This window comes from Anomaloglossus baeobatrachus, chromosome 6 (assembly GCF_048569485.1).
Source record: "Anomaloglossus baeobatrachus isolate aAnoBae1 chromosome 6, aAnoBae1.hap1, whole genome shotgun sequence".
NCBI classification, from domain to species: domain Eukaryota; kingdom Metazoa; phylum Chordata; class Amphibia; order Anura; family Aromobatidae; genus Anomaloglossus; species Anomaloglossus baeobatrachus.
In genome coordinates this window covers 47563060-47635148 of record NC_134358.1, presented here as the reverse complement: position 1 = coordinate 47635148, position 72089 = coordinate 47563060, and the positions used below count along the sequence as shown (strand labels likewise).

The window sequence follows — 72089 nt, the reverse complement described above, 5'->3', positions numbered from 1 at the left end:
TGACCAGATCTCAGCCTCCAGTGCAGATACAGCTTGCTGACAGTCCTGAAGATGTTCCCTGGATGCAGCGGAGAAGCGCTAACAACCCGCGGAGCAGACCCCCAATCTGCTACAAGTGCCATAAGCCGGGCCATTATTACCGACAGTGCCCGTTAAACGAGCAACCCCTGGGGCCCCGGGCCAATCCTCAGGTGTAGAACACCGTGGCCCCCCGGACTGGCGAGACCGATATATCGGGGCCCGCCCTATCATCCCTGTGGCTGTGGACGGCATACCAGTGATGGCTCTCTTGGACACTGGATCACAGGTAACTACCATACCGTACACGTTGTATCAGCAGTATTGGGCCACAGACGAGCTGGCGCCTCCAGACAATAGTATAAATTTGATTGCCGCTAATGGACTTCCATTGACCCAGGTGGGGTATAAACAAGTGGCTATGACAGTGGGGCAAGCTGAACTGCAACACCAGGGTATGATTGTGATCTTGAATGAACCCAGTGATCATAACCCGAAAATAGTGCTGGGAACCAATGTGATGGAACACTGCATGGCTGATGTGTTGAACCTATTGCAACAGCTAGCCGCCACAGCGGCGGGGAGCCGGCAGAGGGCTGTGCAGCGTGAGATCCGCGCCCTGATGTACCGCCAGCATGTAAGCTCAACAGGAGGGGAGATTGGTGGAGTGAGAGTGATGGATGTTGCTCCATTGACTGTGCCCCCTAGGAGTGAGATGATGATCTGGTGTAGGGCAGCAGTAGGGCCTCAGGGGCGTGACTACCCTGCGATGATGGAGCCCATGCCCTCCGAGCACTGGCCCACTGTAGTGGCCGCCCGAGGGGTGGTAGATGTGAAGAAAGGGAGAGTGCCCGTGAGAGTGTTGAACTGTGGGGAGGAAGAAGTCAGGCTCCCCCGGTATGCCACCATTGCCAAGCTGCTCACCCTGGACCCTCACACTATCCATGAAGCCAGTCCATCCACACTCCCACCTACCCCCAGCACTTCCCCACCCCAGGGGGACACAAAGGAGTGGCACCAACAGCTACATGTAGGCACTGATGATACCCCTACACATCACAGGGCCGGGGTACACAGGGTGGTGCAGGAGTACGAACAGGTTTTCAGTAAGCACCCCCTAGACTTTTGGCGGATCAAGGGGGTCCAACACCACATTCCCACAGGTGAACATCCCCCTATCAAAGAGAGGTATAGACCTATTCCCCCTGCACATTACCATTGTGCCAAAGATATGTTGAGGAATATGAAGGAGGCAGGGGTTATTCGGGACAGCTGTAGTCCCTGGGCCGCTCCGTTGGTACTGGTCAAGAAGAAGGATGGTACCATGCGGATGTGTGTGGACTACCGGAAGATCAACCAGATAACCCATAAAGATGCCTATCCCTTACCTCGTATTGAAGAGTCTTTGGCTGCACTGAGAACTGCAAACTACTTCTCGACCCTTGACCTCACCAGCGGATACTGGCAAGTGGCCGTGGCCCCCGAGGACCGGGAGAAGACCGCCTTCACCACCCCGATGGGGCTCTGCGAATTCAATAGCATGCCGTTTGGGCTGTGCAATGCCCCCGGGACCTTCCAACGGTTGATGGAGTGCTGTCTGGGACATTTAAACTTCGAGACCGTCCTGCTGTATTTGGATGATGTGATTGTTTATTCCCAGACGTATGAAGCCCATCTGGAGCACCTGGCCGAGGTGTTCGCGTCCCTTGCCAAGTACGGGATGAAGTTGAAGCCCTCAAAATGCCACCTGCTGAAACCCAGGGTTCAGTATCTAGGGCATGTGGTGAATGCGGATGGTGTCGCCCCCGACCCTGAGAAGATTACTGCCATCCAGAGCTGGCCGAGACCAACTACAGTGAGGGAAGTAAGGCAGTTTCTGGGTCTGGTGGGGTACTATCGGCGCTTTATAAAGGGGTACACGAAGATGGCTGCCCCCATGCAAGATCTCCTCGTGGGACAGACCAAAGGTGGTAGACCCATTGGAGCCCCACTGTCGTGGGAGGACAAACATGAGGAGTCCTTTTGCCAGTTGAAGGCGGCCTTGACCGGAGAAGAGGTCCTGGCGTACCCTGACTATGGGCGCCCGTTCATCCTCCACACGGACGCCAGTAATGTGGGGGTAGGAGCGGTCCTATCCCAGGTCCAGGATGGAAAGGAGAAGGTGATTGCCTACGCTAGCCGAAAACTCCGGCCGACCGAAAGGAACCCCGAGAATTATAGCTCCTTCAAACTCGAGCTATTGGCGTTGGTATGGGCTATCACGGAGCGGTTCCGCCACTACTTGGCGGCAGCAACCTTCACCGCGTTTACGGACAACAATCCGCTGACTCACCTGAACACGGCCAAGTTGGGCGCGCTGGAGCAGCGGTGGGTAGCCCGGCTAGCCAACTATGATTTCACCATAAAGTACCGAGCTGGTCGTGTCAACATAAATGCTGATGCACTCTCCCGGATGCCCCATTTGTCAGAAGAGGGGTGCGAGGATGACGACCTTGAGGAGATCGAGTTGCCTGCGTTTCACCAGCCGCCTACTGAGAGGGTACAAGTATGCCAGCAGAGGGTAGATCTGGACCCACGGCCCAGTCAAGAGTGGCAGGACGCCCAGGACCAAGCGCCGGCTGTCCGCCTTGTCAAGACTCTGGTGGAACAAGGTGCTATGGGAATAGACCCTGCCGCGCCAGCCGAAGCCCAACGCTTGTGGAAAGAACGAAAACGGCTTTACCTACACCAAGGGAGGCTGTACCGTGAGCTGATCAACCCGAAGACCCATGAGAAGATATGCCAGTTGATCGTTCCTCAAGCTGATGTCGCTACTGTCCTGCGGGCATACCATGATGGTGCTGGCCACTTCGGGTGGAAGAAGCTGGAGATGCTGTTGAGGGAGCGGTTCTATTGGAGTGGGATGCGTGAATCGGTGGAAGCCTGGTGCCGAGAGTGCGGTCCTTGTACACTGAGGAGAAAGGACGAGACTAGCCAGAGGGCACCGTTACATCCCATAGTCACCCATCAGCCGCTGGAGCTGGTCGCCCTGGACCATGTCAAGCTCACCCCTAGCCGAAGTGGGTACACCTACGCATTGACCATGGTAGACCACTACTCAAGATTTATGGTGGTAGTCCCCGTTAAGGACCTAACTGGTCGAACCGCTGCTCGAGCGTTCCAGGCTTATTTCTGCCGACCCCATGGGTACCCCGAGAAGGTGCTGACTGACCAAGGCCCGGCTTTTGAAGCAGAGGTGTTTCACGAATTCTGCCAGTTGTACGGCTGCAAGAAGATCCGGACCACTCCGTATCACGCCCAAACCAACGGCATGTGCGAGAAGATGAACCACTTGGTCCTGGGGCTCCTCAAGACGTTACCGCTGGAGGAACGGAACATGTGGCCGGAAAAGCTACCTGACTTGGTTGACATGTACAATAATATCCCGTCCAGTTCGACGAAGTGCACCCCAGCGTATTTGATGAGGGCTCGGCCTGGCCGCCTGCCGGTGGATCTGGAGATGGGGTTGGAAGCACCGGAAGCACTCCCTTCAACGGCGGAGTGGGAAAGTCGGAGGAGGGCGCAGTACCGGCAAATCCAGGAGTATGTGGAGAAAAACCTCAGTCGAAGTCGAGAGCAGCAGGAGCACCGGTTCAATCAGAAGGCGCCCGCAGGTCCTTTCCAGCCAGGAGATGTGGTGCTGAAACGGAAGAGAAAAGCCCACAAGCTGGATGATCAGTGTGGAGCAAGTCCCTTACGTCATACAACCCACAGAATGGGGAGATGGGAAGACCTACCAGATCAGTCGTGACCAAGGGGGCACCCTAGCCACAGTTTCTCGGGACCATCTAAAAAAATGCCCCCCAGCGTTAAAGACAGAGGCTGAAGTACCGGTTCCTCCACAAGTGGAGAAGGCAGCAGAGGTAATCCACACTGTAATGGGTGACTTCCCAGCAAACTGGCCTACACAGAACGGCGCGGTGATTCTTCCAGTGATACTGTTCCCACAACCCGTGGATGAAGAAGTAGTGGAAGCGGTTAACCGTGAGCCAGAACCAGTGCCAGTACCCAGCCCCCCTACACCTCCGCCTGCCCCACACTGTAGCAGGGAGGAGGAACCGATTGTTCCCTCTACCCCACTGTCTAGCACCACTGACACCAGGCCCCGAAGGTCCACCCGTTCCAACCTAGGTAGACCCCCACTTAGGTACAGGGAGACCGTTCTATGAGTGAAAGGGGTCCGCAAATGTAAAAGAGTGTTGTTGTTGTTGTTTGAAAGTTTGCAAAAGAATGATAAGGAAAATGAAAATGCCTGAAGTTTAACCTGATTTGCTGATGTGATTGAACCGGCAGGAGCCGGCACCGTTGTCCCCGTGGGGACCGTTTAAGTTTTGCATGGGAACTATCCATGGACAAGCCCGTGAACTTGCAGGGCACCACAAACGTTAAGTGGCTTGTAAATATGTTGGTTACCGTTACCGTTTCCGCAATACCGTCTCCGGAGAGGCAGGTTGGAGGGAGGGCCCTGAGCAGAGCAGGCCAGGGCCCAGCCACCAAAGGAACCGGTGGCCACCCTCTGGAGGGGAAGGACAGATCCCGCTCGGGTAACTTGTGCTGGACTGTGGGTCAAGGGGTGCTGCCTGGGTTTTAGGGGCAGCATCAGGGCCAGGTTGCTTGGGTGGGAGAGAGCGGAAACCGTGACCGTAAACCGTTGCAACGTTTAAGTAAATGTGCCTCCCGTCTTGGGAAGAGTTTTGATTAAAAATGTTATTTATGTTTGTTTAACCTTGTTACCCCTTTTTACAGAAAAATAAAACCGGTGTAGGACGGCAGCCCGCGGACGGTCTGCATTTTGCTAAGGGGGAATGTGTCGCCCTGGGCAAGCCAGGGGACACGGGTCACAATACCACCACACCCCACACTCCAGGTAGGCACATCAATGCTAACCAGAAATCCTTGTTGCCTTCCTCCAGGAGTTTGATGATGCACACCAGGGGGTGGGCCAGGCGGTTGGCTCCGCCCACTGAGGAGCTCACAACTCTGGAGGCAGGAAGTCCAAGGCAGTCGAGCCCAGGCAGGGCAAGAGTGAAGTAGAGTCTAGTCAGGGAGGAGGAAGTAGAAGGAGTGGAGGAGTAGTCTAGACAGGGCTAAAGTAAACAGCTAAGTGAAAGTGAAGGAAGAAAGGTGGAAAAGGAGGAAAGCAAGCGAAGTGACAGCAGAGAAAGAAAGCCTGAAGGGTCCAGCTTTGTGGAGGGCCAGATCAGCAAGGTCAGCGACGGCGGTGACTGTCTGGAGGGGGACCGTTTGGAAGTTCCTGGAAGGACCCCGTTGGCTGTGTGCCCGGAGGTCTGGAGCAGTGTTCCGAAGGACAGTCAGCACCAGGGCAGGGGCCTCTCGGACCCCGGCAAGGCTAGGAGTCGCCAAATTTGCCGAATCCGTCAGTGATGGGGACGCAGATCCCCCAACAACCAAGTCCCGATTGAAGGCAACAGCCCAACCTGAACCGGGGAGACACCGCCACCGCCAGGGCACCAGTTTCCCCAGGGCCAGCGCCTGCGGGCAAAGTGTTGAGCTCCTCCGGCCCAGATTACAGTCGGGGAGCGGGTAACCGGAGGGAATCCACCGCTACCACAAGTCAAACATAGGTGCAAGGAAGAGGGACATCACCGTCACCTACCGGGAGTGCAGGTGCAGCCGTCTGTGGGACCGTCCTACCAGCCGTTTGGTTTACCGTACAAACTGTGTCCGTGTCTCAGGCTGAGTGAGTACCACAGTGCCGCAAGGCACAGCGCTGCCCCCGCGTCCCTGCGCCCATCAGGCCCCGCACCTACTTCCCCATCACCGGGCCCCGGGATCACCAACCCCTACCCACGGAGGGGCAACACAACAACTGGCTGCTCCGCATCACCATCCCCGGGATCCCCATATTGAGCAGCGGTGGTGAAATCACCACAACCGTGGGTGGCGTCACGAACTATAACAATCCCCACACCCAACCACAAAACCCCCCTTTCACTCACGGGCGAGGAGTGTCACTCGAGAAACCCCGGGATCCGGCCCACAGCTCGAGCCACCACTGAGCAGCTGCCGGACCCGAGCAGAAGGGGTGAGCGCGGTGTGCTGACACCCTCCTCCCCGCCCGCGACACAGGCACAATGGAAAGTCAGAAAGCAGTCTCTGCAGCCAAACGCTGTGACCTTCTATGGCCAGAAACCACATGACTGTCTATCACCCGTGACACCTGGAGGTCCTTTTGCTTCCAATCCTGGCTGTTAATGGGTTACTGTAACCGCTCTTGTTTTGCCAGTAAGATCACCCATTACATGCATGTTTTACTTTGTACAGAAACTACAACCCATTGAGGAAAGGGTAAACATACCTGGGCAGCCAAACAGGGACCCAAGAGGTAAGAGGGCCACATACAGCTCAAAAGCAGGAGGAATTGTGCATTATGATGAGCAATTGGGCTTCAAAAAGCCCATATATTGTCCCTGCACAGGGGCCCTCTTTTGTCTGTGTCCTCCAGTGCTTTGAGGACATATATGTATATCAATTATATTATAATAATAATAATAATAGTAATAGTAATAATAATAATAATAATAATAATAATAATAAAATAATAATAATAATAAATATAGCTGCTAACTAAAAAATAATAAATCAAAATGTAAATTCTTTCCCAAGCTTTGACCTGCAATTTGAGAATGGTTTGATGCTTTATGCTATCTTGGCCATCGGCAGTCATGACCACAGAATGGATTTATTTGGTCAAATATAGCCCATTTTCTCCATTTCAATAAACATTTCCAGTCGAAAAGCCATGAAATGCATAATTAATCCCTCATTCTGTTAGAGAGGATTAGTCACTTTATGTTTCTGCACCATAATTAAATAAAGCAATGAATGATCAAAGAGCGTCCCAGCTCTGTGCCGATTTATCGAGCAAAACTCATGGGAAACAAGTCGATGTAAAGAATAATCTTGAAGAAAGGATTATCCTCCCGCTATGAAAGACTGGAAATGGCTTGAACAGTTTAGTCTTTTCAGAGGTTAAAAAAAGAAAACAAAACCAAGAGGCCCATGAAGGGTTGGACTGGCCCACAAGAAACCCAAAGGCAAAGGCGGGAGCAGTATCTTTACTCCCTACAGCTATGTCCGTGGTGTCTTCATGTGGACCAAGGCTGTAGGATGAGGTCCCCCATTGACTTCCTTCTGTTAAAATTTAACGTACAGTAAGTATCTTGACCCTGGGAATAATTACGTTCTTTGGGTTATCTGACAAAATGACTTTGGACCTAGAGTTGGCGCAAATCGATTTGCATGGACCTGGTGCACAAAAACCCTGAGAATCTCCTCTTGTCTCCCGACATTCGTGGCTCTTGTTTTTCCTTGCCCAGCTTGTACAATGTCACGTGAGTATTAAATCCCAACAATAACGTTGCGCTAGGTCAACTAATCCAAAAAAGAGCCACAAATGCCGTCAAGTAAGAAGAGTCCTGAGGGGTCCCATCGAGCGGCCATAGATTAATGACATGACAATTGGATGATATGATCGGTGCGTGCAGCCAATGATAATATCTAGTTGAGATGCAATCAATGGTGCAGTTTGTTGAGCCCATAAAATCATATCTAATGATGGCCCCCAAAAAATAAAAAATAAATTGCAGTTCAACACTAGGCTCAACTAAGCAAAAAACATACAAAAATATCTTGGCAATATAAAAAAAGTGAGGGGAACTTAACTCAAAGTTTATTTCACCAGCATTTTTATGATGTACAACCTCTAAATAACTTGTTGACTTCTTGCCCTTCCCACTGTTTTTCTAACACCATCGGCACTCCCAGAGTGGGAGCACCGATGTCACCCTCCATTCACCGCTCCGGTCTCTGTGCCTCCTTACCGGTCCCACGGCCTCCAAGTCTCCCCAGTACTCCCGTCATCACCCCCGCGGCTCCCTGTGCTGGAGCGCCGATGGCCTGCTCCAGCCTCTCCCTCCCCCTTGCTTTCTGGTCTGACACCTGGGTCCTGAGATCCACGTATCTGCACTAGGGTACTCACTCTCCCCTATTCTTAAAGGGCCAACACCACCCTACCTGGATGTTCACTAGTTTCACCACTGCAATAATACAACACAAGGTAAGGAAGACAGACAGAGGGAAAAAGACACAAAAGGAAAACACTCCTAGTTCCTTCAATGCAGCAAAACACCACAGATGCAATAGTCAGGACTCATCAGCTATTCCCAGAGACAGGCTCCTTACAAAGTTGTCAGTATAAGAATAAGTTTCTATAACCGGCATCTCATGATAAAACACATGACTTTTTATTGCAAAAGGGGAGTGGTCACTAAAGAGCTGCACCTGAGATTAAGGCTACAAAGAACAGCCAGATAAGAAAGAGTCCTTAACCCCTGCCAGCACTAAAGGAAAGTAGATACATTCAAATACCAGTTGTAGACTTACAACCAATAAGGTGTTGTGACCTTCTGGTCCCAGACTCACAGGCAGGGGTGGAACATTCGTGGTTACAGGGATCGTGACTGGGCCCAGGGGTTCAGGGGGCCCTCTGACCTGGGTTAGTAGATACCAGGAAAGGGACAGTATATACCAGTAGGGCCCAGGATGGGGACATATACACCAGGATGAGGACATATCTACCAGGATAGAGACATAGGTACCAGGATGGGGGAGATATATACCAGGATGGAGACATATATACCAGGATGAGGACATATATCCCAGGATGAAGGACATAGATACCAGAAAAGGGGACATTTTTACCAGGATTGGGTCACACTGTTTATACCAGGATGTGGCCTAGAATGGGGAACATATATACCAGGATAAGGGACATAGATACCAGGATGGGGTCACATATCCCAGGATGTGGCCTAGCATGGGGAACATATATACCAGGATAGGGGACATATACCAGGATGGGGCGCATATATACCATGATGGGGGACATATTTACCAGGATGAGGTAAACTAGAACAGGATGGGGGGCATTACTACATAATGGGGGGGCAACTTGTATGTCTATAGTATTTAGAACACTAAATGTATACACACATCTGACTGACATGCGGGGAGGGGTGCAGGTCCAAATTTTGCATCGGGGCCTATGGAACTCTAGTTACACCACTGCTCGTAGAGGTCTACCTAGAGCGGGACACACTCATAACATTAGCCAGACATAATTACAACACATGTAATAAGCCATAAGCCACATAAAAGTTCTACGTAATCTTCTGCAACCACGTGGATCTGGCAAGAGAACAACTAATGTCTTCATTAATATCGGAGCCTTGTGCTGTCTGGGATACCTGTGTGAGCTGTGTCCATCCTTCCTCTTCATATACAATAGACTGAAGGTTTGAACTTCCGATAACTCCATGCAAATAGCAGTAAAGCAGGTGTGCAGGTTACACTGTGTAAGCCATGACTGTATGGGAGCAGATGTTCTGTCCAGACAAGCTATCGCTCAGGCTTGCATAAATCCAGATGTCAAAGATCTAACATGTTGGTTTTTGGTTGATGTAATGTCATTGACTATGGTGAATATTAGAGAATGAGAAGATAGCATTCCAGGAATGACCAAAAAGTGAAATATATGGTAGCATGCAAAAGTTTGGGCACCCTTGGTCAAAATTAATGTTATTGTGAAAAGCTAAGCAAGCTGAAGATGAAATTATTTCTAAAAGGCATAAAGTTAAAGATTACACTTCCTTTGTATTTAAAAAAAAAATAACTTTTGGATGCCACTGTATCTGGGATATTGCATCGCCCCAAATGAAGAAAAAGTTCCCTGCCAGGTTGAAGTATGAGCACATTTATATCAGTCATGAAAATAGACATTGAGTCGAATTTCTTAAAATTTGAAGGTCCTGGCGAATTCAAACAATTTGCAATTTGGCACAAGTTTTTTTTCCAATTCTTGATATACTAAAATCAAGGAGGGCAGTTTAAGTCCCCTCAGTCATAATTTTACTACTGAAGAAAAATACTAAACCAAAGCTAGTTTGTCTGAGAAAGTGTACTTCCTTGTGAGACAGACAAGTCATAAGGGAATCTTTTTTTGTTTCTTTTGCATTTTCGATTTAAAATCTTTCTTTTAATTTTATTTTTTTTTATTTTTTAAAGATAAAAAAAAAATTCTCGACATTCCAGAAATGTTAATGCAACTGTCGACCTTACAAAGTATTTGCGTCCTAAAAGTTTATAGCGTAAAAGTCATCCTAATTTCTTCACAAATCAATAGTACACTCCTTTTTAACACCTTAAATACCTAGGACGTATATATACGTCCTAGGTCGGCTCCCTCCCTTTAATGCGGGCTCGCCCACATTTTCTTGCAAATTGTGCTGATCTGATCTGCAGACTTGCAACTAACAAACAAGTGTGCATCTCCGATCCACCACCACCTGTTAACCCCTTAGATTGTGCTGCCAAATTTGTGATGTGATTGTGTCGCCCAGGGTTATGGGGTATTCGGTCCCGGGCAGTGTACTAATCTGGTAACTTCTTCCCCTGCACCTGTCTGTGGTTATTGGGTACCCATGGAGTAGAGCAGCTGGGGGTCCCTGTCCGGTGGTCTTCCACTGCTGTCCTTATGATAGTAGCGTGAACCCTGTGGGGTTGGAGTCTCTGGTCCTGTGCCCGGTTCTCCCTTTGCTACTGAGTCTTTGGATTTTTAAGGTCAGCGAGGTCCCCTCGCTGTGCAGGTGTTATCAGGATCTGACTGGAGCTGATGCCTAACCTAGGGTCCTGTACCCCATTGGTGCATAGTTCGGGAGTACTCCACCATACGGCAACTACCCTCCTGGGCACCAGGTTACTGCTCACTCCAAGTCAGTCCGTCTCTTCACCTCCACTTTCACTGCCCAACTCTGCTGTTCTGACTACTGTTTCTGTCTGACTCTCCACAGTCTGCCCTTCCCACCTGGTCAACTAGTGGACTGGACTGGCTCCACCTCTAGGTGTCCATCCATTGGTCCGACCCCAGCTTTGTACCATTCTATGGGGGAATGTTGGGGAAAACTGGAATTATCTGGAGTGTTTGTGTGTTACCGGCACTGGTCTTCTGGGGCCCTAGGGGGTAGGCCCTGCATCCCGGTGAAGATGCAGAACCTTGTAGCTCCCTGATGGCTTCAGTGGCACTACATGATCACGGGGCACCAATGGGTTGTCATGAGAGCGCGGGGGTCAGATGATGACCTCTATTGCTTTCATGACTCACTTCCTCTAAATGCCGGCACAGCAACGGCATTCACAGGAGAAATAGCAGAAGAGATTGGACAGTGCAGGCACAAAGTTCCCTAGGGGTACTAGAAAAATCTGTAAAAAATAAGTTTTTAAAAAGATGAAAAAATAAAAAAAAACCTAAAAGTTCAAATCACAACAATTAAAAAACCCACACATTTTTGTAATTGCCACATTCAGAAATATACGATGTATTTAACTATAATATAAATTACTCTGATCAATAAAAGGCATAGGTAAAAAAAATGCCAGGAGGTGCAAATCTGGTGTTGAAATCAAGGTGCAAATGTGACGCCCTGGCACAGCCAGGTTGTCACAGAAAGAGTTAATCCTCCTTGGTAATATGATCTCACACCGGTGCAGCCAGACAAGCACAGCCCCCAGTGTAAGGGAAAAGCAGAGGAGAGGGGAGGGGCTGGAGCAGAGAGTGTGTGGAGGGCAGACAGGACAGAGGTCTGGAGTCTAGCTCCCAGGTGGGGAGTGAAGCATCTCCAAAAGGGCCGGGACAGGCCGTAGTGAGGAAGGGGCCAGAACAGGTAGCTGGAGCCGGGCGGTGGCCCCTCGGTACCTGGGTACCCGGATCACTACAGGGGAGTAAATTCCCCGTTCCCGGCTGAGGAGAAAGAGGAAGAGAGAGGAGAAAAAGGCACTTTGCTGCAGGGAAGGAAACAACAAGGGCTGCTGCACCGTGTGTGGGACACTAACACCCCCGTACCGGAGGCCGCGGACACCGGCAATTCTTAGTTCACCAGTGACTCCGTGTGACTTTCTTGTGAGTACACACGTGCCCTCGGGCACCGCACTGCAGCACTGCGCCCTGCTCCCGGCTTACCCCATCACCGGGCCCCGGGACAACCAACCCCCTACCCACGGAGGGGAGAAATAACATCTAGCTGCTCCATACCATCGCTCCCGGGATCCCCGTCCAGAGCAGCGGTGGTGAAATCACCACAACCGTGGGTGGCGTCACGAACTATAACAATTCCCCTTACTAAATCCCCTTTTACTGTGGAGCCTGGGATCACAGACCGGGTCACGCCATCGTGATACCCACAGAAGTGACTCTGTGGCCCGGATCTGAGTACCCCCTGGTCCCCGGGCGAAACATTTGGCGTCACAAACAGGATCGAACCCATCCAGTTACCTGGAAGAAGTGCGCCTTATTCTGGACTGTCAGCGGTGATCCGCTGCAAAAATCTTGAAGTCCACCATTTCAGCCGCCATTTTAGGCGCCAAAAACAACAACTTGGCGCCTTCTCCGAGCGGTGGGCGCGAAAAAGAGGCTCCGCCCCCTGAGAACACGGACGGAAGTGAAGCTCCGGAGGACCGGAAGCGAAAGAGAAGCTTTAAAAGTTGCTGGAAGGACTGCTCCCGAGTACCAAGGGGGAGCAGTAGGAAGGAACTGCAGTTCATGTAACCAGGACTGTAACGGCAGGGACGCCAGGTCTCTGCCAGCTTTTGGTTCCTGGAGAGGCCGCCGCAGCGATGCACCGACCCGTTACCCCTGTTACCGGTAGCGGAGCCCGCAGCGCCTGTTGGGGAGGACCCAGACCTGGGGTCCCCAGGCCTCACCTTTGTCACCACCATGCCACCGGCCCCGGCAGTCCGCCCGGCCGCGACGGAGATGACGACGGCTCCGGCAGTCCGCCCGGCCGCAACGGCAGCGAAGTACCGGTCCCGTTGACCAATTTGGGGCTGTTCCTGGACTGGGGTCAAGGGGTGCTGCCTGGGTTTTAGGGGCAGCACCAAGACTAGGTTGTTTGGGTGGGTGACAAAAGGACTCGTTACGTTGCTATTATTGAAAATGCATGTGTGAAAATGTTTAAAATGTTTTATTCTTTTCCAGTTTAATAAAATGTTGGTGCCTCGACGGCCCGAGGACGGGCCGTGTTTTACCAAGGGGGTGTGTGACGCCCTGGCACAGCCAGGTTGTCACAGAAAGAGTTAATCCTCCTTGGTAATATGATCTCACACCGGTGCAGCCAGACAAGCACAGCCCCCAGTGTAAGGGAAAAGCAGAGGAGAGGGGAGGGGCTGGAGCAGAGAGTGTGTGGAGGGCAGACAGGACAGAGGTCTGGAGTCTAGCTCCCAGGTGGGGAGTGAAGCATCTCCAAAAGGGCCGGGACAGGCCGTAGTGAGGAAGGGGCCAGAACAGGTAGCCGGAGCCGGGCGGTGGCCCCTCGGTACCTGGGTACCCGGATCACTACAGGGGAGTAAATTCCCCGTTCCCGGCTGAGGAGAAAGAGGAAGAGAGAGGAGAAAAAGGCACTTTGCTGCAGGGAAGGAAACAACAAGGGCTGCTGCACCGTGTGTGGGACACTTAAGCCTGCTTTACACCAGGCAATCTATCGTGCGATAGATCGTCGGGGTCACGGTTTTTGTGACGCACATCCGGCATCGCTGGCGATGCCGGCCTGTGTGACACCTCCTAGCGACGCAGTATCGCTCACAAATCGTGAGTCGGGTACTGCTCGTTAGGTTCCATAATATCGGTTACTTTAGTCGCCCATCGTTTCCGTGGTAGCACACGTCGCTCCGTGTGACACCACGGGAACGATGAGCAGCTCACCTGCCTCCCGCGGCCGCCGCCGGCTCTATGTGGAAGGAAGGAGGTGGGCGGGATGTTTACGTCCCGCTCATCTCCGCCCCTTCGCTTCTATCGGCCGGCGCCCGTGTGACGTCGCTGTGACGCCGAACGTCCCTCCCACTCCAGGAAGTGGACGTTCGCCGCCCACAGCGAGGTCGCACGAGAGGTAAGTATGTGTGACGGGGTTTAGTAACTTTGTGCGACACGGGCAGCGATTTGCCCGTGACGCAAAAAGGACGGGGGCGGGTACGATCGATTGTGAAATCGCACAATCGGTCGTACCGTGTAAAGCAGGCTTAACACCCCCGTACCGGAGGCCGCGGACACCGGCAATTCTTAGTTCACCAGTGACTCCGAGTGACTTTCTTGTGAGTACACCCGTGCCCTCGGGCACCGCACTGCAGCACTGCGCCCTGCTCCCGGCTTACCCCATCACCGGGCCCCGGGACAACCAACCCCCTACCCACGGAGGGGAGAAATAACATCTAGCTGCTCCATACCATCGCTCCCGAGATCCCCGTCCAGAGCAGCGGTGGTGAAATCACCACAACCGTGGGTGGCGTCACGAACTATAACAATTCCCCTTACTAAATCCCCTTTTACTGTGGAGCCTGGGATCACAGACCGGGTCACGCCATCGTGATACCCACAGAAGTGACTCTGTGGCCCGGATCTGAGTACCCCCTGGTCCCCGGGCGAAACATTTGGCGTCACAAACAGGATCGAACCCATCCAGTTACCTGGAAGAAGTGCGCCTTATTCTGGACTGTCAGCGGTGATCCGCTGCAAAAATCTTGAAGTCCGCCATTTCAGCCGCCATTTTAGGCGCCAAAAACAACAACTTGGCGCCTTCTCCGAGCGGTGGGTGCGAAAAAGAGGCTCCGCCCCCTGAGAACGCGGACGGAAGTGAAGCTCCGGAGGACCGGAAGCGAAAGAGAAGCTTTAAAAGTTGCTGGAAGGACTGCTCCCGAGTACCAAGGGGGAGCAGTAGGAAGGAACTGCAGTTCATGTAACCAGGACTGTAACGGCAGGGACGCCAGGACTCTGCCAGCTTTTGGTTCCTGGAGAGGCCGCCGCAGCGATGCACCGACCCGTTACCCCTGTTACCGGTAGCGGAGCCCGCAGCGCCTGTTGGGGAGGACCCAGACCTGGGGTCCCCAGGCCTCACCTTTGTCACCACCATGCCACCGGCCCCGGCAGTCCGCCCGGCCGCGACGGAGATGACGACGGCTCCGGCAGTCCGCCCGGCCGCAACGGCAGCGAAGTACCGGTCCCGTTGACCAATTTGGGGCTGTTCCTGGACTGGGGTCAAGGGGTGCTGCCTGGGTTTTAGGGGCAGCACCAAGACTAGGTTGTTTGGGTGGGTGACAAAAGGACTCGTTACGTTGCTATTATTGAAAATGCATGTGTGAAAATGTTTAAAATGTTTTATTCTTTTCCAGTTTAATAAAATGTTGGTGCCTCGACGGCCCGAGGACGGGCCGTGTTTTACCAAGGGGGTGTGTGACGCCCTGGCACAGCCAGGTTGTCACAGAAAGAGTTAATCCTCCTTGGTAATATGATCTCACACCGGTGCAGCCAGACAAGCACAGCCCCCAGTGTAAGGGAAAAGCAGAGGAGAGGGGAGGGGCTGGAGCAGAGAGTGTGTGGAGGGCAGACAGGACAGAGGTCTGGAGTCTAGCTCCCAGGTGGGGAGTGAAGCATCTCCAAAAGGGCCGGGACAGGCCGTAGTGAGGAAGGGGCCAGAACAGGTAGCCGGAGCCGGGCGGTGGCCCCTCGGTACCTGGGTACCCGGATCACTACAGGGGAGTAAATTCCCCGTTCCCGGCTGAGGAGAAAGAGGAAGAGAGAGGAGAAAAAGGCACTTTGCTGCAGGGAAGAAAACAACAAGGGCTGCTGCACCGTGTGTGGGACACTAACACCCCCGTACCGGAGGCCGCGGACACCGGCAATTCTTAGTTCACCAGTGACTCCGTGTGACTTTCTTGTGAGTACACCCGTGCCCTCGGGCACCGCACTGCAGCACTGCGCCCTGCTCCCGGCTTACCCCATCACCGGGCCCCGGGACAACCAACCCCCTACCCACGGAGGGGAGAAATAACATCTAGCTGCTCCATACCATCGCTCCCGGGATCCCCGTCCAGAGCAGCGGTGGTGAAATCACCACAACCGTGGGTGGCGTCACGAACTATAACAATTCCCCTTACTAAATCCCCTTTTACTGTGGAGCCTGGGATCACAGACCGGGTCACGCCATCGTGATACCCACAGAAGTGACTCTGTGGCCCGGATCTGAGTACCCCCTGGTCCCCGGGCGAAACACAAACATTTCAGCACCAAATTTGCACGTCCTGGCAGAAAACTGTACCAAACAGCTTTCAAAACCGTTTTTGTGAATTTTTTTTTAGCCAAGAGATGCAGATTTGGAGCTGAAATGTTTACACCATATTCCTGCACCCAAGCTACACCTCCTAACAAAAAAAAAATCACATCACTATCACATTAAAACCACATTTTTTTTATGTGTTGGGGGTTTTTTTGCCAGAAGGTTTAGGTTGGATGCAGGAATATGGTATAAAAATTTCAGCACCAAATCTGCATCTCTTGGCAAAACAACACGGTTTTCTGCCAGGTGAAGCAGTTTTGTGAACTCAGTGACCTTACCTGAGGTGAGGTCACTCAATTAGTTCAATGAGATCAAATGAGGTCAGGCTACCTGTGGTCACAGGTGGAGGACCATGAGAAAAAACCTGAGTAGCATCACCACTCATCGCTGGGGCTCAATATCAGCCTAAAGTCTACAGCAGGCAGTCATGTTCTATGCCTGTGCGCTGTGCCTTCCGTAATGTAGCAGAGCTGCAATCTTCGTGGGACCTGGTGTGGATTATGTCGGACCTGGGTGTTTTGAAGGTTAATAAAGGGATGAAAAAGGGTGAGGTTTTTGAATTTTATTTCAAATACAGGATTTTTTCAAGGGTTTGTGTTTATTTCTTTTCACTTACAATTTAGTATTGAGGGGTTTCATAGATGCCTCCCATTACTAAACTAGGGTTTAAGGGCAGCTGTGAGCTGGTATTAAACCTTTATTACCCCGATTGCCACCGCACCAGGGCATTCGGGATAAGCTGGGTAAAGTTCCAGGATTGTCACATCTAATGGATGCAATAATCCTGAGTGGCTGCAGGCTGCTATTTTTAGGCTGGGGGCTTAATGAGCATAGGTCTCTCGAGCCTGAGAATACCAGCCCCCAGCTCTTGGCTTTATCATGGCTAAGTATCAAAATTGGGGGGATCGCAAGCTGTTTTTTAAAACAATTTTTTTTTAAATAATTTAAAAAAAAAGTTGCAGCAGTCTCTCTTATTTTGAAACCCAGCCAAGATAAACACACAACTGGGGGCTGCAGCCTGTAGACAAATGCTTTATATGTGCTGGTTATCATAATATACTACGCAAATTATTTTATTTATTTTTTTTACACCAATATAGGCACACACATAATGACTCAGACTGCAAGCAGTCAGACATGCTGTCACACAGGGCGGGGGCGCATCTGACTGCAACAAATAAGAGACGTGGGGACTGCTGGTGGGTGGAGAAGCAGTGCATATGCATGAAAGATAATCAGAGACCCCGGAAGTAGCACTACAGCCGCGCGGAGCCTGGTAAGTATAAATCGCTTGTTTCAATCCCCCTATCCCTTCTACCACCATGTTTAAGCGCCTGATTCGGGTTCCCATAGACTGACATGGGTACTAGCATCCAGCCAGGTATCTGAGATCAATTCTGGGTCTGAACTGGTGCTTTTTAAACCCAGTTGGACCAGCTGATCCCAGGTATTTGCAAATGCGACCATAACCAGAAAACTGGAGAATGACATTGTAGTCAGACTCTATCCTTGGCGCTTATTAAAGTACATTAATATTCACTGCTTCCCCCACCCACCCTCTGTGTCAGTGTCTGGGATTAGTTGCAGACTGCTATATACGCCCCCCACTCTGTGTCCGCATCTTTGATTGGTTGCAGTCCGTTTGCTAGATGGTACCATAAAATGAAAGGAATAAATAATTAAGAAAAGGCATAATTTTCGATAACCATCCATGGTATATCAAACAGGTGTGGGCTGGTATTAGCAGGATAGAAGAAGCTATGGATATTGACCCCCCCAGACTAAATATAGCAAACCACAGCTGCCCAGAATTGGCAAATCACATTAGATGTGCCAATCCTAGCACTTTATTCCAATTCCCCTGGTGGGGTGGCAATTGGGTAATATATGGGGCTATTGACAGCTGTGATTTGTGAAAAAATTACTTCTGCCATTAAGAGCTAGATTAGTAATTGGAGGCGTCAGTGAGATAGCCCCATTACTAATCCTGTCACTGAAAAGAAATAAAACACTAAGACCGAAAAAATAATTTATTTGAAATAAAATACACACACCCTCTTTCACTACTTTATTAACCCCAAAACACTCTTGCAGATCCAACATAATCCATTCACAATGATCCTCAGCTCTGCTACATTCAGAGGCTGCAGAGAGCGAAAACATGTCCACTCTCTGCAAGATTCAGGAATCACTGGCAGCAGAGGGGGACCGGCTGTGAGCAGGTGACGTCACTCAGTTCACTGGAGTTCACACTTGGGTTCCAATGGTCTCACAGTTAGGTCACCTGAGGTCACACTTGGGGCTCACCCAGTGCACTCAGTGAAAGTGCTGTTGGATTGTCGGACTGCAGGTCACGGCCGTGACCCGCAATCCAACAGTCCCGGAGCAACTTTAACTTTTACTGAGGGCAGCGGGGGAGCCCCAAGTGTGACCTCAGGTGACCTGACTGTTGGACTGCAGGATACGGAAGTCAGGTCACCTGAGGTCACACCGTGGGAACCCGGTTGTGACTTCCAGTGAACTGACTGCCGGCCTGTCTGACTGCGGGACATGGCAACTGCTCACAGCCTGGTCCCTCTTGGCCGTCAGTGATTCCTTTGATGGTGGCTGTCATTTTTTGACAAATCACAGCTGTCATTAACCCCTTGTAAGCAAAATACTCATCTGAGCAGTGGGAATTAAAGAAAAACTAGCCACTTTTGACAACATGATAGATTCATTTTATGCTTCACATAAGCATAATGTGAACAGTAGAGTTGAGCGCGGTTCGTGGTTCGTGGTTCTCCAGTTCGCGGCTCGAGTGATTTTGGGGCATGTTCTAGATCGAACTAGAACTCGAGCTTTTTGCAAAAGCTCGGTAGTTCTAGAAACGTTCGAGAACGGTTCTAGCAGCCAAAAAACAGCTAAATCATAGCTTGGTTTCTGCTGTAATAGTGTAAGTCACTCTGTGAATCAAACTATTATCACATTTCAGTGTATAGTGTGCGTGAACAGCGCCTTCAGATCACTGCTGTTTCTATAATGGCGATCGCCATTTTTTTTTTTTTTTTTTCTTGTCTTCCTTCCCTAAGCGCGCGCGTCTTGTGGGGCGGGCCAGCATGTCAGCCAATCCCAGACACACACACAGCTAAGTGGACTTTGAGCCAGAGAAGCAACGGCATGTGTGATAGGATCTGCATGTCACATGTCCCTGCATTATAAAACCGGACATTTTCTTCACGGACGCCATTATCTGCCTTCTGCGTCTTTGGTGTCAGACATCACTGTCGCAGCTCCGTCTTCCTGAGTCCTATAGCCGATACAGCTGTATGCGCTGCATACACAGCGTTAGACAGCTTAGGGAGAGCACTTTATAGCAGTCCTTTTAAGGGCTCCAACCGGCAGGGTCAGAGAGCCATAGGTGACAGGTCCTGCAAACAGCAACAGCGTCTGTGTAGCCCAGGTCAGGGATTTCCTACCTGCATTTCACCATTAGGAGGGAATAGAAAGGCAGTCTTCCATTCCTCTACCCAGAGCACCACAATCCTGCCACTGTACCCTCCTGACCTCTGCACACTCCAACTCATTCTAAGTAAGCCATTATACTAGCAAACACTCAGTGTACCTAGTGGCATCCTATACGTGGCTATTGGACTTTGCTATAGTCCCACTAGTGCAAAGACATTTGCAGAGCGCGTCTGCCTGCGTTGCACACTACAACTCATTCTAACCAAGCCATTATACTAGCAAACACTCAGTGTACCTAGTGGCATCCTATACGTGGCTATTGGACTTTGCTATAGTCCCACTAGTGCAAAGACATTTGCAGAGCGCGTCTGCCTGCGTTGCACACTACAACTCATTCTAACCAAGCCATTATACTAGCAAACACTCAGTGTACCTAGTGGCATCCTATACGTGGCTATTGGACTTTGCTATAGTCCCACTAGTGCAAAGACATTTGCAGAGCGCGTCTGCCTGCGTTGCACACTACAACTCATTCTAACCAAGCCATTATACTAGCAAACACTCAGTGTACCTAGTGGCATCCTATACGTGGCTATTGGACTTTGCTATAGTCCCACTAGTGCAAAGACATTTGCAGAGCGCGTCTGCCTGCGTTGCACACTACAACTCATTCTAACCAAGCCATTATACTAGCAAACACTCAGTGTACCTAGTGGCATCCTATACGTGGCTATTGGACTTTGCTATAGTCCCACTAGTGCAAAGACATTTGCAGAGCGCGTCTGCCTGCGTTGCACACTACAACTCATTCTAACCAAGCCATTATACTAGCAAACACTCAGTGTACCTAGTGGCATCCTATACGTGGCTATTGGACTTTGCTATAGTCCCACTAGTGCAAAGACATTTGCAGAGCGCGTCTGCCTGCGTTGCACACTACAACTCATTCTAACCAAGCCATTATACTAGCAAACACTCAGTGTACCTAGTGGCATCCTATACGTGGCTATTGGACTTTGCTATAGTCCCACTAGTGCAAAGACATTTGCAGAGCGCGTCTGCCTGCGTTGCACACTACAACTCATTCTAACCAAGCCATTATACTAGCAAACACTCAGTGTACCTAGTGGCATCCTATACGTGGCTATTGGACTTTGCTATAGTCCCACTAGTGCAAAGACATTTGCAGAGCGCGTCTGCCTGCGTTGCACACTACAACTCATTCTAACCAAGCCATTATACTAGCAAACACTCAGTGTACCTAGTGGCATCCTATACGTGGCTATTGGACTTTGCTATAGTCCCACTAGTGCAAAGACATTTGCAGAGCGCGTCTGCCTGCGTTGCACACTACAACTCATTCTAACCAAGCCATTATACTAGCAAACACTCAGTGTACCTAGTGGCATCCTATACGTGGCTATTGGACTTTGCTATAGTCCCACTAGTGCAAAGACATTTGCAGAGCGCGTCTGCCTGCGTTGCACACTACAACTCATTCTAACCAAGCCATTATACTAGCAAACACTCAGTGTACCTAGTGGCATCCTATACGTGGCTATTGGACTTTGCTATAGTCCCACTAGTGCAAAGACATTTGCAGAGCGCGTCTGCCTGCGTTGCACACTACAACTCATTCTAACCAAGCCATTATACTAGCAAACACTCAGTGTACCTAGTGGCATCCTATACGTGGCTATTGGACTTTGCTATAGTCCCACTAGTGCAAAGACATTTGCAGAGCGCGTCTGCCTGCGTTGCACACTACAACTCATTCTAACCAAGCCATTATACTAGCAAACACTCAGTGTACCTAGTGGCATCCTATACGTGGCTATTGGACTTTGCTATAGTCCCACTAGTGCAAAGACATTTGCAGAGCGCGTCTGCCTGCGTTGCACACTACAACTCATTCTAACCAAGCCATTATACTAGCAAACACTCAGTGTACCTAGTGGCATCCTATACGTGGCTATTGGACTTTGCTATAGTCCCACTAGTGCAAAGACATTTGCAGAGCGCGTCTGCCTGCGTTGCACACTACAACTCATTCTAACCAAGCCATTATACTAGCAAACACTCAGTGTACCTAGTGGCATCCTATACGTGGCTATTGGACTTTGCTATAGTCCCACTAGTGCAAAGACATTTGCAGAGCGCGTCTGCCTGCGTTGCACACTACAACTCATTCTAACCAAGCCATTATACTAGCAAACACTCAGTGTACCTAGTGGCATCCTATACGTGGCTATTGGACTTTGCTATAGTCCCACTAGTGCAAAGACATTTGCAGAGCGCGTCTGCCTGCGTTGCACACTACAACTCATTCTAACCAAGCCATTATACTAGCAAACACTCAGTGTACCTAGTGGCATCCTATACGTGGCTATTGGACTTTGCTATAGTCCCACTAGTGCAAAGACATTTGCAGAGCGCGTCTGCCTGCGTTGCACACTACAACTCATTCTAACCAAGCCATTATACTAGCAAACACTCAGTGTACCTAGTGGCATCCTATACGTGGCTATTGGACTTTGCTATAGTCCCACTAGTGCAAAGACATTTGCAGAGCGCGTCTGCCTGCGTTGCACACTACAACTCATTCTAACCAAGCCATTATACTAGCAAACACTCAGTGTACCTAGTGGCATCCTATACGTGGCTATTGGACTTTGCTATAGTCCCACTAGTGCAAAGACATTTGCAGAGCGCGTCTGCCTGCGTTGCACACTACAACTCATTCTAACCAAGCCATTATACTAGCAAACACTCAGTGTACCTAGTGGCATCCTATACGTGGCTATTGGACTTTGCTATAGTCCCACTAGTGCAAAGACATTTGCAGAGCGCGTCTGCCTGCGTTGCACACTACAACTCATTCTAACCAAGCCATTATACTAGCAAACACTCAGTGTACCTAGTGGCATCCTATACGTGGCTATTGGACTTTGCTATAGTCCCACTAGTGCAAAGACATTTGCAGAGCGCGTCTGCCTGCGTTGCACACTACAACTCATTCTAACCAAGCCATTATACTAGCAAACACTCAGTGTACCTAGTGGCATCCTATACGTGGCTATTGGACTTTGCTATAGTCCCACTAGTGCAAAGACATTTGCAGAGCGCGTCTGCCTGCGTTGCACACTACAACTCATTCTAACCAAGCCATTATACTAGCAAACACTCAGTGTACCTAGTGGCATCCTATACGTGGCTATTGGACTTTGCTATAGTCCCACTAGTGCAAAGACATTTGCAGAGCGCGTCTGCCTGCGTTGCACACTACAACTCATTCTAACCAAGCCATTATACTAGCAAACACTCAGTGTACCTAGTGGCATCCTATACGTGGCTATTGGACTTTGCTATAGTCCCACTAGTGCAAAGACATTTGCAGAGCGCGTCTGCCTGCGTTGCACACTACAACTCATTCTAACCAAGCCATTATACTAGCAAACACTCAGTGTACCTAGTGGCATCCTATACGTGGCTATTGGACTTTGCTATAGTCCCACTAGTGCAAAGACATTTGCAGAGCGCGTCTGCCTGCGTTGCACACTACAACTCATTCTAACCAAGCCATTATACTAGCAAACACTCAGTGTACCTAGTGGCATCCTATACGTGGCTATTGGACTTTGCTATAGTCCCACTAGTGCAAAGACATTTGCAGAGCGCGTCTGCCTGCGTTGCACACTACAACTCATTCTAACCAAGCCATTATACTAGCAAACACTCAGTGTACCTAGTGGCATCCTATACGTGGCTATTGGACTTTGCTATAGTCCCACTAGTGCAAAGACATTTGCAGAGCGCGTCTGCCTGCGTTGCACACTACAACTCATTCTAACCAAGCCATTATACTAGCAAACACTCAGTGTACCTAGTGGCATCCTATACGTGGCTATTGGACTTTGCTATAGTCCCACTAGTGCAAAGACATTTGCAGAGCGCGTCTGCCTGCGTTGCACACTACAACTCATTCTAACCAAGCCATTATACTAGCAAACACTCAGTGTACCTAGTGGCATCCTATACGTGGCTATTGGACTTTGCTATAGTCCCACTAGTGCAAAGACATTTGCAGAGCGCGTCTGCCTGCGTTGCACACTACAACTCATTCTAACCAAGCCATTATACTAGCAAACACTCAGTGTACCTAGTGGCATCCTATACGTGGCTATTGGACTTTGCTATAGTCCCACTAGTGCAAAGACATTTGCAGAGCGCGTCTGCCTGCGTTGCACACTACAACTCATTCTAACCAAGCCATTATACTAGCAAACACTCAGTGTACCTAGTGGCATCCTATACGTGGCTATTGGACTTTGCTATAGTCCCACTAGTGCAAAGACATTTGCAGAGCGCGTCTGCCTGCGTTGCACACTACAACTCATTCTAACCAAGCCATTATACTAGCAAACACTCAGTGTACCTAGTGGCATCCTATACGTGGCTATTGGACTTTGCTATAGTCCCACTAGTGCAAAGACATTTGCAGAGCGCGTCTGCCTGCGTTGCACACTACAACTCATTCTAACCAAGCCATTATACTAGCAAACACTCAGTGTACCTAGTGGCATCCTATACGTGGCTATTGGACTTTGCTATAGTCCCACTAGTGCAAAGACATTTGCAGAGCGCGTCTGCCTGCGTTGCACACTACAACTCATTCTAACCAAGCCATTATACTAGCAAACACTCAGTGTACCTAGTGGCATCCTATACGTGGCTATTGGACTTTGCTATAGTCCCACTAGTGCAAAGACATTTGCAGAGCGCGTCTGCCTGCGTTGCACACTACAACTCATTCTAACCAAGCCATTATACTAGCAAACACTCAGTGTACCTAGTGGCATCCTATACGTGGCTATTGGACTTTGCTATAGTCCCACTAGTGCAAAGACATTTGCAGAGCGCGTCTGCCTGCGTTGCACACTACAACTCATTCTAACCAAGCCATTATACTAGCAAACACTCAGTGTACCTAGTGGCATCCTATACATGGCTATTGGACTTTGCTATAGTCCCACTAGTGCAAAGACATTTGCAGAGCGCGTCTGCCTGCGTTGCACACTACAACTCATTCTAACCAAGCCATTATACTAGCAAACACTCAGTGTACCTAGTGGCATCCTATACGTGGCTATTGGACTTTGCTATAGTCCCACTAGTGCAAAGACATTTGCAGCACGTCTGCCTGCGTTGCACACTCCAACTAATTATAACTAAGTTGCATTGTCAGGGATATTTATTCTTTATTATTCTGCTGTTAATAAAGCTAGACCACCACTGCAATCTTCACCACCTCTCAATTTTTACTACCACATTTTCAGTCCACAATCTTGTCGCAATCAACATGAGTGGCAAAATGACAGATGCTGGTGGAAAGGGGAAGAGGCGTGGTGGAAAAGGCAAAAAAGGTTTTGTCCGTGGGGAAGGTGGCAAAGCTCCATTATCATCTGCTGAAGATAGACCATCTACCAGCAAAAGTAAGATGTCTACTACTTACCGTGGACAATCCGATGTGCTCCCTTTTTTACGGACACGAACAACAGGAAGAAAGGTAGATGATGGGCAAAAAAGGAAAATGCTTGAATGGATCTCAAGTGGTCCAACAAGTGCCCTCTCAGCCACTTCAAGTACCGCATCCAAAAAACACCAGTCCTCTGAGTTGTCATCCCAATCACACTTGATTTCTCCCAGCTCTGAAGTCTCCATCAGCCCTGCACAGTATGGTGGAACTGAGATGGCTGAGTCTGCAGAGCTGTTCAGTCACACTATAGCCTGGGAATCAGAGGTCTGCTCCCAAGCTACAGTGAGTACAGAACAGGAAATGGTCTGCAGTGATGCCCAGAACCTTTGTGACTCAGATTCAGGCCGTGAGGACCAAGTTTCTGAGCATAATGTTGACCCTTTGTCACAAACTGTAACACCTGTGGTTATAGACAATGAGGAACATACTGATGAAGATGAGACGCAGATACCCGATTGGGATGACAACTTAAATATTCCGTCAGGGCAAGAAGAGGCTCGGTCTGAGGGGGAGGGGAGTGCAAACACAACAATTGATGATGACGTTCTAGATCCCACCTACTGTCAACCCCCAGTCAGGCACTCGAGGAGGTCAACAGAGGCGGTGGAGGAGGATGCAACCGACGACGAAGTTACCTTGCGCCTTCCTGGACAGAGTCGGAGCACTGGTAGCACGTCTACAACTGCATCCTCAGCCACCACTCTGCCTATGAGCATTATTCGGGGTGGATCAACAGGTCGCATGGCCTCTAAGCCTTGCCTAGCCTGGTCCTTTTTTCACATCGAAAAAGATCGCCCAACTCATGTGATATGTAACATTTGTCATGATTCTCTTAGTAGAGGTCAAAAGCTCAGCAGTTTGACAACTTCTTCCATGAATCGTCACATGAATAAATATCATAAGTCCCGGTGGGAAGCTCACCGTGCTGCAATGCGGCCTAGCGGAGCGAACCATCCACCGCCCGCCCCTTCCACTGCATCCGCGCGCTCTTCATCTTCTAGGACTGTGGGGACAGCTGCCACACCTGTTTTTCCACGCAAAACTTCCACCACTGTAACCGCAACAGGCAGTTTGCTTGTAAGGTCGTCAGTTGGTTTGGAAGGGGAAACAAGTGAGTGTGTACAGCTCTCTCAGACATCGATAGCACCAACGTTGGATGAAGGCAACATCATGTCTCCGCCTGCACTTTCCTCACAAACCTGCATTTTTCCAGGGACACCCTACTCAACACCGTCTACACACAGCAGCCAGATCTCTGTCCCTCAGATGTGGTCAAATAAAAGGCCACTTCCTCCGACCCATGACAAAGCTAAGAGGTTGACTCTATCCCTCTGTAAGCTGTTGGCTACCGAAATGCTGCCTTTCCGCCTAGTGGACACACAGGATTTTAGAGACCTTATGTCTGTCGCTGTGCCCCAGTACCAGATGCCTAGTCGCCACTACTTCTCTAAGAAAGGTGTGCCCGCGCTACACCAGCATGTCGCACACAACATCACCGCTTCCTTGAGAAACTCTGTGTGTGAACGGGTGCATTTCACCACCGATACTTGGACCAGTAAGCATGGACAGGGACGTTACATGTCGCTGACTGGGCACTGGGTAACTATGGTGATAGATGGTGAAGGGTCTGCTGCACAAGTCTTGCCGTCCCCACGACTTGTGTGTCAATCCTCTGTCTGTCCAAGTTCCGCCACTGCTTCTGCATCCTCCACCTCATCTGGGTCCTCCACCTCCGCCCCAAGCCTGCCTGGTCAGGCCACCAGCGTTCTCACTGCGCAGAAGGAATCACGCACCCCTCATTACTATGCTGGCAGCAGAGCGCAACGGCATCAGGCGGTCTTTAGCTTGACATGTCTTGGTAATAAGAGTCACACAGCTGAGGAGTTGTGGTCAGCTTTGCGGTCCGAGTTTAATAAATGGTTGTCTCCACTCAAACTGCAGCCTGGTAAGGCCGTGTGCGACAATGCTGCAAACCTGGGTGCGGCACTTCGCCTGGGCAAGGTGACACACGTACCTTGTATGGCTCACGTGTTGAACCTTGTCGTGCAGCAATTTTTAACATACTATCCCGGCCTAGATGGCCTTCTGAACAGGGCACGAAAACTGTCAGCTCACTTCCGCCGTTCAAGCGCCGCAGCAGAGCGACTTGCATCGCTCCAGAAGTCTTTCGGCCTGCCGGTTCATCGCCTGAAATGCGATGTGGCGACACGCTGGAATTCAACTCTCCACATGTTACAGCGACTGTGGCAGCACCGCAGAGCCCTGGTGCAATACGTCATGACGTATAGCCTGGGCCAACGAGATGCAGAGGTGGGGCAGATCACCCTGATGGAGTGGTCTCAGATCAAGGACCTATGCACCCTTCTGCACAGTTTCGACATGGCGACGAATATGTTTAGCTCTGACAATGCCATTATCAGCATGACGATTCCAGTCATTTACATGCTGGAGCACACGCTAAACACTATTCGGAGTCAGGGGGTGGGACAACATGAAGGGGAGGAACTACAGGAGGATTCATATGCGCAAGGGACAACAACATCACGAAGGTCCAGACGTTCATCATCACCAACGCAGCAGGCATGGGACCATGGGGGACAGGGATCGACAAGGGCGCATAGTAGCAGGCGAAATGTTGAGCAAGGTGCAGGAGAACATGAAGAAATGGAGGACGAACTGTCCATGGACATGGAAGACTCAGCGGATGAGGGAGACCTTGGTCAAATTTCAGTTGAAAGAGGTTGGGGTCAGATGTCAGAGGAAGAAAGAACGGGTAGCACCTCTATGCCACAAACACAGCATGGACTTGGTCCGCATGGCTGCGCAAGACACATGAGTGCCTTTTTGTTGCACTACCTCCAACATGACAGTCGTATTGTCAAAATTAGAAGTGATGATGACTACTGGATTGCCACACTATTAGATCCCCGGTACAAGTCCAAATTTTGTGACATAATTCCAGCCATAGAAAGGGACGCACGTATGCAGGAGTATCAGCAGAAGCTGTTACTAGATCTTAGCTCGGCTTTTCCACCAAACAACCGTGCAGGTGCAGGGAGTGAATCTCCCAGTTGTAACTTGACAAACATGGGACGGTCTCGTCATCTTCAACAGTCTACCCGTACCAGTAGGACCTTTTCTGGTGCCGGTAACAGCAATTTTATGGAATCTTTTCATAATTTTTTTAGACCCTCTTTTGCAAGGCCACCAGAGACAACAAGTCTGACACATAGTCAACGGCTGGAGAGGATGATACAGGAGTATCTCCAAATGAACATCGATGCCATGACTGTGCAACTGGAGCCTTGCTCCTTTTGGGCTTCAAACCTACAAAAATGGCCAGAGCTCGCAACTTACGCCTTGGAGATTTTGTCGTGTCCAGCTGCCAGCGTTGTCTCTGAACGTGTATTCAGTGCTGCTGGGTGTGTGCTGACAGATAAGCGCACGCGTCTGTCCAGTGACAATGTGGACAGACTGACGTTCATCAAAATGAACAAGTCATGGATCCAGAAGGAATTTACTACCCCTGTGTCATCCTGGGGAGAGTAAATGCTTGTGGATTTGGAATGTGCTTGATGCAAATCAAAACATCCTGTTTGCAACTAGGGCCCAAGTGCTGCCACTGATGGGGTGGGTGTCTGTGTGGCCCAATTTTTGGAAAAAAGGGAGACTCCGCTTGGAGTAACCCTTGCTTACATTGTTTTTAAAAGAAGCCAAGATGAACAAGTCATGGGTCAGCAAAGACTTTGCTACCTACCCCGGTGTCATCCTGGGGACGGCTAAGAATAGCGTATTTTTGAATGTGCTTGATGCAAATCAAAACATCCTGTTTGCAACTAGGGCCCAAGTGCTGCCACTGATGTGGTGGGTGTCTGTGTGGCCCAATTTTTGGAAAAAAGGGAGACTCCGCTTGGAGTAACCCTTGCTTGCTGTGTTTTTAAAAGAAGCCAAGATGAACAGAGCTGGGATCAGGAAAGACTTTGCTACCTACCCCGGTGTCATCCTGGGGACGGATAAGAATGGCGTATTTTTGAATGTGCTTGATGCAAATCTAGCTGTGAAGTGTACAACTGGGGCACAACTGCTGCCACTGAATGGGTGGGTGTGTGTGGGGCCCAATTTTTGGAAAAAAGGGGAGACTCCGCTTGGAGTAACCCTTGCTTACATTGTTTTTAAAAGAAGCCAAGATGAACAAGTCATGGGTCAGCAAAGACTTTGCTACCTACCCCAGTGTCATCCTGGGGACGGCTAAGAATAGCGTATTTTTGAATGTGCTTGATGCAAATCAAAACATCCTGTTTGCAACTAGGGCCCAAGTGCTGCCACTGATGGGGTGGGTGTCTGTGTGGCCCAATTTTTGGAAAAAAGGGAGACTCCGCTTGGAGTAACCCTTGCTTGCTGTGTTTTTAAAAGAAGCCAAGATGAACAGAGCTGGGATCAGGAAAGACTTTGCTACCTACCCCGGTGTCATCCTGGGGACGGATAAGAATGGCGTATTTTTGAATGTGCTTGATGCAAATCAAAACATCCTGTTTGCAACTAGGGCCCAAGTGCTGCCACTGATGGGGTGGGTGTCTGTGTGGCCCAATTTTTGGAAAAAAGGGAGACTCCGCTTGGAGTAACCCTTGCTTACATTGTTTTTAAAAGAAGCCAAGATGAACAAGTCATGGGTCAGCAAAGACTTTGCTACCTACCCCGGTGTCATCCTGGGGACGGCTAAGAATAGCGTATTTTTGAATGTGCTTGATGCAAATCAAAACATCCTGTTTGCAACTAGGGCCCAAGTGCTGCCACTGATGTGGTGGGTGTCTGTGTGGCCCAATTTTTGGAAAAAAGGGAGACTCCGCTTGGAGTAACCCTTGCTTGCTGTGTTTTTAAAAGAAGCCAAGATGAACAGAGCTGGGATCAGGAAAGACTTTGCTACCTACCCCGGTGTCATCCTGGGGACGGATAAGAATGGCGTATTTTTGAATGTGCTTGATGCAAATCTAGCTGTGAAGTGTACAACTGGGGCACAACTGCTGCCACTGAATGGGTGGGTGTGTGTGGGGCCCAATTTTTGGAAAAAAGGGGAGACTCCGCTTGGAGTAACCCTTGCTTGCTGTGTTTTTAAAAGAAGCCAAGATGAACAGAGCTGGGATCAGGAAAGACTTTGCTACCTACCCCGGTGTCATCCTGGGGACGGTTAAGAATAGCGTATTTTTGAATGTGCTTGATGCAAATCAAAACATCCTGTTTGCAACTAGGGCCCAAGTGCTGCCACTGATGGGGTGGGTGTCTGTGTGGCCCAATTTTTGGAAAAAAGGGAGACTCCGCTTGGAGTAACCCTTGCTTGCTGTGTTTTTAAAAGAAGCCAAGATGAACAGAGCTGGGATCAGGAAAGACTTTGCTACCTACCCCGGTGTCATCCTGGGGACGGCTAAGAATAGCGTATTTTTGAATGTGCTTGATGCAAATCAAAACATCCTGTTTGCAACTAGGGCCCAAGTGCTGCCACTGATGTGGTGGGTGTCTGTGTGGCCCAATTTTTGGAAAAAAGGGAGACTCCGCTTGGAGTAACCCTTGCTTGCTGTGTTTTTAAAAGAAGCCAAGATGAACAGAGCTGGGATCAGGAAAGACTTTGCTACCTACCCCGGTGTCATCCTGGGGACGGATAAGAATGGCGTATTTTTGAATGTGCTTGATGCAAATCTAGCTGTGAAGTGTACAACTGGGGCACAACTGCTGCCACTGAATGGGTGGGTGTGTGTGGGGCCCAATTTTTGGAAAAAAGGGGAGACTCCGCTTGGAGTAACCCTTGCTTACATTGTTTTTAAAAGAAGCCAAGATGAACAAGTCATGGGTCAGCAAAGACTTTGCTACCTACCCCGGTGTCATCCTGGGGACGGCTAAGAATAGCGTATTTTTGAATGTGCTTGATGCAAATCAAAACATCCTGTTTGCAACTAGGGCCCAAGTGCTGCCACTGATGGGGTGGGTGTCTGTGTGGCCCAATTTTTGGAAAAAAGGGAGACTCCGCTTGGAGTAACCCTTGCTTGCTGTGTTTTTAAAAGAAGCCAAGATGAACAGAGCTGGGATCAGGAAAGACTTTGCTACCTACCCCGGTGTCATCCTGTGGACGGCTAAGAATAGCGTATTTTTGAATGTGCTTGATGCAAATCAAAACATCCTGTTTGCAACTAGGGCCCAAGTGCTGCCACTGATGGGGTGGGTGTCTGTGTGGCCCAATTTTTGGAAAAAAGGGAGACTCCGCTTGGAGTAACCCTTGCTTGCTGTGTTTTTAAAAGAAGCCAAGATGAACAGAGCTGGGATCAGGAAAGACTTTGCTACCTACCCCGGTGTCATCCTGGGGACGGTTAAGAATAGCGTATTTTTGAATGTGCTTGATGCAAATCAAAACATCCTGTTTGCAACTAGGGCCCAAGTGCTGCCACTGATGGGGTGGGTGTCTGTGTGGCCCAATTTTTGGAAAAAAGGGAGACTCCGCTTGGAGTAACCCTTGCTTGCTGTGTTTTTAAAAGAAGCCAAGATGAACAGAGCTGGGATCAGGAAAGACTTTGCTACCTACCCCGGTGTCATCCTGGGGACGGATAAGAATGGCGTATTTTTGAATGTGCTTGATGCAAATCTAGCTGTGAAGTGTACAACTGGGGCACAACTGCTGCCACTGAAGGGGTGGGTGTGTGGGGCCCAATTTTTGGAAAAAAGGGAGACTCCGCTTGGAGTCACCTTGCGGTGTTTTACATGACTTTAGAAGGGCGTGCCATGCCTATATCTGTGTGTCCTCCTCTTTTTCCTTGTCCAGCTGTTTTGTTTTCGCATGAGTACATGTCCTTGTCACTTTCCCATGTGTTTGTGTTGTGTTGTGAGTTGTTTGTCACCTTTTGGACACCTTTGAGGGTGTTTTCTAGGTGTTTTACTGTGTTTGTGATTGCCTGCCATTGTTTCCTATGGGCTCGAGTTCGGTTCGTCGAACGTTCGACGAGCCGAACTCGAGCCAGACCCCCCGTTCGGCGAACCGCCTCGAGCCGAACCGGGACCGGTTCGCTCATCTCTAGTGAACAGATCACAGGAAGTTACAGGATTCCTGGTTTGTTTGCTTTTCTCTATTGTGCAGTTTTTCCCTTATGTGATCATACATTTTCATCATACATACACTAAAAAATATCTTTTTGGTTTAAAAACTTTCCTTCCTCCAGATGTAATAAAGATAAGTGATTCGATCAGCAGTTAATCATATTTTAAAAAAATCTCCCAAAATTTGAAGATTTTGGAAAATCTGTTTTTTTTTTAGAATTCTATTTGCACAAATCCAGCAAGTCAGATGCCATTTTGATGGATTCTTTTGAAGCCGGAAAGGGGTTAAAGTAATAAAACTCATTAAACGTATCTGTCCAAGTGTCATGCGTTGTCCGGATAAACACACATGGATTACTACTACGGCGTCAGACTCTGTTCACATTGCAGAGTCCGACAGGCAGCCTGGTCTCTCTTAAGTACTCAACCCGGCTGTTCGTCGGCTGAGTTGTTTCACTGCTCCCAGCCGTGCAGGAGTTAATCCTTTCTGGAGCAGTGTGATATGATACTCTTCTGAGAGGCAGGTTGCTGATTACTTTCTAGGTTCAATTTGTTTTACAAAAACAGACTATGCTTTACTTCCCCTCCACAGGTCCAGCACTGTATCTTTGCTGCTGCTCGTTGTTTTTTTTGTTATTGTCTACAGCTCTGACAACCCATTGATAGACCATCAGTGAACTGAGCGGCTGTGCCCAAGTTGATGGCACAAGACACTGAGAGCAGTTGAGCTCACTACTAATTGTGTGATACTGTAAAAGAGTCGATTAAGAAGAATACACATTCAGCTAAGCAGAGAAGTCATACAGCTAACCTCTCATAGTGTCTGCAAGGAAATATCGCCATCTGCTGGTCAAAGGTAATAAGAACAGACAGGAACTAAAAGAGTTTAGTGTGTGCTTCCTGGAGGGAAGTATTTGCAAAAGATGTCAGGTCAGGTGACAGTTGTGTCACAGTTCCTAAATATAAAAGGCCTGCCTGGGCCAAGAGGATAGGCATTAGCACCGGAATCCTGTTCCAGAAAGGTTGTGTGGCAGTGAACCTGGCTTACAGCCCCATTGCCACAAAAGGGTCCTAGAGTGGTCAGATCCCATAGAAAGCCTGAGCTGAGAGGAATATCTGTCACTTGAGCTAAGAGAAAGATAAGTGACTTAAGCTAAGTAGAACAGCCTGAGCCTGTGATCAGTGTCAATAGGAGCCTATGATCACTGCCAGTAGAAGGCTGTGACCTGAGTTGTGTGGAAGAACCATTATCAAAGCTAATGGAAGCCCATGACCTGCACCAGTAGAAGTACCTGAGGAACACCAGAATTCTCCAATCAAGGGTCAGAGCCCCGACTTCATTGTCAAGCCGGTCAAGATACAGAGCCAAGCCATTGCTTACTGCGCAGAGATATTGTATTGAGTGGGGACTTAGGACGCACTTGAAGGGAGCAGCCAGTGAAGGGTGTGCATACATCCCCCAACTTGAATGTGTGGCCTAGCAAGTAGCAGCTCTATCCTCACTAGTGCCTGTAGACATAGCCTTGCTTCATGATATGACTGACTTGGGTAATTTACATATCCACTTATTCTATTGGATTCAGAAGCAAGGAGAGACAGTGTCCCAGTACGTAAATGATGTGTAGGAGGTAATGACCCACATCACTAGGAAAACTGATGGAGAGTATCAGGGACTGCAGGATGATTTGTTAAAGGACCAGTTGATTGCAGGTCTGAGGGATCCTTACCTGTGTTAGGCCCTGAGAGAACGTTTATTTTACAACCCCATTATGAGCCTTCCGGAGGTTGTGGTGGAAGCTTGAACTCAAGAGCATGATGCCTTAGCTATGCTGATGTGGTCCGATGTAACAGCTTCCGAGCAGCACAGTGGTAAGCCAGACTGAGCCCATGAGTTATACCGTGAGATGCGGGACATCACGAGGGAACTGTGAAGCATGAGAAAAACTGCCGCTATCCCAGAATTGGATCTTGAATTCTGGCATGAAGAACGACCAAGAATATCCCCCTTCTGTGAAACAACACTGCAGACCTATGTGCCCACCAGACAAGCAAGCACAGAGTTGTGTGCTGGACTTGCAGAGGAATGGGGCACATGTCAAGGAGTTATCCCACACAAAGCAGTTGAATCGAGGGCAGTTACACACAGAGAGTAGCGCAGTGCGAAGGGAAGGCCTCATCCATCATGAACGTCAAACAATAGGAAGAGCATGAAGATTTGCTCAGCCTTCTTACTAGAGGGAGTGCTCACACCTAAGGTACAGTCATGTGTTGGAGGCGGTATATTGATGATGCTGAAAGGAATACCATGTATGAAACTGCCACCCCATCTTCTGAGCTGCTGTGAGGCTCACGAAACCCATAGGTCTGTGGAAGTGCGAACAGGTGGCCCGTTGACGTAAGTCACTGGGTCCCATCACCATTTGATAACAATGGCTCCCAGTACATTTACAACTTTGACTATATCTTTGTTATCCTTACTAGGTGACTAGTGTCCATCTTGCTCTTACTCCAGGGACAGAGTGAACATGCCAGGATACATGCCGTCAATGTCCAACCGGCAATGGCAGTTTCTGAATTTTCTCACTATTGGATGGTGACTCCACTTTAATGTGTTTCAGATGGTTTCGAACAAAGTTCAGAGGAGACAAAAATATGTATATAGTTGATATGTGACAGCATAACTAATCCATTAAAATACAGAAGGACCTATTATTGGAAGCTCTACAAGAAACATTGGTCATATAATTGATTTCATACAGGTGTATATATATTATACCATAATATGAGTTTATGGATTATGGCATTTGACTAAAGTAACAGTATCATGTCCAACCATTCATCTTGCCTTATTGTTTCCAGCTGTGTTGAGCGCAAAGTCTGCAAGATGAAACTAAGGTCGGTATGTCTCCGAGGGAATAACCCGTTTTTCCTATATTCCTCCCATAATATAATATATACATTAAGCCCCAGCAGAATTCTCTTTGTTTTAAAGTTCTATGACATGTTATATTTTTTCCTACACATATATCGAGTTTAATTTCTTGTGCATTGATCTAGAAAGTCATTGACTCCTGTGAGAGCTGTTACTATTTAAAGTGGGATTCTTTTTTAAATTGGGGTCTCTTATGACAAAACTGTTCAGAGTTCCTAAAGTTCTGTTACAACAGATGATATATCTGGGGAAAGGTAAATAACCTAAAGTTTGGAAAATATGAGTTAAGGTCCGTTATGTTTAGAAGTCTTCTTACATGGAGGTGTGACCATTAGGATCAAGGACAATGATCATCAATCTTACTTGAAAAGTGTTTATAATCTCAATAACCCTATCTACCATTACTGCCTTGAAGACGATCTTTCACTGGATATTTTCATTTTAATTGAGTAATTCCTCTAATTGCTGCTGTTTTACGGTTTCTGGAACAGTTTTAATTTTTCTTTTGTGCCCCTCCGTTCCAAAGTTATCCCCATTGGAAATAATGGTGCAATGTTTCCTTTCAACCAACTGTGAGTATTCCACAGACCTTCTGTGTGGATATTTCCTTTTTCTCCTCTGTTGCTGGCCAATCAAAACACAACCCCGCCCCCAGGGAATTTCTTTGATATACGCCCAGTTGGATAAGGGAAAATGATTATCTTTATTACTGGGGGGCATAACTTTGGAATGGAATTGGAAAGGAGGAATAGATACAAAATAAAAACTGTTCCTGAAGCAGCAGTAATTGGAGAAAGTGCTCAGTTAAAATAAAAATTCAGTGGAAGGTCATCTTTAAATTCGTTTAATGTAGAGATGGGAAAAAGCTTTTTATTCCAAATATTTGTGCAATGCTCGCGGCCGGTAAAGGGTCAGCGAGTGTGATAAATGGATCCACTGGACCACAGGGGGAGCTGGGCTTACCTTTTAGTAGGAGGGGCTTAACTAAGCGCCAACTATGAGGTGGATGCCAGGTACCACTCCCAGGGCAGTGACCGGGACTAGAGATGAGAAGTTCCATCGAGGCTCGATTCGCCGGCAGCAAATGAGCCTATCTCCACCGGCTTGAGCTTGACCCAAAAACTGGATCAAGTCACTGATTGACAGTTTGAGTCTCTGCCCACATACAGAAGATGCCTTAATTACACTGTGCCGCATTTCCTGGAAATCGCATGCCAGCCCTTTAAGAGGAGGACTGGCGTGTGCACGTCTTGTGCGCATTCCCGTAAACAATGTGCAGCATGTACCAGGTAGGGCCCAGGAGAAGAAGGAGGCAGCAGCACACGTAGATGGTTGAGGAATTGCGGGGCAGCACATCAGCGACATCACATTACATCCACCATCTCTGTGACCGAACTCAGGCGCAGGAGCGCAGATCTCCACCAATAAGGTTGCATAACCAAAAGAACTTAGCCACATACAGGCACTAATTATCCAAGACCTGGAAAGGTGCTTTATACTGACTACTCCAGATGGATATAGGTGCGGGAGCGCCCGTTGCACAACATGCCTGAGCAACAGCGTGAACAAGACCCATCAGGGTCGAAATGCTGCTTTGTCGCTTATTCCGGAACCACCTACTGTTTGTTCCACCTATTTGCTAATACATTTTGAACACCAATGCAAACCACATCGGAGAGTGCGGTGATTTTTTAGAAATTGACTATGTAGGATTATGATTCCCTCTACCAGCTACTCCACCTTGACTAAGTGCATGCCAAACAGAATCTATAGCACAATTTGAATAGATCTCCTCAGTGAGGCCTAGAAAACTGACAGAGCTGCATAAGATACTCCCAGTTCCCCAATCTTACTGCAGGCGGGAACCACGGTGATTAAAAGGTCAAATGACCGGGATGAGAGGATCACAATTTGTTCACAATTTGTGTGTCGGCAGGGATTACGAGAGGTCAAAGCATCATCACCATAGGAAATTTTTTGTGTGTTATGTGATATTTTTTGCTGTGTTTTTTATTTTTTTTTTTATGAAAGCAGCCAATGTTCCAGGGTAAATGTTTCCATTTGTCTTGTGGTAGGTCTACATTAATACAGGGGAGCTCGGAATATATTAAATGCTCATCAGAAACACATGTGACCCTTTGATGTGATCTTTTTTGCACGTCTGATCATAATTGAACACAACCCAAGGAGAGACATCAGGTAATGGCCTTTTCATTGATCTCTGGCCTAAGCGCTACTAATCCAGTCATGGTTTTCACACTGATTTCCATTGAGAAGAACACAGTGCTACGATATAATAAAATCAACATGGGCTTTAAACGCATGAAATAATATTTTATTTTCCTGAGAAATCTCGAACATTTCACACAAAATTAATCAAATGTATAATTTTTGTTAAAAAAATGTTAACAAATGCACTAATTTCATACTTGATCCTCTTCTAACATATCGACAGCTATACTTTTATATATATATATATATATATATATATATATATATATATACAGTATATATACCGTATATGCCGGCGTATAAGACGACTGGGCGTATAAGACGACCCCCAACTTCTGCCCTAAAAATATAGAATTTGGGATATACTCACTGTATAAGACTACCCCCGTTCAGTATGCTTCAGTATGCTAAGAGCAGGGGGCCGCACTGTGTGAGGAGGTGTTTTTTTTACTGTCCAGTATAACCAATAGGATTAGTGCAGGGGCCAGCATGTAAGCTCTTCATTAATGTCCCTGCATGGATGCGAGGGGAATCTGGCGTTACTGCACTAATCCTATTGGTTATACTGGACAGTGAAAAAAAAAACACCTCCTCACACAGTGCGGCCCCCTGCTATATATACGCTATATATCCGCTGTATATATACCAGTATATATGCTGTATGATTTACCAGTACGGGGCCGGGCTGTGTATCGCGTTTCCATAACGACGAGGCAGGAACTTCCCTGCTAGAGCGCTGACGTCAAGGCAGAGCTGCTTGCCTCTGATTGGCCAGCGCTCTGCCATTCAGCAGCGGTGACAGGAAGTTCCTCCCTCGTCGCTATGGAGGCAGAATCCAAGCGTGGAACGGAGTGGAGCGGCGCACTACAGCACCCAGGTATATATCCGGCGTATAAGACGACCCCCCACTGTAGCCATTATTTTAAGGGGGTAAAAAGTCGTCTTATACGCCAGTATATACGGTATATATATATACACAGTTCAGACCAAACGTTTGGACACACCTTCTCATTCAAAGAGTTTTCTTTATTTTCATGACTCTAAAAATTGTAGATTCACATTGAAGGCATCAAAACTATGAATTAACACATGTGGAATGAAACGCTTAAAAAGTGTGAAACAACTGAAAATATGTCTTATATTCTAGGTTCTTCAAAGTAGCCACCTTTTGCTTTGATTACTGCTTTGCACACTCTTGGCATTCTCTTGATGAGCTTCAAGAGGTAGTCACCGGAAATGGTTTTCCAACAGTCTTGAAGGAGTTCCCAGAGATGCTTAGCACTTGTTGGCCCTTTTGCCTTCACTCTGCGGTCCAGTTCACACCCAAACCATCTCGATTGGGTTCAGGTCTGGTGACTGTGGAGACCAGGTCATCTGGCGTAGCACCCCATCACTCTCCTTCTTAGTCAACTAGCCCTTACACAGCCTGGAGGAGTGTTTGGGGTCATTGTCCTGTTGAAAAATAAATGATGGTCCAACTAAACGCAAACCGGATGTAATAGCATGCCGCTGCAAGATGCTGTGGTAGCCATGCTGGTTCAGTATGCCTTCAATTTTGAATAAATCCCCAACAGTGTCACCAGCAAAGCCCCCCCACACCATCACACCTCCTCCTCCATGCTTCACGGTGGGAACCAGGCATGGAGAGTCAATCTGTTCACCTTTTCTACAAAGACACGGTGGTTGGATCCAAAGATCTCAAATTTGGACTCATCAGACCAAAGCACAGATTTCCACTGGTCTAATGTCCATTCCTTGTGTTCTTTAGCCCAAAAAAGTCTCTTCTGCTTGTTGCCTGTCCTTAGCAGTGGTTTCCTAGCAGCTATTTTACCATGAAGGCCTGCTGCACACAGTCTCCTCTTAATACTTATTCTAGAGATGAGAAGGTGTGTCCAAACTTTCGGTCTGTATATATATATGTTAATTACTTTAACTAACCCCTATTTGGTTGTTAGATGTGGATCCCAATTATTCATGCCTCTGATCAGGGTTGGACTGGCCCACAGGCAAATCGGTAATTTTCCCAGTAGGCCCCTGTGCAGGAATAAGCTTCTTATATGGGGTTGTTTTTGGCACAATATGCTTGATTCTCAATGTGTATGTCATTCATGTAAAAAAACTAGACAGGTTGTTATTATTATATTGATGAATTTGTGAATGAGAATAATGTATATAGATGCATACAGCTGCACGGTGGGTCACCATAGTTGATGTTACTGGTGGCCCCCTGGCATCCCAGTCTAACAATGCCTATGATGATGTCCTATTCTAGTTATTTGAATGCCTGAATGCTGCAGCTAATCACAGACTTTACCAATCATTTGACCGAAGACTGGGAGGCGTTTCTTCTTGTCCTACCGGAAATCACTGGAGCAGCCTAACTTTGAGCCACAGAGGTCAGAGGGGTTAAATAGGTTAAATAATAATTACTTTGGTATATTTTGCTTATTTATTTTTTCTTTCTTTTTTATATTGGATTACCCTTTTAATAAGATATGATTAATATTCAGATCACAAAAAAAAAAATCACAAAACTTCAGGGAAAGAAGAGGTTAATGCTGCACTGCCTATGAAAGTTTAGATGGCAATGTAGGAATGTGATGTTTTATTAAGTCGACGCATTTCTGAAAACTATGTCTAACTCATCGGGATTACATTAATGAAATAATTAACCAGGTTTCTTCCTTCTGAGCTGCGGGAACCAGCGGCGAAATATTATATACAGCATTCTAGAATACTGTATATAAGAGCCCAAGCTGCTCTGTATAACGTAAAAAACACCTTTTATAATACTCACCTAGGGTGCGGTCCAGTCCGATGGGTGTCACTGCTCTCGGTTCGGCACCTCTTCAATTTTGTGCAATCGCCTGCAATCCTCCTGCCCAGCCCTGTGCGCATGAAACATCCTGCGTCATTCACACAGAGGCCTCCATTGTGCTCCTGCGCATGTGCACTTTGATCTTCTCGGCTGAAGTCAGAGCAATATACTGTAATGCGCAGGCATGAGAAAAGGTCAAAGACCGCCTGCGCATGCGCACTACATTACTTTGATCTGCACTCAATTGGGCAGATGAAAGTGCACATGCGCTGGAGCACAAAGGCGGCCTCTGTGTGGATGATGTAGGACACATCAGGCACAGGAGGTTGGGCAGGAGGACGGCGATCACACAAGATGGACGAGGAGCCGAACCAAGAGCAGCAACAAACATTGGACCGGTCCGCCCACTGGATGAGTATTATAAAAGTGTTTTTTATGCTCCACATAATGGCCTGGGCTCTTTATACAGTATTCTGGAATGCTGCATATAGGGGCTCACTGGTGGTGGCCGCAGCTCATAAAGGAAAAACATGGTGACAGGTTCCCTTTAAGAAAACACGATGTTCCTACATTGCATAGTTACATATGTCGCGGGCGGGGAGGAGGGTGTCAGCACACCGCGCTCTCACCCCTTCTGCTCGGGTCCGGCAGCTGCTCAGTGGTGGCTCGAGCGGTGGGCCGGATCCCGGGGTTTCTCGAGCGACACTCCTCGCCCGTGAGTGAAAAGGGGGGTTTTGTGGTTGGGTGTGGGGATTGTTATAGTTCGTGACGCCACCCACGGTTGTGGTGATTTCACCACCGCTGCTCAATATGGGGTTCCCGGGGATGGTGATGCGGAGCAGCCAGTTGTTGTGTTGCCCCTCCGTGGGTAGGGGTTGGTGATCCCGGGGCCCGGTGATGGAGAAGTAGGTGCGGGGCCTGGTGGGCGCAGGGACGCGGGGGCAGCGCTGTGCCTTGCGGCACTGTGGTACTCACTCAGCCTGAGACACGGACACAGTTTGTACGGTAAACCAAACGGCTGGTAGGACGGTCCCACAGACGGCTGCACCTGCACTCCCGGTAGGTGACGGTGATGTCCCTCTTCCTTGCACCTATGTTTGACTTGTGGTAGCGGTGGATTCCCTCCGGTTACCCGCTCCCCGACTGCAATCTGGGCCGGAGGAGCTCTACACTTTGCCCGCAGGCGCTGGCCCTGAGAAACTGGTGCCGTGGCGGTGGCGGTGTCTCTCCAATACGGGTTGGGCTGTTGCCTTCAATCGGGACTTGGTTGTTGGGGGATCTGCGTCCCCGTCACTGACGGATTCGGCAAATTTGGCGACTCCTAGCCTTGCCGGGGTCCGAGAGGCCCCTGCCCTGGTGCTGACTGTCCTTCGGAACACTGCTCCAGACCACCGGGCACACAGCCAACGGGGTCCTTCCAGGAACTTCCAAACGGTCCCCCTCCAGACAGTCACCGCCGTCGCTGACCTTGCTGATCTGGCCCTACACAAAGCTGGACCCTTCAGGCTTTCTTTCTTTACTGTCACTTCACTTGCTTTCCTCCTTTTCCACTTTTCCACTTTCACTGCTTGTTTACTCTCTCTCTTCAGCTCCTCACACCTGCTCCTCCCTGAGCTGTCTCCTCGCTAGCCCTCAGCTAGACTTCAACTCCACTCTAGCCCTGCCTGGGCTAATCTCTGCTGTTTACTCCTTCATGTCCCTCACTGGACTGCCTGGTTTCTCCCGCCTCCAGAGTTGTGAGCTCCTCGGTGGGCGGAGCCAACCGCCTGGCCCACCCCCTGGTGTGCATCATCAAACTCCTGGAGGAAGGCAACAAGGATTTGTGGTTAGCATTGATGTGCCTACCTGGAGTGTGGGGTGTGGTGGTGTTGTGACCCGTGTCCCCTGGCTTGCCCAGGGCGACACATTCCCCCTTAGCAAAATGCAGACCGTCCGCGGGCTGCCGTCCTACACCGGTTTTATTTTTCTGTAAAAAGGGGTAACAAGGTTAAACAAACATAAATAACATTTTTAATCAAAACTCTTCCCAAGACGGGAGGCACATTTACTTAAACGTTGCAACGGTTTACGGTCACGGTTTCCGCTCTCTCCCACCCAAGCAACCTGGCCCTGATGCTGCCCCTAAAACCCAGGCAGCACCCCTTGACCCACAGTCCAGCACAAGTCACCCGAGCGGGATCTGTCCTTCCCCTCCAGAGGGTGGCCACCGGTTCCTTTGGTGGCTGGGCCCCAGCCTGCTCTGCTCAGGGCCCTCCCTCCAACCTGCCTCTCCGGAGACGGTATTGCGGAAACGGTAACGGCAACCAACATATTTACAAGCCACTTAACGTTTGTGGTGCCCTGCAAGTTCACGGGCTTGTCCATGGATAGTTCCCATGCAAAACTTAAGCGGTCCCCATGGGGACAACGGTGCCGGCTCCTGCCGGTTGCAAATCACAAAAGCAAATCAGGTTAATCTTCGGTTATCATCATTTTTCATCATTTCAACTTTTCAAACAAACACAACTCAGTGGTGGTCCCAACGGGGACGGTGCAACGGGCATCCGCTGCCCTACTCCGGTCCTCCAGGCTCCAGTGCTCCTTCCAAGGGAGGGGGCGCGGCGCTTGCTAGGGCCTCTGGGCTGCCCTTCAATCTAGCGTTCAGCGCAAACCACCCTCGCTCCCCAAAGAACCGAGTGTACTGGACAATATCACCCGGCATCAGATTACGGCCAGGATGCTCCTCGGGCAGGTGGGCATTCACATCCCGCTGGGCTACAAAAACTTCGGCCTCCAGGCCCGGCTCGTAGATGAACCCGTAGCCCCGGCGGACATCAAACCGCCTCACCTGCCCTACGTACAACGGTCCTCGGGCACGGGAGGTTGCCCGCCGGAGGTGCTCCTTCTCCCGGATCGCTCTGGCCACCAGTTCGGCCTTTTTCTGCTCCCTCTCGGCGATCTCCAGGCCCAGCGGTACCGGCTCCCTATCCCAGTATGGCGCTGCCGCCAGCGCCGGCGCACGGGTCGGGCCCCGCGGGACATCCAGAACGTTACCCACTGTCAGGAAGGTGGGCGGCGTATCCCGCGGTGTCATGGCCTTGGGCGCTGCCTTGCAGCAACAACCCGGCGCCACCTCAGCCGAGGTGTGGGGGATGGGCATAGGGGCTTTCCGCTGCCAGGCCTTGGGCTCGGAACGGGTCATCGGCTCCGGCTCGGGGAGTTTTTCAGAGGATGCCTCCGGTTCTACTTTCGGCGTCTTCCACGGTAACACCTCCGGTGTGCCGCGGGCTCCGGTTACAGGTCGGCCCGCCTGGGCGGGGACGCTGGGTACTGCTACCGGTTGCGGTGGTAGCAGGCCTAGTGGCGGGGTCACGGCCTCCGGGACGGGTGGCGAGGGAGGCAACGGGGGGAGAGGGCTTGGACCGGGCCCCACAGCCGCGATGACCGGCCCTTCAAGGGCATCGGGACGTGGGTCACTCACCCTCCCTTTCTCCGCCTCCTCCTCGCGTCTCCGCACGGTGGCTACAACGTCCGCCATGTCGGCCTCCCACTCCTCCATGAGGAGCTGCATCCTGACCTGCAGCCTTTGATAGAGCTGCGCGGTTCGGATCTCCACCCACGCCGCGGTTCCAGGCGCGGGGGCTACGGTGTCGCGGGACGGCATCCACATGATGGCTTCTCTGTTTGCTTCCAGGAACGGTATATTCGCAGGGTCCTGGCGTCCCTGCTTTTATAGCCGCAGCTACATGCGTCCAGCCGCCATCGCGTCCCCCTTAGCTCTTTCCGGCCCCTCCTCTCTCGGGGCGGAGTTTTGGCCTTCGCGCCTCTACTGCTCGAGAAGACGCTCGAGCGGGAACTTTTCGCGCCAAAGATGGCGGCTTCTGAACTTTTTCTGCCGGATGCCTCCGGCGGTAACAAGGCGCACCTCTACCTGACGGCAGAGCGGTAAGATCCTGTTCGTGACGCCAAGTTGTCGCGGGCGGGGAGGAGGGTGTCAGCACACCGCGCTCACCCCTTCTGCTCGGGTCCGGCAGCTGCTCAGTGGTAGCTCGAGCGGTGGGCCAGATCCCGGGGTTTCTCGAGCGACACTCCTCGCCCGTGAGTGAAAAGGGGGGTTTTGTGGTTGGGTGTGGGGATTGTTATAGTTCGTGACGCCACCCACGGTTGTGGTGATTTCACCACCGCTGCTCAATATGGGGCTCCCGGGGATGGTGATGCGGAGCAGCCAGTTGTTGTGTTGCCCCTCCGTGGGTAGGGGTTGGTGATCCCGGGGCCCGGTGATGGAGAAGTAGGTGCAGGGCCTGGTGGGCGCATGGACGCGGGGGCAGCGCTGTGCCTTGCGGCACTGTGGTACTCACTCAGCCTGAGACACGGACACAGTTTGTACGGTAAACCAAACGGCTGGTAGGACGGTCCCACAGACGGCTGCACCTGCACTCCCGGTAGGTGACGGTGATGTCCCTCTTCCTTGCACCTATGTTTGACTTGTGGTAGCGGTGGATTCCCTCCGGTTACCCGCTCCCCGACTGCAATCTGGGCCGGAGGAGCTCTACACTTTGCCCGCAGGCGCTGGCCCTGAGAAACTGGTGCCGTGGCGGTGGCGGTGTCTCTCCAATACGGGTTGGGCTGTTGCCTTCAATCGGGACTTGGTTGCTGGGGGATCTGCGTCCCCGTCACTGACGGATTCGGCAAATTTGGCGACTCCTAGCCTTGCCGGGGTCCGAGAGGCCCCTGCCCTGGTGCTGACTGTCCTTCGGAACACTGCTCCAGACCACCGGGCACACAGCCAACGGGGTCCTTCCAGGAACTTCCAAACGGTCCCCCTCCAGACAGTCACCGCCGTCGCTGACCTTGCTGATCTGGCCCTACACAAAGCTGGACCCTTCAGGCTTTCTTTCTTTACTGTCACTTCACTTGCTTTCCTCCTTTTCCACTTTTCCACTTTCACTGCTTGTTTACTCTCTCTCTTCAGCTCCTCACACCTGCTCCTCCCTGAGCTGTCTCCTCGCTAGCCCTCAGCTAGACTTCAACTCCACTCTAGCCCTGCCTGGGCTAATCTCTGCTGTTTACTCCTTCATGTCCCTCACTGGACTGCCTGGTTTCTCCCGCCTCCAGAGTTGTGAGCTCCTCGGTGGGCGGAGCCAACCGCCTGGCCCACCCCCTGGTGTGCATCATCAAACTCCTGGAGGAAGGCAACAAGGATTTGTGGTTAGCATTGATGTGCCTACCTGGAGTGTGGGGTGTGGTGGTGTTGTGACCCGTGTCCCCTGGCTTGCCCAGGGCGACACACATAGTTACATAGTTATTTAGGTTGAAAAAAGACCTAGGTCCATCTAGTTCAACCTTCCTCCACCAGTTCTACATTTAGTCACTAAGTCATTTATAACCAACAATGTTTTGTGTACTGAGGAAATCATCCAGCCCTGATATAAAGCTGTTATAGTGTCTGCCATTACTGCCTCTTGTGGTCGGCATTCCACAGTCTGACTGCTCTAACTGTAAAGAACCCTTTCCTATTTAGGTGTCGGAATCGCTTTTCTTCCACTCGCAGTGAGTGCCCCCTGGTCCTTAGTATTGTTTTCGGAAGAAATAAGTCATGTGCCAGTCCTTTATATTGACCACACATGTATTTATACATATAAATGAGATCTCCTCTGAGACGTCTTTTTTCTAAGCTAAACATATCTAACTTTTTCAACCTGCCATCATATGGGAGGCCTTCCATTCCTTGTAATAGTCTAGTTGCCCTCCTTTGAACTGACTCTAACTTCTGAATGTCCTTTTTAAAATGTGGAGCCCAAAACTGGATCCCGTATTCCAGATGTGGCCTTACAACTTACAAGTGATTTATAGAGGGGTAACAATACGTTGGGATCACTGGATCCCGTATTCCAGATGTGGCCTTTCAAGTGATTTATAGAGGGGTAACAATACGTTGGGATCACGGGATCTAATCTCTCTTTTTATACACCCTAGAATCTTGTTTGCTTTAGCAGCTGCTGCTTGACATTGAGTGCTGCTGCTCAGCTTATTTGTAATGAGAATACTCAAGTCCTTCTCCTGTTCTGTAGTCCCGAGTTTACTTCCATTTAATGTATACGCAGCTATAGGATTACTCCGTCCTAGGTGCATTACTTTACATTTATCAACATTAAATCTCATTTGCCAAGTATCTGCCCATTCTGACATCTTATCCAGATCTTTTTGTAATATTGTACTATCCAGGTCAGTTTTTAATATCCTACATTAAAAACTGACCTGGATAGTACAATATTACAAAAAGATCTGGATACGATGTCAGAATGCTTTAAACATGCCTCTATTACACCCATCCTCAAAAAGCCCTCCCTTGACCCATCCTCTGTGTCAAACTATCGCCCCATATCCCTTCTCCCCTACGCCTCAAAACAACTGGAACAGCATGTCCATCTTGAATTGTCCTCATACCTCTCCTCCTGCTCCCTCTTTGACCGGCTTCAATCTGGCTTCCGACCACATCATTCTACCGAAACTGCCCTAACCAAAGTCACCAATGATCTACTAACCGCCAAAGCCAAGCGACACTACTCTATCCTCCTCCTCCTGGACCTGTCCTCTGCCTTCGACACAGTAGACCATTCCCTCCTACTACAGAGTCTCTCATCTCTGGGCATCACAGACTTGGCCCTATCTTGGATCTCCTCATACCTAACCGACCGAACTTTCAGCGTCTCCCATTCTCACACCACTTCCTCATCTCGCCCCCTATCTGTCGGTGTCCCTCAAGGCTCAGTTCTTGGACCCCTGCTGTTCTCCATCTATACCTTCGGCTTGGGACAGCTCATAGAGTCCCACGGCTTCCAGTATCATCTCTATGCTGATGACACACAGATCTACCTCTCTGGACCTGACATTACCTCTCTACTAACCAAAATACCACAATGTTTGTCTGCTATTTCATCCTTCTTCTCTGCACGATTCCTAAAACTTAACATGGACAAAACAGAGTTTATTGTCTTTCCTCCTCCTCACTCATCTCCTCCAACAAGCCTTTCCATCAAACTTGATGGTTGCTCACTCACCCCAGTCTCACAAGCTCGTTGCCTTGGAGTGACCCTAGACTCTGCTCTATCCTTCAAGCCACACATCCAAGCACTCTTCAACTCATGCCGATTACAACTCAAAAATATCTCCCGGATCCGTGCTTTTCTTAACCAAGAATCTGCAAAAACATTAGTGCATGCCCTCATCATCTCCCGCCTCGACTACTGCAACCTCCTGCTCTCTGGCCTCCCTTCCAACACTCTTGCACCCCTCCAATCTATCCTAAACTCTGCAGCCCGTTTAATCCACCTCTCCCCTCGCTACTCCCCAGCCTCGCCACTCTGCCAATCCCTTCACTGGCTTCCCATCGCCCAACGACTCCAGTTCAAAACATTAACCATGACATACAAAGCCATGCACAACCTGTCTCCTCCCTACATCTGTGACCTAGTCTCCCAGTACCTACCTGCACGCAACCTTAGATCCTCACAAGATCTCCTTCTCTGCTCCTCTCTTATCTCCTCTTCCCACAATCGTGTACAAGATTTCTCCCGTGCATCCCCCATACTCTGGAACGCTCTACCTCAGCACATCAGACTCTCCCCTACCGTGGAAAGCTTCAAGAGGAACCTCAAGACCCACCTCTTCCAACAAGCCTACAACCTATAATAGCCCTCAGCCCAGTAGACCACTGCGCAACCAGCTCTGTCCTCACCTATTGTACCATCACCCATTCCCTGTAGACTGTGAGCCCTCGCGGGCAGGGTCCTCTCTCCTCCTATACCAGTCTGTCTTGTACTGTTAATGATTGTTGTACGTATACCCTCTTTCACTTGTAAAGCGCCATGGAATAAATGGCGCTATAATAATAAATAATAATAATAATAATATAATTGCCATCTGGAATTTCTTTGGCAGTCCGGCATTATCCCCTTTTTCCCCGGAAGTTTGATTGCCTCTCCATGTGGGACTACGGCAGCCATTTTTACATGTACATTTCATTGGTTGTGGCTTATCACAACCCAACAACGTGAGCCTTAGGCCCCTTTCACACATATTTTTTTGCCATCAGTCACAATCCGTTTTCTCGACAGATCAGCAGATCCGTCTCAGATTGTGGCTAAACTGATGTGACGGATTGGTATTGTTAGGTTGACCTAACGGTCACAGCTATTGCCAGCGATGTCCGAATGCAGAGAGGGTACCGGTGACCCCCCTCTGCCTCCCTTTAGCCTTCAATGAAAACAGGCAGACACCGTTATACACGTAAAGGCTAGGAGATGTGCGGCTCCGAATAGAAAGACTGTATTATTTTGTTTACATTTCAAAGTTATACAAAGTTGATTAGGGCGTAACTATGCAACATACATATTCATTAAAGGCGTGAATTACACTGAATTACATGTTCCCAGCAAGAGAAATTAACATAATGACTTATTCTCTCATAATAGTCTATTCCGTCTCTCATTCTCATAACAAGATGTTTGTCAGTCATTTCTAAGTCAAAACATTCTGTGTCCTTGAGGTTGGTCTCACAGTTTATTACGCAAATATGTCTGGTTCTGTCTTGCCAGGGAGAATGAATTTCTATTATTTTTCTAAGGCCGTGAAAAAGGTTAACTCTTTCCTCACAATCCCCCCTATTGGCGTGATTGATGGACAGGGGGCCATCGAGAAGCCGTGGACTATAGAGAAAGCAGGCTAGCCTCCAGATACTTTCTGAGCCGCGGGTTTGCTCAGGGAGTGTCGTCTCACATCCGTCACCCAGGACTGCCTGCATGCCTCTCGATAGGAGTCTCATCATGATACGCCAAGGTGATTTCTAGAGGAAAGAGTAGAGAAGAGAAAAAGGCATATTAGTGATTTCATACGGGTGCTGAATAATCATTGCATCTACATTGCTTCAAGCAGCGGGAAAACAAAGCCATTAGCAACTTGAACACTACATAAGCAACTAGTAAACAGAGTAACACTTGGAACACTGATAGTCTGTTGTAACAGCCTCCCCATTGAAACACTTTGTTTATTGGGACTGGTATGGCTAAGTATGGCATGGAAGAGGCTGTCACAAGTGCGTGTGTACATATCCAGCAGTCTGTGATCTCAAGTTTTTCAGCTAACACTTCATGATGGGTCTCAAATGAATTCTGCCGTGGTGTAGAAGGCCCCAAAAAGGGAGTACACATAGAAATACTTATCAGCAGTATTAGGCCTTCTTGCAGTGGCTGGCATGGACCCATGTCGATCTCCCCTCAAGTTTGACGGAGGTTGGAGTGGTCAGCTGGACAGTCAAAGGCCCTTCGAATCGTGGCTCAAGGGTCTTTTTCACGTGCTTCTTTAGGTAGACCCGGTCACCAGGCTTTAGGGAGTGGGTTCCTGGAACAGCATCAGGATCAGGTAAGGTAAAGAAGAGTAGACCCTTTCGTGGGTTTCAGTTAGTCTCTTCTGCAGGGAAACAACATAAGACGTTAGGCTATCACATTGCAGGTGTAACTCCTGCGGGAAGTAGCATCCTAATCTGGGTGCACTACCAAAGAGTATTTCAAAGGGTGAGAGCCTGTGCTTTCCCTGCGGGGTAGTCCTTATAGAGTAAAGAGCTATGGGGAGACATTCTGTCCATGGTCTACCAGTCTCCTCCACTGCCTTGGCTAGTTTGAGCTTTAGAGTCCCATTTAACCTTTCCACTTTCCCTGATGACTGTGGGTGGTAAAGTGTGTGTAAGGCTGACTGAATGCCTAACAGGGCACAGGTGTTCTGGAAAACTTGTCCAGTGAAATGAGTACCTCGGTCTGACTCTATGACTTCAGGGAGTTCAAACTGGGGTACCAGCTCACAGGCCAATTTCTTTGCTGTAATTCGGGCCGTGGCTGAGCTTACATGATAGGCCTCTGGCCATCCTGAGAAGAGGTCTACACAGACAAGTACAAACTCGTAGATGCCATGTTTTGGCAACTGTATATAGTCTATTTGTACTCTTTGAAATGAGGCAAACGTCTTTGGCATGTGTCTTTGCGGGGTTTTAGTTAGCTGGCCTGGATTTTGTTGTTGACAGATGTGACAAGCTTTTATTCTCCGGGAGGCGTATTGTCTGAAGCCGGGGGCTACCCAATAAGGTTGCATCTGGTTCATGATTGAGTTTGTGCTTCCATGTGTGGGGTAGTGGAGTACTTGGAAAATGGCAGGGAACCAACTGCGTGGCAGGACGGGAAGTCCGTTTAGGCGCCAAATCCCCTCCACCTTTTCTGCCCCCTTGGCCCGCCATCCGGCCTTTTCTTCCTCAGAGGCGTTTTCTTGTGTCTCAAAGAGGTTCTGCATTTCTTCCTCCATTGTTGACACTGTTTCCGTCTCCTTCAAAGGGAGTAAGGCTGCTTGTTTTGCTGTTTGATCGGCCAAGCGATTTCCCCCTTGCCTCAGGTGTTTGAGCCTTGGTGTGGGCAGCAACCTTTATGATTGCTAGCTGTTTTGGTATCAAGGCTACTTCCATTAGTTTCTTCACTGAGGCTCCATGCCTGATGGGATTTCCTGTTGCTATGAGGAATCCTCTTGTCTGCCAGATAGTGCCAAAATCGTGCACAATGCCGTGTGCATAGGCTGAGTCCATGTAGATGTTCGCTGTTCGTTCTTCCAGAAACTCAATTGCCCAGATGAGAGCAAGAAGTTCTGCTTCTTGAGCAGATATGCGTGGAGGTAGCTGTTGTTTGGCTAAGACTGCATATAGAGTCACTACTGCAAATCCGGTGTGGAACTTGCCTGCTTCATCAGCGTATCTGCTACCATCCACAAAAAGTTCAAAGTCTGGATTTGTAAGTGGTGTTGCCTGAATATTGTGCAGGGGCTTTGCCTCATGTTCAATGAGTTCCTGACAATCATGATCAAATGGTGCGCTGGTACGTTTGTCACTCTCTTCTGTCCTCTCTTCTGTCCCCCCTTCTAAACTTGTAAACATCAGCAGATCAGCAAGGTTTAGACTTGTAACTCGAGCAAATGAGATGTTTGGGGGGTAGCAACAGCGTGCACTGGAGTCTGACTTGTCTTGCCATGGAGAGATGTTTCAACTGCACTTGATTGAGAACAGCATAGATGTCATGGCTGGTAAGGATGGTAGTCGGGAAATCGAGTGAGATTTCAGATGCTTTCTGCAGTATATTTGAAACTGCTGTAACAGCACGGACACAGGTTGGTGCTGCTCTGGTGACGTTGTCGAGTTGAGAGGAGTAGTACCCGATTATGTGATGTTTGTCCGTCTTCTGTGTGAGTACTCCTATGGCAAATCCTTGAAGCTCTGCTACGAACAGATTAAAGGTGAGATCATAGTTTGGTAGTGCCAGAGCAGGTGCATCAATCACTAGTTTCTTGAGCTTTTGAAAGTTTTGTCGAGCTTCTTCTGTAAGGGAAAAAGGAACATTCTTTGTGCAATCATACAGCGGTTGCATGAGTAGTGACGCATTGGGAATCCACCGTCTGCATTTATCTCTGCTTGCTTTGCATCCTACTTCTGCCAGAAAGGTAAGCATTCCTCTTCACTAGGGAAGCACAGTAGTAAATCATCCACGTACTGGTAGATGTACTGCGAGAGGTAGCGGGAGGGGGGATTGTCTCAGCTGCGGTGGCGTAATTCCAGGCTTGACTGAAACTTTTACTGTGGGCACGGGTAGTGTGCCGAGGTCAGTTTTTGATGTGGACCAGAGTTTTGCAGGAACTTGTAGAAGTATTGGGTCCGTGTTTACTTCATGTGTAACTTCAGATTCTGGTTGGTCTTCTATCATCTGAAGAGTGTACAGGATTTCTTCTGGGATATCTTTTGGAATTTGCAGGATAGCAGATCCATCTTCATTGTAGACAATCTGAGCTTGCAGTCTTGATAGTAGATCTGCTCCCACTAGGGCATCTCCACCCAGGGGGGACACTAAGAATTTAGACACGAACATGTGTGGTCCCAGTTTCACCTTCAGTGGATGTGTTATTTGGATTATCTGGGCTTGTCCATCAAATCCGGATACTACAGTAGCTTCAGATGAGATGGATCCTTCAGGCACTAGGTTCCTGGGGTTCAGGAGCGTGAGGCTCCTGAGTCCACCAAAGCTCTTATTTCCTTGTTGCCAATGTGAAGGGGGACATGTATAAATGGACCTCTGGCATCCCTATCCCGTGCTGCCGCAAGTCAGGCAGTCTTCTCCTCCTGACTCTCGGGTCAGTTTTGAGTGTCCCTCTTCTTCTTTCTACAGTCTCTGATCACGTCCTCTGACTCCACAATAGTAGCAGGTCGGTGCCTTCCTTCTTGTACCTTCTGGCTGACCATCCACTGCTGCTATGACAACTTTCTTGTTGCTCCTTTTATCCTTTGCATCGGTTTCTAAGCCACTTGCTTTGTTAACTAGAAGATCTATGTCTTCCATGTTTCTCCATTCTGGGCAGCACGCTTTCAATCTTTCTGCCAGAGGTGCATGTATTCCATCCATAAAGGATCTTACCATCAGGCGACGTATTGCACCCGCTTGTAAGTCCAGCCCTTCATCTGCGAATGACTGCATCAATCTGTAGTAAAATGAGCTGACATTCTCCACAGGACCTTGATGCAATGGTCCCATTGTGCCCTTAGTTCTTTGCTCCTGGGCGCAGAAAAGATTGAGTCTTATCATGAAGTCTTGGCCCGATTCCACATTACGGGTATCGTCCGGAACATGTCCTGTCAGGTGGGCAGTGAGTTTGGCATACAGTTCGGGAGACATTTTAACACTACACAAACCTTCCATGTCCAACCAAGTGCTTCTGTAGGAGACCTGTATTTGTTTCAGGTAACGTGAAAAACTGACTGGGTTTCTAGTCGGTCTGGAGCATTTTGCAGGAAAGCCATCTGCTCGGCTGGAGTCCAGGGTATGTAGTCTTCATACGTACGGGGAACTGCATCTCTGGGAGGATCTGGGTTTTGTGGATTAACAGGTGGTCTTATCAGGACTCTTCTTTCCACTACGGGCTAAAGAGGCACTGGTACTGTGGCTTGTAGCTTGTGCTGTGGGGCTGCACAGGCTAGGCATATTTTACTCCAGTCCGGATTTTGTTGGCCACAGTTTGTGCAGGTCCATTCCGGGGATCCTGCTATTTTTGGAGCTGTTCCAGGAGTAGCTGACAGGTACGGAGGGGGCTGCGGATCCTTATTAGCTTGCTTCCCAGCTTCCTCCCATGTGTCTGATTCTTCATGATATATCCAACCTTGATCGTGGGCTGTTTTTGCAATGTCAGAAAGAGTTCTGACTTGTTTAGTCCATGATTTATCTGCTATCACTCCTGCTCTAGTAGCTGTTATTGTGTCCCATTTGTTGGGGTCCAATTGATCCTTCCCCTTCAATCTAAATGTCTTAAAAAACTTCCTTGGACTGACTGGCTGTTCTTTTGCCATGATAACACGTAATGAGATGTTGCAGGGTGCATCCAGCTCTTCTGTCTTTTGATATTCCTTGCCCAATTCTTCTTCTATCTTCTTCAGCTTTTAGACCCTTGAACGTCCTTTGGACTAAACCTACCTATCCTGGAGATACTCAGAGACTAGCTCCTTTTGTATTCCTACCTAAGGTGAGGTCTAGAACCACCTTTCCTGGAGATACTCAGAGACGAACTCCTTTTGTATTCCTACTGAAAGGTGGTGTCCTAACTTCAGAGGGGGCTGAGAATGTTGAATGGCGCTGGGTTACCCTTCTTGTAACAGAGATACACTCTATATCCGATAGCAATGGCAAACAGGGCTATTCCCACTAACACTAGGGCAGTGAATATCACATCCATTGGACAGAGCAGGTACACTATTCCCTTTCAACACTCACTAATGTATGGGATCTATGACAACCAACAAGGACAACAGCACAGAAGTAAAGCGCAGGAGAGCAGACACGTGACACACGGAGAGGCAGAGAAACACAGGGAAACAAACAAACAACCAAACAAGGCACAGAAAACATCAGCTGGCAAGGCTCTCTCAGAGTTCAGTGGAAACCCGCCAATAACCCAGTATCTACTCACAGTGTACCATTTTGCGCGTTGAGGAGAGGGGAGATCAGATGTGGGGAGCATAAAGAGAAGAATAAGGTTCAACTCTTACCTGGCCAGGTGTTTCTGGTCCCCACGTCTGGTCACCTCCCCCTCGGCTTGGCAAGACAGTCCACTGCGTCCTGGGATTAGAAACACGGGTCCCTGCTTTTCGGGCGCCAGATAATGTTAGGTTGACCTAACGGTCACAGCTATTGCCAGCGATGTCCGAATGCAGAGAGGGTACCGGTGACCCCCCTCTGCCCTCCCTTTAGCCTTCAATGAAAACAGGCAGACACCGTTATACACGTAAAGGCTAGGAGACGTGCGGCTCCGAATAGAAAGACTGTATTATTTTGTTTACATTTCAAAGTTATACAAAGTTGATTAGGGCGTAACTATGCAACATACATATTCATTAAAGGCGTGAATTACACTGAATTACATGTTCCCAGCAAGAGAAATTAACATAATGACTTATTCTCTCATAATAGTCTATTCCGTCTCTCATTCTCATAACAAGATGTTTGTCAGTCATTTCTAAGTCAAAACATTCTGTGTCCTTGAGGTTGGTCTCACAGTTTATTACGCAAATATGTCTGGTTCTGTCTTGCCAGGGAGAATGAATTTCTATTATTTTTCTAAGGCAGTGAAAAAGGTTAACTCTTTCCTCACAGTATCTTGATGGATCTGACTAGCTGGGAGCTAAATAATAAATTGGAGAATGCTCAGTTAAAAGAAAACGGAATCCGTCTCCGGATTCTGTCATTTGACGGGATTACGATGGATTCTGCGCCCATAGGCTTCCAGCCTACTAAACGACGGACGGCGACGGATCCGTCGCCGTCCGTTTTTTTGACGTGCACAAAAAATGTTACTCTGAATGTCGTCCCCATGTTATGGACAAACATTTTTTCGACGAATGAAACATGAGGCCATGTATCGCAATCCGTCGCTAATACAAGTCAATGATAAAAAAACGAATCTAGCGGCATCAGTCACCAGATCAGTTTTTTTTTCAAAAATCGAAGGATTGTGACTGATGGCAAAAATCTGATGTGGGAAAGGGGCCTTAGTGCATTCATGGATTACCACATTCTGACCCTTTTACTCTTTTTTCTTTGAGTTTGATTAAAAAAAACCTCATGAAATAAATGCAAATACATCATGAAAGTTACTATACAAAAGGCTAAAATCTCCACCATCGGAGCTCATCTGCATGTAGTAAGTCACAGTTCAGCTTTCAGCGTTAGGCTTCATACACGTGACTTTTGCCGTCCAATTTTCCACCAGTTTACAGTGTTTTTTGTGTCTGCCAAACCACACATTGGCTTAACGCAAGTGGGTGATAATATCTTTTCTTTAATTGAAATTTTGTGCCTTGTCTTCAGAAAAATGTTGTAGATTTTTTTTATGGTTCCATAAAATGAACACAAAATTCCATATTTAAATGAAGGCAACTAAAGCCCAAAATGACTCATCACATCGATGACGTTTTGACTTTGGTTTCATAATGTTATGTAGATTTGGAAATAATTTTTAATTCGGACACACAAAGAGCCAATATGTTTTTGGAGTCTTATTTATTTTCCTGTTAAAGGGGTTGTCCAGGATTTGACTTACTTTTTGATCTTTTAAAACCACTCAACAGCTATCAGCCATTCTGGGTGGGATGGAGGCACAATCCTTTGTGTACCCTGGAGCTTGTCTGTGCTTTATCAGCTGTTTTCAAGACCTCACCAGAATCTTAATTGACCCTTTCTGTCCCTGTAAAAAAAAAAGAAGAGCTTCATTTCCCTTCACTGTAGAGCAATGGCCTTAAAAATTAAAGTGAATTGTCAACTTAGCATGTAAAGTAAGAGGTGTCAATGCCCCCCAGGCAGCGACACAATGAGATGTTTGCCATGAAGGCCCACGTACATATTGACTTTAACACTTTGATTTACTGCACTTAACAAAAAGTTAATTAGGGATCTGTTTGCTTTTTAAGTATAATGATGACCAAATGGCCTTGTACTAGATAAATTATCCTAGTGGAAAAAACACCACAAAAAAAGAGCCAAGATAAATGATATGTGCACACACAGAATGTGGTGAGCCTTCCTCATAAAGATGGCTGCAGCCGAGGTGCAAGATGCTGATGTCACAGCCACTCAACCTCCACACTAGGGGGGAGGGGTGGCTGCTTAGCATAAGACATGCACACTAATAAGGCTTGCACTGGGAGCCCATCATATAATGAGTGAAATGCACAGTGTCTGAACTGTAACCTATAAATGACGCCAGAAACCCAGGTCAGGCGGGCAAAACAGCACTATATAGGTGCATCTCGCACGGATACACGAGACGCACAGTGTCTGAATTAAGGCCTATAAATGACGCACAACACCAGGTCCAGGCGGGTTAGTTAGCACTATGAGTACATAACACATGACAGGCTCACCATTTAACCACCTGAATTCAAAAGGTCCACACACATCCTGCAAAAATGGATAAAATGTGCCATACCTCAAATAGTGAGATATTAGTTTATATTTTTGGCCCAAAATATGTAAGCTCGCAATCCGTTCGTCAAGGATTCTCACACTTGCGAGTCCCTACACTGAATTAGTTAGAAAAACCACAAAGAACTATATCAATAAAACACCACAAAAAAAGAGCCAAGATAAATGATATGTGCACACACAGAATGTGGTGAGCCTTCCTCATAAAGATGGCTGCAGCCGAGGTGCAAGATGCTGATGTCACAGCTACTCAACCTCCACACTAGGGGGGAGGGGCGGCTGCTTAGCATAAGACATGCACACTAATAAGGCTTGCACTGGGAGTACATAAAAAATATAAACTAATATCTCACTATTTGAGGTATGGCACATTTTATCCATTTTTGCAGGATGTGTGTGGACCCTTTGAATTCAGGTGGTTAAATGGTGAGCCTGTCATGTGTTATGTACTCATAGTGCTAACTAACCCGCCTGGACCTGGTGTTGTGCGTCATTTATAGGCCTTAATTCAGACACTGTGCGTCTCGTGTATCCGTGCGAGATGCACCTATATAGTGCTGTTTTGCCCGCCTGACCTGGGTTTCTGGCGTCATTTATAGGTTACAGTTCAGACACTGTGCATTTCACTCATTATATGATGGGCTCCCAGTGCAAGCCTTATTAGTGTGCATGTCTTATGCTAAGCAGCCACCCCTCCCCCCTAGTGTGGAGGTTGAGTGGCTGTGACATCAGCATCTTGCACCTCGGCTGCAGCCATTGTGGCGCCCCTGACCTGGTCAGGCACCACTGAGTACTGCACCCATGCTGGGGACAGTACAATACAGGTAATCCAGAAGGCTGACAGGGGTGTGGTACACAGGCGCATAGTAATCAGCTCTCACACATGTACCCATGAGAGGACCCCTGGGGATCCCAGGAGGGGGAAAAGCCTTGACCTTCACTGGAATAGTGGAGGGGGCCAAAAGCCTCCATCTCCTCTCAAGGGGTGTGGTAAGAGAATCTGGTTGCTAGGTGGCGTAGGCAAGAACAGGAGAGGAGGGGCAGTGAGTCAGTTAGAGCAGAACTCCATAGGGCTCAGTGAGGAGCAGACCTGTGGGGCTGTTGCTGTCTAACAGCGCCCGCGCAGTGGCTACTGACGGGGGAGAACGGTCAACTAGGAGTGCTACCCGAAATCCATCTTCAGCTAAAGAGAGAGCACGGAGTGGGAAGTAAGGAGACTGCTAGAGAGTACCAGGCCCAAACGGGCGGCAGATCCCGAAGCGGAGATAGATCCAGCTTTCTTTTGCTAAACCTGCCGGTGTGGGGCTCTCAAAGCCCACGCCACAACACCACAAAAGCCGCAGCCACGTAGCCACAGTTAGGGCCCATAGCTCACAGGAGGCAAGAAGCTGGAGTGATCTGGCCCAGGCAACAAGCACACGGCAAACGAAGGGGAGAGAGGCTTCAGCAACTTCCCTGGGTGACCCCCATAGGGACTAAAAGTCGGGGTTACCCCAAACCACCAAGGGCTAAGGAAGGCGAGTTGGTAGTCACCATCAGAAGTCAGCCTGAAGGATACCTGATTCCCGCCTGGTTCATCCCAGCTACGCCCGGGTTACTCACCCTGCCACCTGAAGTGAGTAAAAACCCTGAAAGACATTCTGCCTGTGTGGAGTTATTCTGCGCCTTGTGGTTCTACGCACCTACACAGGGCCCTGGGGCTTGCCTCACTCTCAGGAGGCCATTCCAACTAACTGCACTCACCATCAGCCCCAGGCGTCCCTCAACCTGCAGTGGCGGTCCCCCACTGACCGCAATTCTGAGAGTGGCGTCACGACAAGAAGAAGATCTCCTACCTGTGACCAAGATCCAGCTGAGTGGAGTCCCTGAAGGTAATGCACCGACACTACACCTGTGGGGCTTCACACCATCTTTATGAGGAAGGCTCACCACATTCTGTGTGTGCACATATCATTTATCTTGGCTCTTTTTTTGTGGTGTTTTTTTTATATAGTTCTTTGTGGTTTTTCTAACTAATTCAGTGTAGGGACTCGCAAGTGTGAGAATCCTTGACGAACGGATTGCGAGCTTACATATTTTGGGCCAAAATATAAACTAATATCTCACTATTTGAGGTATGGCACATTTTATCCATTTTTGCAGGATGTGTGTGGACCTTTTGAATTCAGGTGGTTAAATGGTGAGCCTGTCATGTGTTATGTACTCATAGTGCTAACTAACCCGCCTGGACCTGGTGTTGTGCGTCATTTATAGGCCTTAATTCAGACACTGTGCGTCTCGTGTATCCGTGCGAGATGCACCTATATAGTGCTGTTTTGCCCGCCTGACCTGGGTTTCTGGCGTCATTTATAGGTCACAGTTCAGACACTGTGCATTTCACTCATTATATGATGGGCTCCCAGTGCAAGCCTTATTAGTGTGCATGTCTTATGCTAAGCAGCCACCCCTCCCCCCTAGTGTGGAGGTTGAGTGGCTGTGACATCAGCATCTTGCACCTCGGCTGCAGCCATCTTTATGAGGAAGGCTCACCACATTCTGTGTGTGCACATATCATTTATCTTGGCTCTTTTTTTGTGGTGTTTTTTTGATATAGTTCTTTGTGGTTTTTCTAAATTATCCTAGTGGCCAAGTGTGGGACCCAATGGTCCTTCAGGATAGTAAGGATAATACTGTTTGGTCTTTGTAAGAAAAGTTATTTTCAAGAGTTTTCATGTAGTGTCCAAATAATGCCTCTATTAATGAGCAAATTCTAATCAGAGGCATATACATGGTAGTGTTCCAGGGGCATTTTCTCTTTTCTCTCCGGTAATCTGACCCCGTCCACGTACATGGAAAATGTAAATATTCTTCAGAACTTTACAATGAAGTGAAGATAATAATAATAATCTTTATTTCTATAGCGCCAACATATTCCGCAGCGCTTTACAATTCAGGAGGCTCATATACATATCATATACAAACAAGTAACAATTATAGAAGATACAATATTTAAAGGGAAAAATGGCAACCCTGCTCGTGAGAGCTTACAATCTACAATGAGATGGGGGGAGGGGCAAGGTACAAGTGTTTATTTAAAATGACAATCCAGCCAGCTCATGGGGGATAGATAATGGCTTCCTGGACCAGTTGGCCAGAGCCTTGAGGAGTTTGACGTGGGGTTATGTTCTGAGAAGTTGTAGAGGGATTAGGTGAAATTAGTTTGGCTAGGGAGTGTGATAGGCCGCCCTAAAAAGATGCGTTTTTAGGGAGCGTCTGAAGCTGAGTAAGTTGTGATTTGTCCTAACTTCTTGGGGTAGAGCGTTCCAGAGGTTTGGTGTAGCTCGTGAAGATCAAACTAGATGAAGATATTGAAGTCCCCATGCAAACTCTGAGATAAAACGTGGGACAGCTGGTCAAAAATGACCCTCTCCAGTGATGTCATTTAAACCCCTTCACCCCTGGGTGATTTTCCGTTTTTGGTTTTTTTGCTCCCCTTCTTCCGAGAGCCGTAACTTTTTTTATTTTTCTGTAAATCTTGCCATATCAGGGCTTGTGTTTTGCAGGATGAGTTCTACTTTTAAATGATACCATGAGTTTTACTATATAGTGTACTGGAAAACGGCAAAAAAATTACAAGTGAGGAAAAATTGACAAAAAATAGTGCAATTTCTTGATTGTTTGGGGGTATTTTATTGACCGTGTTCATTATATGGTAAAACATGTGTCAGTGTGATGCCTCAGGTTGATACGAGTTTGTAGATACCAAACATGTATAGGTTTACTTTTATCTAAGGGGTTTAAAAAAATTCAGAAGTATTGTCCAAAAAACGAGGCGCAGTTTTTGCGCCATTTTACGCAACCTATAGCGTTGTCATTTTTCGGGATATGGGGCTCAGGGATGGCTTTTTTTTGAGTCTTGAGCTGATATTTGTAATGGTAACAATTTTGCGCAGATGCAACCTTTTGATCGCCTGTTAGTGCATTTTGCGCAAAATTGAGACGACCAAAAAATATAATTTTGACGTCTGGAATTTTTTGCCCCTACACTGTTCCCTGATCAAGTCAATTGATTTTATATTTTGATAGATCGGGAATTTCTGAACGCGGCTATTCCAAATATGTGTAAAGTTTTTATATTTTAAACCATTTAGATTTTAATGAGGCTAATGGGCGGTGATTGGAACTTTTAGGTTTTTTTTATTTTTAAAACTTTTTTTTTACTTTTTTTATTTTAATAGTCCCCCTAGGGGACTATAAGGATCAGTGGTCTGAATTGTTGTGCATTTCTGTTGATCAGAGCTACACAGCTCTAATCAGTATAAATGCTGTGTTCCTGTTAGAGTAGCTGCTCAGTCGGCTCTAACAGGTTTTTACCAATCTTCTGGTATAAAACACTTCGAAACATCATCAAATGTTTGAGCAACTCCAAAAATGTTGCGACATTTAGGTGTCTTAACCCAGTAATGGTCAATTCCACCAAAGTGGGCAGCCCTACAGTGTAACCAGGGGTCGTGACAAAGGTGATGTATCATATTCATCATAATTTAAGCCCAAATAAATTCTATAAATTATGCCCCCTTGCTGAAGTAATATTTTCATTACGGGGCGAATGCTGTTTGTAAAATGTGCCAAATTCCCTAAGGGCCATCTAGGAATTCGGGCTGATGACTTCAAAAGAGAGTCAGACACATGTATACATGGACAACTTTCCATGGCTTTTCCTCTCTTCCATTTTTGGATAGAACTACCGAATGGACATTGGGTGGGCAGGTGGAGATTCCGTAGATCCCAAAGATGGTGGAGGCCCCAGAACTTGATCCCTGTGCTTTTCTATAAATCTGGGACAGAAAGAGAACAAGGTGAAAAAAAATATTTGTAAAATGGCTTGAAATGAAACAGAGGGAGATTTTTTGACAAAACGGTCTTTTGACAGCTGATTGGATTTTTAAGTGGGCAAAAAAACCTTTTCATTGGTTGACAGTATAGTGGATGTGTTGTCGAAACAGTGAAAGTAAGGGGATGTCACGGGGTGTAACAGGGTATGTAATGACGGAACAGGTGGTCCTAGGCTGGCCCTCAGACTAGAGTCCCTGCTCTGTCCTTTATTTCAAAGGTAGATTTAATGGTAATCAGGTCCGAGCCCCCGGCTTGCCCCTAACTCCTGTCTGAGCCCTGATCTTACTCCTCCTCTCCCACACCCTCGGGGCGGGCTGGAAAACACATAAACAAAAGCCACAAAATGACATGGACAAGGGAGAATGGAAACTCATACACACAGCACTCAAAATATACGGGAGAGACAATATGTGTACTGGGGAGCAACACAGTGGCTCAGTGGTTAGCACTGGAGTCTTGCAGCGCTGGGGTCCTGGGTTCAAATCCCACCAAGGACACTATCTGCAAGGAGTTTGTATGTACTCCCCGTGTTTGCTCTAGATTGTGAGCCCCAATGGAGACAGTGTTGCCAATGTATGTAAAGCGCTGTGGAATTAATAGCGCTATATAAATTAATAAAATTATTAAAATTATTATTATATTATTAATTAACGCACAACAGGGGAAAGTCCACACCACTTCAAAAGCGCAACATGGATCACCATAAACATGAAAATCAAGACCAGGAATCGCTGGAGCTAAAAGCTGAAGCTGAAGCTTTCATTGGCGAATTCAGAAAGGAGGCCATGCTTTAAATAGGGAGGAGACAGCTGCACAAGACAATTAGCAACCTGAGCTCTTAGGTCCTGCTCACCAGTGTGCAGGAATTAACTCCTGCAGAGCTGGAGACCAGTGAACCGGAAGCAGCCGACACCCGGCTCTGGCTTAACAATACAGAAGCCTCAGGTTGCTTGTCAGGCTGTGGTGTCTGCAGGTGTGTGCAAAGCCAAACATCGCATGACAGGGGAAAGGAAATTGTATGAATGAAGCCCCTTGGGTTTATTACTACATGAGACCACAGTCGAGGAGTTTTGATTGACTTGCAATATCATTGACTGGTGCTTGTTGCAGTCAATCTGTCTGAACCTGTAAAAATAAACAAAGGTAAAGCTCCGTTCCCACATGCCGATCACTGATGTAGTCAGTTTTTGTATTTTTAAGGTGATTGTTCTTCTATGAGCTACGCTGGTGTGGTTCCCAGTCATAGATATAATTAGCCGTCCCTCCTGTCAGAGGAACCAGACCACCCAAACTTCTGGAGAACTTCTATGTAACGTATATCACTTTCTCTCACACAAGAGCTGACGAATCCTTTACGAAAACAAACAAAAAACTAAACAGTTATTTTAAGAAATCCAACCCTTGTTTTCACCATCTGCTCTTCCCTGTTTGGTCTTCTTCCATCATTGGGTTGTCTGGTGACACAAGATACAAAAATGGCCGACGTGACTTTATCCAAAACCCAACTATAGAAAGTTCCATTGTCTGATTTATAGGTATACAAGAAATTACATTTTCCCCCAGTTTCAGGATGGTTCCAACATTTTTGGAGTCTTGTTGGATATTTTTACAACAGGGATGACTTTATTTGGGTATTTTTTTATTAGTATTGGAAATATTTTTTTTTCTTGCATAGCTAAACTGTTAAAAAAAAATAAATCTTGAAGATGCCACTATATGCCCTGAAAAAACACTTTCATCAGTTAAAATTATTTATAGGGAATCTGTCAGCAGTTTTTTGTAATCCGAGAGCAGCATGATGTAGAGAAAAAGACCCTGATTTCAGAGATGTGTCACTTACTTGGCTGCTTGCTGTCATTTTGACACAATCACTGTTTTCTCTGCTTCAAATCTAGCAGAGCTCGGAATGCTGAGCTATGTATAACCCCGCCCATATCACTGATTGTCAGCAAGCTGTTAATCAGTGGTGGTGGGCGTGGTTGGACCAGGAGGCATGAGACGACTAGTCCTGTAGTGATAATCTCCTGCCTATAAAACACCAATTTTTTTTTTAAACAGCAACACAGCCCAATAAGTGACACATCGTTGGATTCAGCGTCTCAGCCACTATATTATGGAAGAGTCTTGAACCATGATAGTCTATTGGACCCTTGGGAACCAATATTACATGAGAACTTAAAAGGATTCTGTGGACTTCTTAAGGGGGCTTTACACGCAGCGACATCGCGAGTGATGTCGCTTGTGAAAGCACCTGCCCCCGTCGTTTGTGCGTCACGGGCCAATCGCTGCCCATGGCGCACAATATTGCTAACACCCGTCACACGTACTTACCTTCGCTGTGGGCGGCGAACAACCTCTTCGTTAAGGGGGAGGTTTGTGCGCCATCACAGCAACGTCACACAGCGACCGACCAATAGAAGCGGATGGGCAGAGACCAGCCGCATTAACTACACGCCCACCTCGTTGCCGGAGGACGCAAGTAAGCTGTTGTTCGTCGTTCCTGCGATGTGTGCTGCCTCAGGAATGATGAACAACCTGCGTCCACAACGATCAACGAGATTTTGAAAATGAACGACGTGTCAACAATCAACGATTAGGTGTGTATGTTTGATCGTTTAACACTCGCTCGGAGCTGTTACACGCAATGACGTCGCTAACGAGGCCGGATGTGCTTCACGAATTCCGTGACCCCGACGACATATCGTTAGATATATCGTTGCATGTAATGGGGTCTTTACCCTGTAGAAAGTCATTAACCTTATTAGCTTCTCTTTCTTCTTCACCCATCATATGATGGACACCCATATTATTACGTGTAAATTTGATGACATTCCAGACAACCATTGGTCATGTTTTTGTTCTCATAAAAAGTAACCTTTTCTGCTTTTTGCATTACAGGACACATGAGGATTATTGTCCTCTCCTGCCAGAAGTCCTGTTTGCTCAATCGTTGAGTCACCGGCTCCTTCAAGCTCCAAGGCTATAAAAGAAAAACAAGCACCGTATAAGCGCAGAAAGTGCAATAAAGTTGCAATTCTTGATGGATACATGAAAGCACCTGTTGGTTTAGTGAAGATCTGAAAGAAAAAAATAGGATCTGGGCAAAAATAGAAACAGTAAACGAGTAGTAATAAGGCCTAACATGATGGACCAATTGACTCAGACGAGGGTCAAGCTCTATCTATCTATCTACAATATAACACTACGAAGCCTCGTACTGAGCAGACCCACAGCCCACTGTATAGTCTTCTGTGCCTCTTTTTTTCCCCCTTTCCCCCCATGGTGAGGATTTTCTTCTGCCTTTTCACGATAGGTCACAACTTCCATCATCATATGGATAAAGAAGCTCACATGTAATTGAAGTTTTGATTCTTTTAGGTCAGGTTCTGAAGAAAACAATCAAGACTCTTGATTCTTTTATTCAGAACCTGACCTGAAAGAATTAAGACTTCAATTACATATGAGTGGCGGGAGTTTCCTTATCTATTAATTTCTCAGTTTCACATGCACCGCAAGGAGTGGAGTGCCAATCACCACTTGGATTTCGAACTTCCAACCCAACTAAACCTTTGATGTTCCTTCATGTTATGATGCGTGTCCACCTAAGTAACAACATGGAGTGTGGTGACATCTTGTTAGGGTGAACTCTTACAAAGGTTCACATATTGCCTGCTGACTGTCCTAATTAATTAGGATCAATTGCATGCTTGAAAAATTACATCAGACACACACACAGTCAGATGTTCATCTTTCCTCGATCAGAGGTTGGCCCAATCAGAGTTTATTTCAACTGAAACATGCCCTTATATAAACTAGGAAAATGGGTTGTGGTTAGCTCTGTAGGCATGTTCGGATGTGCCCATTGGTCGGTGAGTTGAACAATGAGTTGGTCCATGGGCTGATTGGTGGGCGCAATCATGGGCGGGTCTATGACATCATTGGGGTGGATCTGCGGTGATGCTGATGGGGGGGTCTATGACATCATCGGGGTGGATCTATGGTGACGCTCATGGGCAGGTCCATGATGTCATCGAGGGCCATCTTGGATATCTCTGAAGATTGGCTTATGTATAGAGAATTGCTTTCATTGAACACACTTCCCACAATGCCCTATATCCAGAGGTAATTAAGTATTTGATCCAATGGCTCTCCACAACAATTTTAGGCCTTGGAAATCTGAAAACATAATAAGGAAAATTCGATTTGCATCAAGTAACTTCACTGCAAATTGAGTTTTCGATGCAAACTGGATTTGCCAAATTTGAATTTCAGCAGATCTTCTCATCTCTACTGTTAGACCCTCTTCTGGTGCTTGACTCCATGCCACACCTTGAACCAGCTGTATGACATACAGTAGCCAGTGTGTTACTCATTATTCACTGGGAGAGTGCAATAATGGCCTCCTGGGGCAGCATCTTGGACCTCACCAGTCACTAAACCACCAACCACTAAACCACCCAGCCAAGAGGCCACCAGTATAGTCAACCCCACAGAACTGACAGCATATGAAACATATCTTATTATGAAAATACTAAAAGAACAAGTGATACACCCAGCACCTCCCACACTGAGCCATACACACCCTCTAACATTGGATTTCAGTGTCTCTTTCCAAAGTACAAGAAAATCCATTTTGCATGTTGTTAGGACACAGAACATTTCAGGATTATTACATTCCCGTTGGAGCTCCTTCACCTTCTTCTGTACTAATGCCTCCCCTTGGTGTCTATCCAGTGGAGGTGTTGGCCTCCCTGTGACTTCCAATTTGTCATCCAAGAAGCTCTTGTGAAGTCTAGCACTCATTTGTTGAACAACTAATCTGATAAAGCTACTAAAGCAATATAAATGTGCAGAAATAAAAAGTAGTGTGTGATTAATAAAAGGCGTAGCACCCACAGCCTCCAGCTGGTGTTTTGAGCACTATTTTGCTTCATCCAGAATGAAAAGCTTTGACATTTCCCATCTGTACAGAATATTGGGCTCCCCTGCAAAACTTGGAATGGGTCTGTACTATGATCACCATCAGTAGTCAATTAATTACGACTTCAATTACATGTGAGTTTCGGAGTCTCTTTATCTATTCATTTCTCAGTTTCACATAGAGTGGAGTGCCGATCACCACTTGGAGTTAGACCTTCCAGCCTGACTAAACCTCTGATGTTCCTTCACGTTACATGTGTCCACCTGAAAAACAACTTGGATTTTGGTGATGTCTAAGGCCTTAGAAATCTCAGAACATAATAAGGAACATTCAATTTGCATCAAATAACTTCACTGCAAATTAAATTTTTCATGCAACCTGGATTTGCTAAATTTGAATCTCAGCAGATCCTCTCAAATCTACTGTTAAACCCTCTTCTGCTGCTGTGGACATTTTGGTTTAAGCCATGTGCCTTGTGCTTTATTGTCCTTCTTGTGTTCCTTGGATTCTCCACTGCATAGAAAGTTTGACCTTGGCCTGCAAAATCACCAGGCACACCTTGTTGAGGCAGCACCTATTAGTTGCTGGAACCTATAATAGCAAAGATAATTGTTGGATGCCCATGTGAGCAATAGGGGACTCATAGTCTAAGCACCCCCATATACTTTAGACTAATGTCAGTTGATGGATTCAGCAGAATGTCTAATGTGTATGGGTGCACCGGCCAAGGGATGGTTGGGACAGATGGTGATCAATCATGTCCAATTTTGGATGGCTGATCGCATAGTTCTCCTTAAGATGAGCCATTGGCCAATGTGTCAGTCAGCTGCTTTCTCATAATCACAGAATCACTCTGGTGAATGAGCACTCCTGTGTATGGGAGTGTCGGCTGAGATAGTTGCCAGCCAAACAATTGAGCGAAGTATGGTTTGGCCATCAGCCATCTACTGCGCATAGCCATATTAAGTACCTGAAATGTGTGACCTAGCATGCCAAGTACTAGTCATATCCTACCTCCATTGTTCCCATGGTATTTAGGTCAGGATCGGCTCACCCAACATGATCAGCACAGGTTTGGACTTCTTTTTTTTAAAGAAAAGTTGGGTCATCAACTTAGTTCAACTTTAGGAAATGGATTCCAACTACACCATCAACATAATTTGAAAACATTTCATGACATACAAATTCTCTTACATATTGGTTATCGTCTGCTGGTTTGGCTGTTGCATTGCGAAGTAGCGGAAATCACTGCTTGTGTCAAATATCCTTGAACCCAAAGATGTACGGTGAAACAATTAAAGTCTGGGAGGCCCAAAAGGTCCCTGTTGCCTATGTTAGGTTGACCTAACGGTCACAGCTGTTGCCAGCGATGTCCAAATGCAGAGAGGGTACCGATGACCCCCCCTCGGCTATTCCAGCCTCAATGAAAACAAGCAGACGCTGTTATACACATAAGACTGGAGATGTGTGGTTCCGAATAGAAAGTGTATTATTTTGTGTACATTACAAGGTTATACAAAGTTGATTAGGGCGTAACTATGCAACATACATATTCATTAATCTACGTTCATTAAGGCGTGGATTACATATTCCAAGCAAAAGAAATTAACATAATGACTTATACTCCCATAGCAGTCTATGACGTTTCTTCTTCCATAACAAGATGTTTTTCAGTCGTCTCTTCAGTCAAAACATTCTGCGTCCTTGAGGTTGGTCTCATAGTTTATTACGTAAATAAGTCTGGTTTGGTCTTGCAAAGGAGAATGAATTTCTATTATTTTTCTAAGCCAGTGAAAAAGGTTAACTCTTTCCTCACAATCCCCCCTATTGGCGTGATTGATGGACAGGGGGCCATCGAGAAGCTGTGGATTATAGAGAGAGCAGGCTAGCTTCCAGATACTTTCTAAGCCGCGGGTTGCTCAGGGAGTGTCGTCTCACATCCATCACCCAGAGGACTGCCTGCATGCCTCTCGATAGGAGTCTCATCATGATACGCCAAGGTGATTTCTAGAGGAAAGAGTAGAGAAGAGAAAAAAGGCATATTAGTGATTTCATACGGGTGCTGAATAATCATTTTATCTACATTGCTTCAAGCAGCGGGAAAACAAAGCCATTAGCAACTTGAACACTACATAAGCAACTAGTAAACAGAGTAACACTTGGAATACTGATTGCAGTATCCCCATGAACCATCCTCCTATTCCCTTAAACCAGTTTGCAGGGTTGAACATTGAAAAGGTATTGCTCCACCAAGCATCTGAACTTCTGAGGACCTCCTCATCATGTTTTTTCCTCAGCTTTTGTATCTCAGTTAAACTGGCTTGGGCTTTTAAGGTTCCTTTTGGATTTATGTAGTGACAACAACTCGGCACATCCCCCCTTGGGCTGCAGTGAGGTAATCCAGTACCAAAGTATGTTGGTTGGTTACAATGATTAATTGTCTCTGTATGACAATGGTACTATTTACTGCTTGGAGAACCTCAAAAATGTAATCATCAAGATAGTCAGTGCTGTCCACCAACTTATCATACATCTGCATTACCATGGGATAGATAAAAAGAGAGCTGAAAAATTTGTTGACATAACTCATTTGAATCACATTGGGTCGGCCACTAGGCCTGTCTTTGTTGTCTGCCGATCTCTTTACCAGTAGGTGGAGAGGCATTTTCCCTGCCGGTATATCAGTGGTATTGATAATGAAGGTGGCAGGGGTCAAACGGGCCAAGGTGCAGGTGCCATTTACTCCTACTGGTAGCCATTTGTAGGCATTGTAACCACAAACCCAGTAGGTTTGCGGTGGGAGATCCCAGATGGTAGAATGTTGTAATATGAGTCTATGTACTATATCTATAAAGGCCGAAATGTTTCTGAGCATAAACCATCCGGGAAGTTGGCCTAAGGGACTACAATACCCTGCGGACGGTTCACCACAGGTTTCTCGGCCAGGCACATATGGGTCAGAATCATTGCACTATAAATTTCCGGGTTGGGAGTAACAAGTATCATTTGTGCCTTCTGGAAACAATGAATTGTATACCCACCCATGGTCATGCAGATGTCTCTCTAACAGCAAGGGTTTAAATGCATCTGTACTGTCAGAGGTTCGCCCAAAACATATTTTGATTCCTTCTGTTGGAATCTTGCCCATAGTAGGTGTTTTTGTGTAATTACGGGGTACCCAGCTGCTTTCTTCAAAGGCTAAATATTGCTGGGTTCCGGGAAGGCCAGTAGTAAGGTTGCCTTGCCACCAGGGGAAATCTACCCACCCTACTATTGGTATGGGCACACTAGTGTTCCACAGTTTTTGATACTTGGTGTCATTGACTGATAGTCTATTGTAACAGCCTCCCCATTGGAACTCTTCGTTTATTGGGACTGGAATGGCTAAGTATGGCATGGAAGAGGCTGTCACAGGTGCGTGTGTACATATCCAGCAGTCTGTGATCTCAAGTTTTTCAGCTAACACTTCATGATGGGTCTCAAATGAATTCTGCCGTGGTGTAGAAGGCCCCAAAAAGGGAGTACACATAGAAATACTTATCAGCAGTATTAGGCCTTCTTGCAGTGGCTGGCATGGACCCATGTCGATCTCCCCTCAAGTTTGACGGAGGTTGGAGTGGTCAGCTGGACAGTCAAAGGCCCTTCGGATCGTGGCTCAAGGGTCTTTCTCACGTGCTTCTTTAGGTAGACCCGGTCACCAGGCTTTAGAGAGTGGGTTCCTGGAACGGCATCAGGATCAGGTAGAGAAGAGTAGACCCTTTGGTGGGTTTCAGTTAGTCTCCTCTGCAGAGAAACAACATAAGACGTTAGGCTATCACATTGCAGGTGTAACTCCTGCGGGAAGTAGCATCCTAATCTGGGTGCACTACCAAAGAGTATTTCAAAGGGTGAGAGCCTGTGCTTTCCCTGTGGGGTAGTCCTTATAGAGTAAAGAGCTATGGGGAGACATTCTGTCCATGGTCTACCAGTCTCCTCCACTGCCTTGGCTAGTTTGAGCTTTAGAGTTCCATTTAACCTTTCCACTTTCCCTGATGACTGTGGGTGGTAAGGCGTGTGTAAGGCTGACTGAATGCCTAACAGGGCACAGGTGTTCTGGAACACATGTCCTGTGAAATGAGTACCTCGGTCCGACTCTATGACTTCAAGGAGTCCAAACCGAGGCACCAGCTCACAGGCCAATTTTTTTGCTGTAATTCGGGCTGTGGCTGAGCTTACAGGGTAGGCCTCTGGCCATCCTGAGAAGAGGTCTACACAGACAAGTACAAACTCATAGATGCCATGTTTTGGCAACTGTATATAGTCTATTTGTACTCTTTGAAATGGGGCAAACGTCTTTGGCATGTGTCTTTGCGGGGTTTTATTTAGCTGTCCTGGATTGTGTTGACAGATGTGACAAGCTTTTATTCTCTGGGAGGCGTATTGTCTGAAGCCGGGGGCTACCCAATAAGGTTGCATCTGGTTCATGATTGAGTTTATGCTACCGTGTGTGGGGTAGTGGAGTACTTGGAAAATGGCAGGGAACCAACTGCGTGGCAGGATGGAAAGTCCGTTTAGGCGCCAAATCCCCTCCACCTTTTCTGCCCCCTTGGCCCGCCATCCGGCCTATTCTTCCTCAGAGGCGTTTTCTTGTGTCTCAAAGAGGTTCTGCATTTCTTCCTCCGTCGGTGACACTGTTTCCATCTCCTTCAAAGGGAGTAAGGCTGCTTGTTTTGCTGTTTGATCGGCCAAGCGATTTCCCCTTGCCTCAGGTGTTTGAGCCTTGGTGTGGGCAGCAACCTTTATGATTCCTAGCTGCTTTGGTATCAAGGCTACTTCCATTAGTTTCTTCACTGAGGCTCCATGCCTGATGGGATTTCCTGTTGCTGTGAGGAATCCTCTAGTCTGCCAGATAGTGCCAAAATCGTGCACAATGCCGTATGCATAGGCTGAGTCCGTGTAGATGTTCGCTGTTCATTCTTCCAGAAACTCAAATGCCCAGATGAGAGCAAGAAGTTCTGCTTCTTGAGCAGATATGCGTGGAGGTAGCGGTTGTTTGGCTAAGACTGCATATAGAGTCACTACTGCAAATCCGGTGTGGAACTTGCCTGCTTCATCAGCGTATCTGCTGCCATCCACAAAAAGTTCAAAGTCTGGATTTGTAAGCGGTGTTGCCTGAATATTGTGCAGGGGCTTTGCCTCATGTTCAATGAGTTCCTGACAATCAGTATTGGATCCGTGTTTACTTAACGTGTAACATCAGATTCTGGTTGATCTTCAATCCTCTGGAGGGTGCACAGGACGTCTTCTGGGATATCTTCTGGTATTTGCAGGATGGCAGATCCATCTTCATTGTAGACAATCTGAGCTTGCAGTCTTGATAGTACATCTGCTCCCACTAGGGCATCTCCACCCAGGGGGGACACTAAGAATTTAGACACGAACATGTGTGGTCCCAGTTTCACCTTCAGTGGATGTGTTATTGGGATTATCTGGGCTTGTCCATCAAATCCG

The 72089-nt window shown here is 47.9% G+C and overlaps 1 long non-coding RNA gene across 1 annotated transcript; it reads left to right on the top strand.

The window, feature by feature from the left end:
* Window positions 1–38286: 38286 nt before the first annotated feature.
* On the top strand, window positions 38287–64784 carry LOC142244020 (uncharacterized). Its single transcript, XR_012724425.1, has 3 exons — window positions 38287–38336; window positions 39732–39855; window positions 64577–64784. It is a non-coding gene; the product is annotated as an uncharacterized LOC142244020 (long non-coding RNA).
* The last annotated feature ends 7305 nt before the right edge of the window (window positions 64785–72089 follow it).